This window comes from Lemur catta, chromosome X (assembly GCF_020740605.2).
Source record: "Lemur catta isolate mLemCat1 chromosome X, mLemCat1.pri, whole genome shotgun sequence".
NCBI classification, from domain to species: Eukaryota; Metazoa; Chordata; class Mammalia; order Primates; family Lemuridae; genus Lemur; species Lemur catta.
The window spans coordinates 71,470,269-71,542,357 of NC_059155.1; the positions used below are offsets into that span (position 1 = coordinate 71,470,269).

The window sequence follows — 72,089 nt, forward strand, 5'->3', positions numbered from 1 at the left end:
CATACCAAGCAAGCAGACACCGCTGCCAGGACAAATGTCAAAACAGAGAGACTAAATACATCAAAATACGAATTTGTGTTTTAAATGTCAGAACGGTTGAGATTTAGTAGTATTTTATTCATGGATCTGTTGGACAAATTATGTCCTGTGACTTTTCTTGTTTTTTTTTTCTTTTCTTTTCTTTTCTTTCTTTCTTTTTTTTTTTTTTTTTGAGACAGAGTCTCACTCTGTTGCCCTAGCTAGAGTGCCGTGGCATCAGCCTCGCTCACAGCAACCTCAGACTCCTGGGCTCGAGCAATCCTCCTGCCTCAGCCTCCCGAGTAGCTGGGACTACAGGCATGTGCCACCTTACCCGGCTAATGTTTTCTATATATTTTTAGTTGTCCAGCTAATTTCTTTCTATTTTTAGTAGACACGGGGTCTCTCCCTTGCTCAGGCTGGTCTCGAACTCCTGAGCTCAAACAATCCGCCCACCTCGGGCTCCCAGAGGGCTAGGATTATAGGCAGGCTCCACCGCGCCCAGCCAACTTTTCTAAACTATATATTTCTTGGGAGAACTGAACCTCATTCACTCACACACACACATACATTCATTCATTCATCCCATGGAACACCTGGTGTATGCCAAGTTCTGTGCTAGAACCCACATCTTGATAAGCTACCACAGTGTAAAAAGAAGGTAAGTGATGGCCCACAATGCAGGCAAAAGGACACGTTAGCAATGAGCTTGCATGTAAGGAAATGCAATCGGATGAGGATGGAGGAGAAGTGTGTCAAAAACAGCGGCATGGACAACAACACAAAAACCCAGGATCTGCGACCAGTTCTTGACAAGTCAGGCCTGTCCGCAGGTGCAAGATGCCAGGGACAGCCTCAGGGGACCAGGGTGTGGCCCCCAGAGAGAACTTCAGACGTGGTGTCGAGAGGAACACCAGCCCTGCAAGCTTTAGTGGTGGGCTGGGCTTTGGTGGAGAAGGAATTGGTGGTATCTAAGTGGACGGTAAGCCATCACCAAGGACAAACAGATGTTCTGGGGGTGCACTTTTTCCCCCCATTTTTCGGTAATTTGATCAATGCGTTTTGGGTATGCCGAAAAACGGTATACCTAAAAGCCAACAGTGTCAGCATATTGAAAAGTGAAGCCACAGGAGAAGAGCTTCCTTCCCCATGTAGGAGCCCGTGTTCCCTGACTACCCACTGTACGGACACCGGCCTAGGGACAGAGGGCGGCCGGTGGGGACTTTCTAGAGGCTGCGCTTTTTGGGAGGAGCCGAGGAGGTGAACGCTCCACAGCTATGGGAAACGGCTGGTCTTCGCCTTCCTTCTTTCTTTCCTCCTCCTGTAAGCCCCTGGCAGAGAGCTGGGGGTAGGGCGGGCTCCGTCGGGACAGAGCGGCTCCTTTCCTGGCACGGGGACAGCGCTGTTTCGTCCCTGCACAGAGAGCGCCCCTGTCCCCTGTCTTTGCCCCAGGTCGGCTTTGCTGACTGCTTGGCCTCCCCAAATCCCTTCCCACTTCTCCCCAGTCTGGTTCCACCTGGAAGCCAGGCAACCGCCTTTTCCTGCCCTCGCTCCTCGGCGCGGGGACCCCCTACTTCTCGCCCGTCTGGTGCGCGGGTCGGTCGCTCCCACCGCGCCCCGCCGGCACCGGGGGGCTCCGCCGAGCTCCCCGCCCCCGCCCTGCCCCCGCCCAGGGCTCCGCGAGCCTGGCGGGAGGACGCGGCCGGGAGGCGGCGGAGGGCGTGGCGCGGGGCTCACGTTGCAGCCCGGCCTGCAGCTCGCGGGATGCCGGTGGGGCGGCCGCGCTCGCCTGCGCCCGAGCGGGGAGCCGCTGCCGGGGAAACTCCGTCCGGCCCGCGGGGGCGCAAGCCCGTCTGCTTCTCTCTGCCCCGAACGGGAAGGAAAGGGTCCCCGCTCGGCGAGGCAGGGCGCTGTCCCAGCGCGGGGGACTTCCCGCAGCGGCCCCCACGGCGCCCCCTCCGCTCCGGGGTCCCCGGACTGTCTCTCCGACAAAGGTCGCTCCTTCCCAGAGCCGCCTGCAAGCGGCCCCCCGCGGCCCTTCCAGCGGCTGTGGGCGACGCATGCCCCCCCGGGACCCGGGGCAATGAAGAGGCCAGAGGAAGGCTGAGCGCGTAGCGGCGAGGCCAGGGTCCCTTGGCTCGGGCCAGAGCCCAGTCTCCCCGGGGTGGGGCAGGGTGGGGGTGGGCCAAGGCGTGGACTCGGGGAAGCCTCTCGGCGACGCGAATAAAAGGGCGCCGGCTGGCTGCGCCGCGCTGGGAAGCCGAGCTGCCTCGCCCCCCGCCCCGGGAAGGCCATGGCCCCGGCGGACTCCCAGCCGTGACTCGCGCGCCCCGGCCACGCGGATGCTCCGGGCGCACCGCTCCCGGGGGTTGCAGCTTCCAAAGGGCAGGTGAGGACCGAGGGTGAGGAGGGAGCCTCGGGGGCGGGGGGCGCTGGCTCTCCCTGCAGGGGCTGTGGGGAGTTGCGGGGCGCCCAAGGGAAAGGCTGGGGCGCGGGGGGCCGGGAGAGTCATTGCTCTGTTCCCTGGGCGCTATTTTAAGTAGCTGAGGGGTCAGCTAGGTTCAGGAAGGGCAGCTCATGGAAGGAATCTTGCAGGAGGAGGCTTGGAATAGGTCTGATTAACCCTCGGGTCTCCCCCTTTTCCGTCCGTCTGAGCAGCGCGCTCCCCGTGCGTCGCGGTCTCTGGGTCCTGCCCAGCCCGCCCATCCCTCGCTTCCAGAGCGCAGCCCACGGGGATTCCCAAGTGAAGCCCACTCTGCTCCTGCAATCTGTGGGGGGAAAGGACAGTCGAGGGGCCTCTCTCCAAGTTCCTTGGGCTCGGATTGCACAAGTCTCCCCTCCCTCCTCTTCTCACCCACGTTTTCCCTGGAAAAGGGGGCGACCGAACTCCCGGAGTGAATCGAGCCCTGCGGAAAGCGGGAAGGTCACGCTCGGCGGGAGAAGGGGATTGATGGCCGAGTCCCAAGCGCGTAATTCACCGCGCAGCCGGGTCAGCGCGACCCGGAGGGCTCTGGATGCCGGCCAGGGGCGCAGGGCCGCTCTCCCGGCCGTTCCAGGTTGTCTGCCCCGGGCGGGGAGGCAAGCAGCCGCCTCGCGCCGCCGCCCCTGCTTCCCCCGCCCCGGGTGTGCGGGCCCGCTGGCTCCCGGGCTGTCGCCGGCGCGGGGCTGCGTGAAGACGCGGGCTCCGCGTCCCCCGGGACTAGGGTTCTCCGGGGCGAGTTCCCGAGGGTCTCCGAGGCCGGGCATGGCAGCGTGGGAGGATGGCCAGAGAGCCGAGGCTGAGGAGCCATCCGGGGCCGCCCGGGCCGGGTCCCCCCGCAGGCGCAGGGCGCGGGGCGCCGGCCCGGGTGCCCTTGGCAGCCGCCCCGCGCAGAGGTCGGGCGCGAGGTCCCCGCGGAGGCGGGGAAAGCCCGGGCGGGCCAGGGACCTCCTCTGTCCCGGCGCTCAGAGGTGGAGTCCGGCTCTCTCTCTGCAAAGCTGCCCCGCGCACCGCCAGCTCTTTCCGGCAGCTGCAGGGCGGGACGCACGCGGGCGGGCGTGAAGGGACAACCGGCTCCATCCAGGTCCTTTAAAGGATGGAGCAGCTGCGGGTTTGGGCTGCTGCCCTCCTCCTGGAGCCGGCTGGGGTTCGTTAGCAGCAGAACGGGGGACAAACGGGTAGCCGCGCTTCCCCGTTGTATGTCACTATCTGCTTTGCATTTACATCGCTATTTTTGAGTAAACTTCACTCAAGAGATGATAAAATTATTAGATGACGCAGGCATGCGCAATGCATGAGAGAAACCAACGTTGTTCTAAACGAGATAGGTGATGTCGTCTAATATTTATCTGACCATTTCATTGCTTTTTATTTTTCCCCTTAAGTGACTATTTTGATCTTTTCTGTTTCCCTGAACGTATTTTATTAGGCAGTTCCTTTCTTTTTATTTAATGGTTGAGTTTACAGAGGTTTTCCCAAACTTCCTCCTGGATAAACAACCAGACTCTGCCAACATAATCATGTTGCCTGTTCCAACAGAAAAATAAATAAGTAAATAAATAAGGGTGGTAAACAAACCCACAAATAGTGGGATAAATTTTAGGATGAAAACTTTGAGGACTGTGATTAAAGGAAGAAAATACTCCTGATTATAAAAGACTGTCTTGAGAAGTTTTTTTTTTTTTTTTAATCCAAATATGTACAATAGATAATGACTCACTCTTGGCTAGGGGTGGGGAACCCGCAGCCTTAAGGCCACATGTGGCCTTCTAGGTCCTTAAGTGTGGCCTTTTGACTCAATCCAAATTTTCAGAACAAATCCTCTTATGAAAAGGGATGAGACAGAGAAAGTTGAAGTTTTGCTTGCCTTCTTTGGTGCTTCCAAAAGAACAATCTTGAAATTAGAAGACCCCGGGTTCCTTGTCATTGGAGGCCAACACATAACTTTTAATTCTTTATTATTATAGAAACATAAATGTAAATATCTCCCCTGCTTCTCCTTCCTCTTGTTTTCTCTCGATCTATCCAGATATAGACAGATAGATATTTAGATATATGTATATGTGTGTATATTCACGCTTGCCGAGCACAAGATAGTGAGATTTCCCAATCTTAGTATGCCAGTCAAGAATGAAGGCTACGTTCTATAGTAATGATTAAAATGACTTGGCAAAGGTTGAAAAAAAAAATAAGAGTTTAGTCTTTCCTAATTGACGTGTTGCAAGCATCACTACAATATATGATTTGAAGTCTTGGGAAGCTTCAAGACAATTGAAACGATGCATGATTCAAATAAATATTGCTAAAACCAAGCCAGCCGGTGCTACCCGAGGATAAAGGCATCCCGTTTTGCTGTCCCACGCCAGGTGTCCAAGGACGAGGCGCCCCAACAAGATGCCCACCCGAGCTCCCTGGGGGGCGCTCTCCGTGGTCCTGATCCTGGTCTGCGGCGGCCACCCTCGAGCGGCGCGGGCCTGCCCGCACCCCTGCGCCTGCTACGTTCCCAGCGAGGTGCACTGCACGTTCCGGTCCTTGGCCTCCGTGCCTGACGGCATCTCCGAGCATGTGGAAAGGATCAATCTGGGGTTTGTACTACATTCGTCTCAACGTCTTTGCGCGCGCCTTATTTTGGTTTTGGAGACATGTCCGTGCATCTGCTTAACTTCGTGTGAAGTGTGTTTCCTTCGTGTGTCTCTCTGTCTGGCCCATGCCAGATGGGGAGGGCAGAGGGCAACGTCTTTTAAGGATGCTAAATGCAGCCCTTTCGGATGGTTATCTGACTACTACTCCATCACATGCAACCACTCTAGGGTCTAGGAACAGCTTTAGTTTGTCGAGAAATCGCCTTGCAATGCCTCTGACACATCCTTAAACATAAGAAGTCTATTTCAAGAGACAGATTTCAGAAATTATTATTTACTTATTTAAGAATAATAAGAGAGAGACTTCAGAAAATATTAAAACGAATAAGTAGATCATCTGAGGCATTTTCTAACTCATCGGCCTTGTGACTTTGAGGCAATAAAAGAGTTCTTTTCGGTTTTGCCTACTTAAAACATTAATTTTTGTTTAAAAAAGTATTTTTATGCAGCATCCTAAATATAATTTTATGTCTTCATTTTATTTTATACACACAAATGTTGATTGTACATAAATGTCAGTTGCTGTGAACTGCAGGCACTCATGTGCAATTTTAGCAGTCCACAGTCATTTGGAATTTTTCAACAGTATGTATTAGTGATTTTCAACCATCCAGAAAAGAACACATTCAGTTAGTCTTTGATGCATATCTGCTGTGGGAATGTTTTAATAAAATGGAAGGGCCAAATGCAAGTCCACAAACAAATAAGTGTAAATCCTATAGCACAGAGTTAAAAAAAAAAAAAAATCTTGCATCTGTTGACTATAAAGTCCAGTGGTTGAATAAGAGAATGACAAGTTGACATCATCAGACGGAAACTTCCCTAATCCATGGCAATAGACCATTGAATAGATTTCTCCGTGAAATCTTGGGAAACCTTTTGGTCTGAGTGCCTGAAAATCCAACCCCACTGCTGATAGCTCAGTAAGGAAAACAATTTGATTTTGCCAGAGGAAGGGATATTAATACACAAGCCAGCTTTCCTTTTTACAATCTTGTAAGTTATTAAGACAGACTCCTTGTCTCATGGGAGCAAGAAAATGGAAGAGGCACCAAAGTCCATTGGAATCACCAAAGGACGTGGTTGATGGAGAGCGGAAAATAGAGCTTCATCTACAATTTCTCTTTTCTTGTGCACCTCTCAGGCTGCAGAGTGGCTCTGTCTAGGTGTTGTTTTTTCATGAGCCATTTTAACACATGGTCCCACTTGCTGGGATTAGCCACATAATCCCTCAAACCCAGCCCCTTGGCAGGTCGCACAGCACGGGGTCCTGCCAGACAAGCCTCAGTGGAGCCCCTTACAAAGTATGGGAATGGCGGCATGGTGCAGAATTATTTCTCAGTGCGCTTCCTGGGCAGCAGTGTTGTGTGCTGCGGACGGGCTGTCAGGTTGTAACTAGCAGTGAGGTGGTTCCTGTACTTATCTTCCCAAATGAGAAGGTTACTTGTCTGATAGCTTTAGACTTGCAACACCAATAGGACATTCCTTTGGAGAGGTTTGCATCTTGTCTACAGTTTCTGGGATGTTTCTCTTGCCAGCTATCTTTAAACAAAAGTATTTTGTAAGTGCAAAACTTAACCAACCTCGAAACTAGAACATAATTTCTAATGGTTTCATTTTAAGCAACTTACAGTAAAGACAATGATTGATGCTGCTCTAAAGACTTCACCCCTGGAATAAAGCAAAGATATCAAAATGCTTCTTTTTCCTGTCGGTACCAGTGATATCTTGAGATGGCTTTGTGTAATATCAAAAAAAAAAAAAAAAAAAAAAAGAAAAAGAAAAGAAAAGAAAAAATTTAAAACCCTATGGAATCATTTCATTGCATGAACATTTGTGACTTCCTTCTGGCTTCATTTGGAACAAGAATAGATATGTTACTTTTTTCATCACTTTTAATATTACAGCACTTTTTCTGAAAATCAATATCCAAATAGACAATGAGGCTGGCATCGTGCATTTTCTTGGGAAAAAAAAGCAAAGCAAGGGCAGTGTGTAACAGATAAAACTCAAGGTCTCATTTGTGTTTTAGCAATCTGGAAGGCATGTAAGACTGTCAAGGAATGAGGCTTTTTGGCCGAAAGCTAATGAAACTTTCTGTTCCCACACAGCTGTCTTGGGGGCTCTCCGTCTTCATTGCTGTTTCCTGCTTGGGCAACCTCCAAGATTTTCTGAGAATTTCTCTCCAAATCTTTTTATTGAGGAAACAAACAAACAAACAAAAATAACATCCACCTAGTGTCTGATTTCCAGACTTTCAAAGATTTTTTTTCCTCCTTTGATTAAAAGCGTCCTTTTAATGATATCTTTCTGGAACTTCTCTGGTACCCATATTGTATATTTTATTTTAAATTCTGCCTGGCGATACTCACCAGTACCTTTGATGCAATTTTGCAAATACTGTCTGACATAAGCATTTCACTGAGTTTGCTATGGGGTCAGCGACTGACCATCAACAGGTGATCAAGATTCTCTGTAATGTAAGCCAGGTGGCCAGGAAGTTGTAGAACTGGGCTTTACTCAGGTAATCTCTTGTGTTAGATTCTCCTCCTGAGTGTCATGCAAATTTCCTGCAGGTTTTGGAAGGATGCAAAGAGAGTTCCTGCATTCCCCTGGGCGCAGAGAGGAAACACAATTCCTCCTCCACTCAGCACTCAAGGGATAAGCTCGGCTTCTGTCTGTCCTGGAATAGCCTCCCCACTCCAACATGAGACACCAACAGCATCCACTTCTGTAGCTCTCTAAGGCCTCTTGAAAACAAGCATGAGGAAGATGACAAAGTGACACTGGTCTTTGAGCTGACGTGGTCTCATCCCAGACCTTGGGAGTCTGACTTCATGGTGGGGGTGGGGGACACACTGTTCCATTAAAAATAAAAACGGCAAAGTAAGAGGGTCATTAACCATGCCTGAGGCTTCCTTTTATCCGGTCTGGACTTGGGTCATTTGTGTATTTCTGAGAAGAATTATTGAATGGACATGTTGACTCCTATTATTATTGTTTTATTATGTCATTTTTGAGCATTTATGAATTTTGAACGTGTGAGTATTTACTTTGTTATTGAACATCTTTTCTTCTAGAATATACTGTGTATACTATCTCCCCGCCTACATACGTTTTAGTTGCTATTTTGGACTGTCCATTTTTCTAGTCATGTCTCGTTTTGGTGTGAATTTCCCTCTAATCTCCTTACTAGCTGCTTTGCTGTAGACACAGTTCCCTCCAGAAACTCTGCTGCAATCCTCGGCCCATGGTGACTTCAGGGCTATAGACATTATGTCATCTAACCCACACATGCTCCTTTGGAGATAGAATTATCAGGAGCATTACTAATGAGGAATTTGAGCTTCCAAGAAGTTAAGTAACTTCTCTGGCATAGCCAGGAGGCAACACTGAGCATGTCCGACCTCAAAACATGAGTCTTTTCCGCGGTTCTGTCTCATCTCTAGCAGACAACAAGACAGACCTTAAAATTGGGACCCCAATCCCTGACCCAGTTGGCTGTGGTCAAGATCCTACATTAGACTCTGCAAGATATACTGAGCTCATTTGGGGGTACTTCCTTCTTCTCTTACTCAAACTTTTTACCTACTGAGGCGGTCATATCCCTAACATCACAAAATAGACCTCATTCCCTTGGGTTTCAGTAGTTGTTGCGACATTACCTCTGGGGGAGTTTTGCACCATGATTCTGTTCCTTTGAACTTACCGAGTGAAATATTGTGTCTAGTGTTTGTTGCTTCTCCTGCCTCAGTTAATCACAGGTGAATGCAAGTTGAAGCTTTGCTCTCAGGCTGTGTGGATCCTACCTGTTGTGACTGTATATTCTTGGATGCCGTGCCCTATCTTTTGGGAGTTTCCCCTTCTCTACAATGAGGATGTTGCAGATTTTTTCCACCCTGGTCCTGTTTTAACAAGACCAAAATAGCACTAAGCAAAAATATAAACTTTGGAATCGGGCACACCCTGGTTCAACTCTCTTTCCGCTGCTGATTTGCAACGCAACCTTAAAACATTTGGAAACATTCTGAACCTCTGTTTCTGCTGTGGACAATTTAGCGGGACGTGCCTGCCTCATGGGGTTGAAGTGATAGAGTTTCAAAAGTGATTTGCAGAAGATGGGGGTCAACTCCAGCTAAGCCTCCAACCTCCGGTGGAATCCAATGCATGTGCACACTTAGCTAAGAACCCAATTCTTATACAATTTTCCTCTCACTGCTAGCAAATACAGCAGCACTTGGCTGACAACACACTAACGCACCAAGGAAGCGTGGAGAATGTCATATAACCCAAAAGAGAGAAGCTCTGTATATAATTGTTCTTGGACTACATGAGTCAAAATGACTCACAGGAAATAAGATCACCTTTGATGGCATCCCCCCTGGACACTATTTTGAATCCACACAATATTCTCCTAACAAGGTGGGGTGAATGTTTTGCCCTCTGACATTTTCTTTGCATGACTTGGTCTTACGGATGTCAGCGCAATTATGAAAGTAGGTCGTTGAAGGGTTTGAAGCAATCCAGGCCAATGCTTTTGGTGGTGGAGATGATGGATTTAAATTTCTTGCACTCTAGACTTGGTAGCTGAAAGGTGCTTCCTAAAGCCTGACTCTTAGGAAAGTTAACACCCAGCTGGGTGTTTCTGAAAACTTTTCCATTGGGGTCTGGGTTCAGGCACGTATCAGTTTATGAGAAAACAGCACATAGCTGGCAGCTACTACATGGAGCCATGCACTTGCATTCTGTGCTTCCTTTTATTTAGGTGACAAGGAAAGGGGACCAGTAGCATCAAGCTAGATGCATTATCTCCCAGCAGAAACACTGAAGTGAGGTAGCAGCATGCGGGATTCTCCATCCATCCTGTAATCCATTCTCCGGGGATCACGTTTAAGGCTGGTCGTGCACCATGACTGATACAGCAACAGGAAATTTCCAAACTGGTCAAGAAAACGTCTCAACTGATGTTTACGCAACAACAAAAACGGAAAAAGAAAACCCAACAGATTTACAAACCACATTCGGGATGGTCCATCGGGCTGGGCAACGTGTCCTTGTGCAATGAGAGTGTTGGTGTCTGGTGGGTCAATGGTTAGATTTGACCTTTCCACCCGGAACGCTTTCCTGTCTTGTTACATAGATGTGAAGTTCTCTCTGCGGCTGAGACTTTGGCCATTCCTGCCACCATGTGACAGCCATCAGTGTTGCTGCTTCCAAGCAGTTTCCAACAAGAAGCCTTATGCCTCATTTGGGATTCTACATCCTACTAAGCCTCCCGTGGACATTAGCATATTCCAAGCCGAAATTCTCCGTGAATATTCTGCAACTGAATGAAGACTAATGAATATGCGTCACTTTTTTTTTTTTTTTTTTGAGACAGAGTCTCGCTCTGTTGCGCAGGCTAGAGTGCCCTGGCGTCAGCCTAGCTCACAGGAACCTCAGACTCCTGGGCTCAAGCGATCCTCCTGCCTCAGCCTCCTGAGTAGCTGGGACTACAGGCATGCGCCACCATGCCCAGCTAATTTTTTTCTATATATATTTTTAGCTGTCCAGATAATTTCTTTCTATTTTTAGTAGAGATGGGGTCTCGCTCTTGCTCAGGCTGGTCTCAAACTCCTGACCTCGAGCAATCCTCCCACCTCGGCCTCCCAGAGTGCTAGGATGACAGGTGTGAGCCACCACGCCCGGCCCGTCACTTTCTTTTGATTCCAGAGATAGAGAAGGACCCAAAGAGATGAATGTGCTGTGGAAATGGCCCCCATGTGACCCCAGAATCAGCATATTGCTAACTTAAGGGCAGGCTGGGGAATCCTTTCCATGTGGGACTTAAGCATCCGCTGTTTTTTATTCTGATTATTATTGTTACTTTTTTTTGTAGGTTTAATAGCATACAGACCCTGTCCGAAACCTCATTTGCAGGACTGACCAAATTGGAGCTACTTATGATTCATGGCAACGAGATCCCAAACATCCCGGATGGAGCTTTAAGAGACCTCGCTTCCCTGCAGGTAAACCCGGGCCGTGAGGAGCATTGCTAATTGCATCCTCTACGACCTACGATAGAAAAAAAAAACAGAAAAACTCTATTCTTGGGATACTTCACTTAGTAGCTATGCTGAAATAAAAAAGAAAAGAAAAACCCACAGCAACTCTATAATTCTCCCTAATGATTAATAAAATGGCTTTTTTTTTTTTTGCATGAAAAACAAGCTTAATGTCCTGACGTTCCAGCCTTCCCTACTGGTTTCTGTCGTTCGCCCTGCGCTTTCTAAACTGCAGACGGGATTTGTGTGTTTCCCCCTCCCTGTCTCTGCAGGTTTTCAAGTTCAGCTACAACAAGCTGAGGGTGATCTCAGCACGGACGCTGCAGGGTCTGTCGAACTTACTGCGGCTGCACGTGGACCACAACAAGCTCGAGTTCATCCACCCGCAGGCGTTCAGCGGCCTGACGTCCCTGCGGCTGCTGCATCTGGAAGGAAACCTGCTGCAGCAGCTGCACCCCGGAACCTTCTCCACGTTCTCCTTCCTGGGCTACTTCCGACTCTCCACCGTCCGGCACCTCTACTTGGCGGAGAACAGGATCCGCACGCTCCCCGCCGGCGTGCTCCGCAACATGCCGCTGCTGGAGAACCTCTACCTTCACGGGAACCCCTGGTCCTGCGACTGCGACATGCGCTGGTTCCTGGAATGGGACTCCAGGTCCAAAGGTAAGAGGCGAAGAGAGCAAGCGACTCCCAACGGCGCGTTCTTTTGCCTTCACGGACACGGTCCCTTGCTCTCCAAGGCTCTTAGGTCGCTTTATTTATCTTGCCTGGGCTGAAACCAGCACACCCGGTCAGTAAGGCAGGAACTTACACGTGACAAGTCAACACTTCCACGCCAAGACCTCTCCACTGTATATGCTAATGCATGCATCCCTTAGTGAAATATAAAGTAACGACGTAACGAGCACGTAGCCAGTTACGTAGCGTGGACTTGGGTTGTCGTACAATGGATGTCAGGAGTGTGGCGTCCAACCTTGGGCTGCACGTGGGAAGCTGGGATGGGGAAGGTCTATGAAGCCACGTCCTCTGAGGAGGCATCAAGGGATGCTTGGAAAGGGCAGGGTGGGGCTGGCTCTGAGATTGTTCTTTTATGGGCAGAGGAGAGATGTTCACTATTGATCCAGAGATCAATGACAACCACCAGGATGAATGTGTAGAAGATGCAAGAGTAGATTGTGGTTCAAAATAAGAAAAGTTTTTCCTTCCCTCCCTCCTCCCCCCTTCCTTCCCTCCCTCCTTCCTTCCTTCCTTCCCTCTTTCTGTCCTTCATTCCTTCCTTCCTTCCCTCTTTCCTTCCTCCCTTCCTTCTTTCCTCCCTTCTTCCTTCCTTCCCTCCCTCCTTCCTTCCTTCCCTCCTTCCTTCCTTCCTTCCTTTCTTCCTTCCCTCCTCCCTTCCTTCCTTCCCTCCTTCCCTCTCTCTTCCTTCCTTATTTCTCCCCTTTCCCTAAGCCCCACCTGGCAACCCATCTCCCATCCTCAGATCCCAATGGGTTTACTGAATCCTGGCTCTAGTTGCTTAACTCCATTCTCACAGCCACTGGCCTGGCTCGGGCTTCTTCCTTCTCTCTCTGGTAGGAAGGTGGAGCATTCTGTCCAGATGTCCCCACAGCCTTGCTAGGCCCCCGTTCTGTCCACTCTCCAAATTCAGTGAGAACAATTTTCAGAGCTTGCATCCAGCCATGGCACACGCCTGCATGGATCCCCCACCAGCTTCTGTTGCTGTCAGGGTGACAGGGACACTTTTTCTAAGAAGGTCCCACACAGTGCTCATTCCACTTGTCTCTCCACACACATTCCTGACACGGCTGGTCCCCTTCTTCTTCTAGTCATCCACATCCAGCTACACTGTTCTCTCTTCTGTTCCTTGCACCTTGCAAACTTACTCCCAACTCAGCATCATTGGAATTGCTCAGTCTCCTGCCAGGAGCATTTTCTGCTAGATGTTCAAGGATCCGGCTTCTTCTTAGCCTTCAGAGCTTCACTGCAAGGCTGCCTCCTCTGAGAAATTTTGTTGACCTCCACTTCCTTTTAGACTCTTTAGCCAGTGCCCACCTAGAAGTTTCCAAACACCTGCCTTATGTCAGGATTACATATGAGTGGTTTCCTTCCCTGGATGGATTCAGGGATCCAGTTGTGTCCACCTCTGACTCCACCTTAAATTTGGCATCAGAGTGACTTGATCAGGCAATGGATGTGGGAAAGATGAAGATGCATCCTCTTGTGAATGGTCTTAACCAGAAAAGACACACACCAGTCCAGTCACACTCCACTGAGAGGACCTAGTCCCCACTTCCCAATGGGGGCAAGGGGACTGAAAGTGCATCCAGATAGCTTTGTCACAGAAGCAACACGACATTATGGAATTGGGACTGTGGAGTTTTGGCAGGTAGAGAACCATCTCTGCCAATCTCTGGAGGAGATACGTGTGCATGTCTTTGCCTGTGCATGCCTATGCGTACATGCGTTTTTGTATAGGTGTGTACATACGTGTATGTGTGGTGTGTATGTATGTGTATATGTGGGGGGAAGTGTGCAAAACAATCCTATTTGCAATTTGAGGTGTGCATTCTGAAAGTTGCCTAGAAAAGTGTGATCAGGGTGGCAAAGGAAACAATAGTGAAGCCAGTCAGGAGCTGTATAACTCTGCAAGTCATGGATAAGGCAGTTTGCCTGGCTTCCATCCAAGGGGGAATGGAAGGATATGGGCAGATTCCAACGGGACTGTCAAAAAGAACTTCCACCAGTCTTCAAGTTCCCCCCAAATGGAGAGATCGTGGTGCAACTTATTGGTGCAGAGAAGGCATGAGAAGTCTAGGTTGGGGGCAGAGAGAGAACATAGTTGTTTTTCTGTAGATGTCAGTTCAAAGACCCTTTGTGATATCTAAACAGGCACGTCAAATAGACAATGGGGTGTGGAACTGAGAATGTGCTTGGCTTGGAGAAGCACATAGGGTAGTCATCATTGATGGTGTCTGGGGCCATTGATGGTGAGATAGACCAAAAGGACTGGGAAAAGTCAAGAAAGAATCCATCCGTAATGAGTCAGTCAGAGAAAGATGAGGCAGTGAACGAAACCAAGTACCCAGAAAGGATGGAAGGAATTCAGGAGGATTCCAAGAGTAAAACGTGAACCCCTCAAAGTAAACAGTCTGTAGTGAGAAAAAAAAAATATATATATATATAGCAAAAGGACAAAAAAACAATTATAGGTAGATATGATGGAATTCATATCAAAGTTTCATCCTTTCACCTGGAAATATTTTCATGGCGTGCAATCACTTATGTCCATTCTCCTGGACTTTCATATAAGGTCCACAATGTAATGTCTATGAATGAAGTGCATTTTTTTCAACTTAAAAATACTGAAAAAAACTCTATTAGTGTTTATTATTCAATGTTGAGTAATCATAAAACACCGGTTAGTTACCGCACGCTGTGTGAAATCTGTGATGTAAAGTCAAGACAACATGAGTGTGGGATTCCTTCATCGTGGAATTGCTGGGCAATGGGGACCATGTGAAAGTCACACCCTTCTTTGACCCCTGGACTTACAGAGTGTCTGTTTGCTTGTTTGTTTCAGGGATTCTGAAGTGTAAGAAGGACAAAGTGTACGAAGGCGGTCAGTTGTGTGCTATGTGTGCCAGTCCCAAGAAGCTGTACCGACAAGAGATTCACAAGCTGAAGGACGTCACTTGCTTGAAGCCTTCCATAGAGTCCCCTCTGAGGCAGAACAGCAGCAGAGATGCAGAGGAAGAGCAGGAACCAGAGGAGGACAGTGACAGCCAGCTGGTCCTGGAGGGCTTCCAGCTCCCCTTGTGGAACATCTCCTTGAACATGACCGATGAACATGGGAACATGGTGGACTTGGTCTGTGACATCAAGAAGCCCATGGATGTGTACAAAATTCACTTGAACCAAACGGATCCTCCAGAGATTGACATAAATGCAACGGTCGCCTTAGACTTTGAGTGTCCGATGACACGGGAAAACTACGAAAAACTGTGGAAATTGATAGCGTATTACAGTGAGGTCCCCGTGAAGCTCCAGCGGGAGCTCATGCTGAGCAAAACCCCCAGAGTCAGCTACCAGTACAGGCAGGACGCCGATGACGATGCTCTTTACTATACGGGTGTTAGAGCTCAGGTTCTCGCAGAACCGGAATGGGTCATGCAGCCGTCCATAGAAATCCAGCTGAACCGACGTCAAAGTACGGCCAAGAAGGTGCTGCTGTCCTACTACGCGCACCATTCTCAAACCATGTCCGCCAAGGATATGATGCAGGCTCGGAGCAAAAGCTGGGTCATGATCGAGCCGAGTGGGGCTGTGCAAAGAGCTCAGACGGTCCTTGAAGGGGGGTCGTGCCAGCTGAGCTGCAACGTGAAAGCTTCTGAGAGTCCGTCTATCTTCTGGGTGCTTCCAGATGGCTCCGTCCTGAAAGCACCAATGGACGACCAGGACAGCAAGTTCTCCATCCTCAGCAGTGGTTGGCTGAGGATCAAATCAGTGGAGCAGTCTGACTCTGGTTTGTATCACTGCATTGCTCAAGTAAGGGATGAAATGGACCGGATCGCATATAGGGTGCTCGTGCAACCTCCCTCTACTCGGCCCTCTGAGAGAGACACGGTGACAATTGCCAAGAACCCAGGGGAGCCAGTGATGCTGCCTTGCAGTGCGTTGGCAATACCCGAAGCACAGCTCAGCTGGATTCTTCCTAACAAAAGGATAGTCCATGACTTGGCTAACACGTCACACGCATACATGTTGGCAAATGGAACTCTTTCCATCCCCAAGGTCCAAGTCAGCGATGGCGGTTACTACCGGTGTGTGGCCGTCAACCAGCAAGGGGCAGACCATTTTACCGTGGAGGTCGCCGTGAGTAAGAAAGGGTCCGGCAGGTCATCCAAAAAAGGTAGACGTCCGGACGCAAAATCTCTTTCTCGAGTGAGAGAAGACGTCGTGGAGGATGAAGGGGCCTCAGGCATGGGAGACGAAGATCACACTTCCAGGAGAATTCTACAACCAAAGGACCAAGAAGTGTTCCTCAAAACAAAGGATGATGCCAACACGGGAGAGAAGAAAGGCAAGAAAGGGAGAAGAAAGCTGAAACCCTGGAAGCATCCCGAGAAAGAGCCGGAGAGCAACATAGCAGAGGGTCGCAGAGTGTTCGAGTCCAGACGAAGGATCAACATGGCGAACAAACAGATTAATCCCGAGCGCTGGGCGGATATTCTAGCCAGAGTCCGTGGGAAAAATCTCCCTAAGGGCACAGAGGTACCCCAGGTCATTAAAACCACTACTCCTCCATCCATGAATCTGGAAGCAACACCTCCTTCCCCGGCTGTTTCTCCCCCTTCCTCATCTCCTGCACAGACAGCAACCATTGCCAAAGAATCCTCTGCGGATATGTCTCTATTTGGTGAGGAGGAGCAGGTGTTGAGTACCATTTCCTCACCCACAATGGCGCTAGAGCACGACAGCAATGGAGTGATTCTTGCAGACCTCGAAGTTACAAGCACACCATTGGAAGAAGTTATTGATGATGCATTTTCTGAGAAGGTTGAGGAGATATCTCCCACTGAAGTTGACATGAAGTGGGTTACAGCCCCGACACTGATATCTGACCCGTATGAGTCCTCTTCTGCTCTATACTCTGTGGACACAATCTATGGAGAGCCCACCCATGAAGAGACAGCAACAGGGAGATGGACGACAGCAGATGGTGGGTCCATGCCAGAGCCCACATTGAGTGGGTATGAGCCTCCATTGGATGTTATCTCCTTGGCCGAATCTGAGACGATGCAATACTTTTACCCAGATCTGGAGACTAATTCGCAACCAGATGAGGATAAGAGGAGAGGACCGACCTCTGCACACTTCACTCCAACCCCCGTTGTGTGGATTACTGACCTCAGGACACTGGAGTCATTTGAAGATTCCACTTTAAGGGAACATGATGTCCCAGGTCAATCACATCTACAAGGGCTCACAGACAACATCCAACTGGTGAAAAGTGGTTTAAGCACTCACGGCACCCCGCTGATTATAAAGGGTGTAGAGGAGACGTCTCAGACACCACAGGAAGGAGAGATGCTGGAGAGACACCCCACAAACTCCAGAAGTTCTGAGGGTGAGGGGCAAGACATCAAATCCACCACTCTGCTGGATTCCATAGTGGGAGTGAAGAGCAGAATCTCTCCTTTTAACCTGCCTGGGGAAGCCACACTTGGCCCTGCATTGGACAGAGATATGACCACAGCAGCAATGATGACCCCAAGACAAAGTGCCCCTGCGCCGTCGGCAATCCCCACTCACCCTTCTCAGAGAAGAACCAATGGGAGGAGGAGGTTACGCCCCCACAAATCCCGCCACCGGCATAAGCAAACCCCACCAACAACTTTTGCCCCAACAGAGACTTTTTCTACACAACCAACTCCAGGACCTGAAGTTAAGATTCCAAGCCAAATGGAGAGTTCTCTGGTTCGTACAGCTTGGGCTGATAACACAGTTAATATCCCCAAACAGCTGGAAATGGAGACGAACCCAGAACCTGTATCCAAGGGAACCCCACGGAGGAAACACAGGAAGAGGCCAAACAAACATCACTACACCGCTTCTACAGTGAGCTTGAGAGCATCTACATCCAAGCCCAGCCCTTCCCCAGAAAATAAATATAAAAATGTTATTACTCCCAGTTCAGACACTATACCTTTGTCCAGAACTGTTCCTCTGAGGACTGGGGACTTGTATGAGCTAACTACAGTGGAAGATTACATGACAACCACCACAAAAATACATTCGTCTCACCATGATGTCCAAGAGACACTTTCAGTCACGTATGAACCTGTATCAGATGGAAAGGAAATTAAGGATGATGATGTCACAGATGTCAAAGGCTATGAAACTGATACTTTAGTCCCCGGTGAGTCGATCACTAATGTCATACCAACTTCTGGCTCGTTGGTCTCCACTGTGGGAGAAGTCTCTACTGAGGAAGGCTCCCCTCCCATAGGCTTTCCAGGAACTCTAAGCTGGAATCCCCCAACGACAGCTCAAACTGGGCAGCTGGAGACAGACACCCCTGTTACCAGTTCTGGAGAAAACCTTACAGATCCTCCCCTTCTGAGAGAGCTAGAGGATGTGGATTTGCTCTCTGTGTCTTCACCTTCCGTTACAGTCTCAACACCATCTCAACAAGAAGAAGCTGGTGCTTCGACTGCTCTCACAAACATGAAAGCAGAGTTGTCCTCAAGTCAGGCAGAAAGCACCACCCATGGGCAGGAACATCATGAAACCACTGTGGCTTTTCTTCACACTGACACCAGATCACAGAATCACATCCCTACTGCTGCTCCCAGGGAGAAGCCAACCTCCCTGTTCCCGCCCACGAATCTTGTACCCTTGGCACAAACCACCACTAAGCCAGCACTTCTTAGCTCGAGAACATCTCCAACATCTACAGATTCCAAGGAAAATGTTTTGTTGAATTATGTGAGGAATCCAGAAACCAAAGCACCCCCAGTGAGCAATGAAGGGACACAGACTATACTGAGGCCAAATGAATTATCTACCACTTCTTCCAAGCAGGGCACATCTGAGTTGTCTCCGAAGCAAGAGTTGGGAAAGGAAGTATTTGACAGAAAGAGCAACAAGAGTCTCCCACGCAGCCCACAAAGTCACCACCAGCATGGGGGAGCCCATGTCTCTCACCAGCCATCCAGAGTCCCTGCCAAACCTATCCCACCATGGGGAACAGTTCGGCCACCTGATGTAGCTACACAAAGCTCCTTCAGATATTTCGTAACATTACAGCCTTCCCGTCATTGGACCAACAAACCGCAAATAACTACATCTCCCCCAAGGGCTTTGCCAGGGAGCAAACTCTTTTCCACTCCAAAAGTATCAACGACAACAACTCCTGCTCCATTGCACATGTCCAAACCCAACATTTTTACCAAAGTGACTGACCAAAGACCTGACCAATTCAATGGCTACTCCAAGGTGTTTGGAAATAATAACCTTCCCGAGCCAAGAAACCCAGCTGTCAGGCTTCCAAATTCAAGAGTTCCTCATTATTCCAATGGAAGACTTCCTTTCTTTATCAACAGAACACTGTCTTTCCCACAGCTGGGAGTCACTGTGAAGCCCCAGACATCCACCTCGCCTGCCCCAGTGACAAGAGAAAGAATAGTCAACCTGGGTCCGTACAATAGGATACATTCCCAGAGCACCTTCCACGTAGACTTTGGTCCTCCAGCCCCTCCCCTGCTGCACCCTCCCCGGACCATGGCATCACCCTCAACTAACTTACAGAATATCCCACTGGTTTTTCCCACCCGGAGCTCCATCCCCTTTGCAACATCTTCTGTCCAGTCCTCTGGAAGCTTCCATCAGAGTAGCTCAAAGCTCTTTGCGGGAGGACCACCTGCATCCAAATTCTGGATGCCCGGAGAAAAGCCCCAAATTATCACCAAATCCCCACAGACTGTGTCTGTCACTGCTGAGACAGACGCTGCGTTCCCATGTGAGGCAACAGGGAAGCCCAAGCCTTTCATTACGTGGACAAAGGTTTCCACAGGTAGGGTGTTTACCTATCTACATCTTACCCAGAGTTTATGTGGGAGGAGGTGACCGGAATCTGACTCCAGCAGAACTGGAGACTCAGAAAACAATGCATTGGTAGAGCAAAGCTGCACTTTCTTTGCGTAGGTTTGTCTCTTGAATTTTGAGGGCTTCAACAGATAAACTTGGGGAGGAGACATCTGAGAACTTAGATCCAAGCATGTTCCTCTGTATGCTTCCAGGGACAGGAAGTGAGGAGTTGGAATGGATGTGGGATTTTTAATGAAGCCGTGGAAACATCTAATAGGTCGTTTGGATAGGGAATAACTTAGGCTTTGGGATATTCCGTCATGGGACCCTCTCAGCTTTTCCTCACTTGGGTCCTGTACAAAAGTCTTCAACCACCCGTATTGGCACAGAATAGATAAGAGGGGAAGTCTGCAAATGCCCCTGGCCCTTCTAATGGTTTGCAAAGGTAAACCCAGCTTGGTCACACATCAGCTTCTAGTCTTCTAAGCACTAATCAGGTGCTTCCTCGACTTGAACCTAGAGAGATGGTTATATGCGTCTGCTCGGGCTGCCATGACAAAGTCCCTCAGACTGGGCAGCTTAAACACAGACATTTATTTTCTCACATCCTGGAGGCTGGAAGTCTCTGAGATGCAGGTGTCTCAGGGCTGATCCCTCCTGAGGCCTCTCTCCTTAGTGTGTAGACGCCATCTTCTTCCTGTGTCCTCACAGGGTCATCCCTTTGTGCGTGTCTGTGTCCTCATCTCCTCTGCTTATAAGGACACCAGTCCTACTGGATCAGGGCCCACCCTGGTGACCTCATTTTACCTTGATTATCAATTTAAAAATGCTACCTCCAAATGTACTCATGTTTTGAGGTCTTGGGGGGTGAGGGCTTCAACAGATAAATTTTGGGAGGACACAGTGGTCTATACTTGGAAAGTTAGGGTGCCCAAAGAACATTCTTCTTCACAAATTGACTGTCTACTTTGTCTGAATGGCAAAACAATTATAGAAGAAAATAAAAGCTGAGAGTCACATCCTCCATGAGAAACCATCCCTTTCTTCTCTCTCAACATAATTAGATCCTTCATCCCTGGCTTCTGACCAGAAGGGGTGTGTGTGTGTGTGTGTGTGTGTGTGTGTGTGTGTGTGTGTGTGTGTGGTGTGTTATTTCTACTTGGACAATACAAGAATGATTTTGTGGCTAGCACTTAGCAAACCTGTACTTTATTTGCTCAGGTTTGTCTCCCCAATTTTAAAAGAGTTCTAGAGGCTCCCAGAGGCACTGAGCCTTGGGAAATTACTTACTCCTCTGTTCAGCTCAGCATTTCAAGTCATATATTTTTATGGTGATTTCATGATCATTTTTGCTTATAGTTGCAAACATGGCTTTTTCGTTCCAAAAGGGTGATGCCTTTGAAGGAACCCATTCCTCTACTGGGAGATCCCATTTGTGTTCATTCTTAGGGTCTTCCATGCCTGGGCCATGTCAGAGCATGTTTGGACCATGCCTTCTCTCCAGATGTTCATGCACACTTTTCATCCACATCTCCTGCAATCAGCTCTAAATGCTGGCTGCTCTTCTGTTAGCTAGCTCTGGGTTTTAGGAAGTTCTATCTCAATGTGTGGCAAAATGAGATTTGCTCACATCCACAGAGCATTGTATTCTAAGGCCGTAGAGCAATAGGATGTGATTTTATCCTGCCTTTGCTGCCAGATAAACCAAATTAGTTCATTTGTGGAGACATCAGAGGGAAATACAAGGTCACCATGTAACTTTCCCAGAATGATTGGCAGGAGGTTACAGTGGTCCTTCTCTTCCATCCCAAATTAAATGGACTAGATGAGCCCTCTGTATCTCTGCATCGTAAAATGCCTTGATGGGGAGCTGAAACCCCATGAGTGAAGGACCATTGTTTGGGAGTCACCTGTCATTTGGGAGGGCTCAAATGCAAAGATGAATGGCTTCTTACCTGCACTGCCTGGAAGGCAGGGAGGTTATACCAGCACCAACCTTGCTCCCTGGGACGCGGTGAGTTGGGCAAACTCACTTGGCCTCCAGACCTGGTTTTGGAGGAGACAGCTGTAGTCTTGGCAGCTCCTGTAAACATGCCGTGTAGTGGCCTTGTTTCCACGAGTGCTCTGCACTGGAATAACCCATCCACCATGAAAGCCTTATCATGGGGAGAACAGGGCATTTCTGCAGTGGATTAACAGCAGATATCTTGGCAGAGAGTATGAGGATGAGGACGATGGAGAACTTCCTGGGCTTGAAAGCTTCATCCAAAGGCAGCACTCCCATCTTACAGAAAGCTATTAGCAAAAGAGTCAGAACTAAAGGCATAGCCTGCGGGTGAAGCCCGGACCCAGGAAGGGGCCAGCAACATGGAAGAAGAAGAGGGCTCTCTTGGGCGTCCCAGTTTTAGAATGTAGGTTTTACTGTATTCCAGTGTGGTGAGCCCAAGAGATCAGAAGGCGATGGCATGGAGGACAGAGTTTGCTGTTCACAGTTCCTGAGGGCACAAGCCATGCCATGGGGGTCTTTCTGGGAAGCACCAGAGTTGTTCAGGAGGCAAAGAGGTAGGGACCCATTTGAGCAAGTGCCATTTTTGTGTGCTTTCTGTGAGAAGGAACAGTTGATGCCTAGAATGGGGTAGTTTGAGAGATTTCAGCAGGCTCTAGAAGGTCCGGGGATTTCCCTAGCTGTCTGCTACCTGACCCTGGGGTAATTAAGGCAGGTGGATAATGACCCAGACTGTGACAACCCCATAACGGAGGTGGTTGGGGTGTGGTCTCTGGGTTGCTAGGTTTGCATACAAAAAGCAAGCTCACAGGAAGTCTCTTGCTACCTCTAAGACTTGGCTAGCCCTGGGAGGGGTGGACCCTCCTGCGTCAGCAAAAGCCCCAGATACCAGAGCATCCAAAACATATGGTTGATTTCCCATTCTTTACATACTTCACTTAGGAGAATGCCCTCTAGTTTCCATCCAAATTGTTGCAAAAGGCATTAATTCATCCTTTTGTATGGCTGAGTAGTACTCCCTTGTATACATACACCACATTTTGTGAATCCACTCATGAATCAAAGGGCACGTGTGTTGATTCCACATCTTTGCAGTTGTGAATTGTGCCGCGATAAACATTCAAGTGCAGGTGTCTTTTTGATGAAATGACTGGTTTCCCTTAATGTTTTGAGATTTAAAAAGAAGAAGAAGAAACACATGGTTGGTACAGACCTTGACGAGGGAAGACAGAAGGTCAGACAGGGTGTGAGATATGGAGAGCGTAGAGTGGAGAGAAATAAGAACCTACCTCACTCACGTCTACCCTCTGGCTGGAGGGGTGAGCGGGTCAGACGTCAGGGGGAAGCCTGAGTCTGTGCCCAACTCAGTCGGCCTGGGCAGAGAATGACGACATCCATCCCTCTCTCTTGTGGACTTGGGGGCCTCTCTGGGCAGGGGATGGGCAACAGCTGCAAGCCTAGGATGTCCAAGCAGGCAACTAGGGAGTTCAGGAGACCAGTGTCAACATAAATGAGGGAGGGGCTGTGTCTCCAGGAACTGAAATGAACAGTCAGACAACCTTGGGTGTGCTTGAGGCTCACGACCACTTCCAGAATTCCCTATGAAGCCCGTGTTCACTATTCTTTGCTAGAAGAAGGTCTGTGCCCTGTTTCTGGGACTAGCATAAAAATGAACAAAAAGGGAAACAAAACATTCTTCCTCTCTCTCCTCTTTTTTTCTACTAAAGAAACCCCCCCCTTTTTTTGTAGTAAGAACACTTAAAATCTACTCTCCTAACAATTTTCAAGTACACAATATATTGCTACTAACTATAGTCACCGTGAACGCAATAGATCCCTTGAATTTATTCCTTGTGTCTAGCTGAGCTTTGTAGGCTTTGATCAACGTCTCCTCTTTCCCCCCAAAACCCTGGCCCTGGGTAATCACATTCTGGTCTCTGCTTCTACGAATTCAACCTTCTTACATCCCACATGGAAGCGGGATCACGTGGTGCTTGCCTTTCCGTGCCTGGCTTATTTCGTGTAACATAGTGTCTCCTAGGTTCATCCGTGTTGTCACCAATGACAGCATTTTCTTCTGCTTTAAGACAGAATAGTATTCCATTGTGTAGATAAACCACATTTTCTTTACGCGTTCATCCGTGGATGGGCACTTAGGTTGATGTCACGTCTTGGCTACTGTCAACAGTGCTGCAGTGACTGTGGGCGTGTAGATGTCTCCCCCAACATACTGATCTCAATCTCTTTGGCTCTATACCCAGAAGCGGGATTGCTGATTCATAGGGTAGCTCTGTGTTTAACTTTTTGAGGATCACGCATACTGTTTGCCCTAGTGGCTGTACTGATTTGCTTTCTCCACCTTTGTCTTTTCCATACCGTTCACCCTAACCGGTGTGACATGGTGTTTCACCGTGATTTTGCATTTCCTCGACTGTCAACAAAAACCTTCTCTCTTGCGCATTTGCTTTTGCCGTTTGGGCCCTAAGTAGGAGAATTAGGTTAAGGAACGAACAATGCTTTTTTGGGCGTTAGGGAAAGGACATGGTTTGTGTCACAGCTCATGGTCCCCGTCGTTCTACTGCAGGAGCCCTGATGACTCCCAACACCAGGATGCAACGGTTCGAAGTCCTCAAGAACGGCACGTTGGTTATCCGGAAGGTGCAGGTGCAGGACCGCGGCCAGTACCTGTGCACGGCCAGCAACCTGCACGGGCTGGACCGCGTGGGCGTCCTGCTGTCCGTCACGGTGCAGCAGCCGCAGATCCTCGCTTCGCACTATCAGGACGTCACCGTCTACCTGGGGGACACCATCGCCATGGAGTGCCTGGCCAAGGGGACCCCAGCGCCCCAGATCTCCTGGATCTTCCCCGACAGGAGCGTGTGGCAGACCGTGTCCCCCGTGGAGGGCCGCGTCACGCTGCACGAAAACCGGACCCTGTCCATCAAGGACGCGTCCTTCGCAGACCGGGGCGTGTATAAGTGCGTGGCCAGCAACACGGCGGGCGCGGACAGCCTGGCCATCCGCCTGCACGTGGCGGCGCTGCCCCCCGTCATCCACCAGGACAAGGCGGAGAACATCTCGCTGCCGCCCGGGCTGAGCGTCCACATCCACTGCACCGCCAAGGCCGCGCCCCCGCCCAGCGTGCGCTGGGTGCTCTGGGACGGGACCCACATCCGCCCCTCGCAGTTCCTGCGCGGGAACCTGTTCGTCTTCCCCAACGGCACGCTCTACATCCGCAACCTGGCGCCCAAGGACAGCGGGCGCTACGAGTGCGTGGCCGCCAACCTCGTGGGCTCCGCGCGCAGGACGGTGCAGCTCACCGTGCAGCGCGCGGCCGCCAACGCGCGCATCACCGCCACCTCCCCGCGCAGCAGCGACGTCAGGTACGGGAGCACCCTGAGGCTGGACTGCAGCGCCGCGGGCGACCCCTGGCCGCGCATCCAGTGGAGGCTGCCGTCCAAACGCATGGTGGACGCGCTCTTCAGGTAAATCGCGGGGACCCCGCGCTCCCCTTGCGTGTTGGGGACACTCTTGGTGGCCCCAAAAGGACATGAGTCCTGGTCAGGATGAACATGCACAGACATTGCTCCCTGTGCATACTTTTTCACGCAGTGAAATCTTGCCTTTATTCATTCTTTTATTTATTTAAAGGACAGGGTCTCTCTCTCTCTCTCTCTGTCACCTGGGCTGGAGTGCAGTGTTGCCATCACAGCTCACTGCCGTGTGGAACTCCTGGGCTCAAGGGATCCTCCTGCCTCAGCCTCCCGAGTAGCTAGGACTACAGGTGTGCACCGCCACACCTGGCTAATTTTTTTTTTTTTTTTTTAGAGACGGGGTCTTGCTATGTTGCCCTGGCTGGTTTCAAACTCCTGACCTGGCATAGTCAGTCCTCCCACCTCAGCCTCCCCAGTAGCTGGGACTACAGGTGCACACCACCACCCTGGCTAATTTTTTTTTTTTTTTTAAGAGACAGGATCTTGCTATGTTGCCCAGGCTGGTTTCAAACTCCTGACCTCAAGCGATCCTCCCACTTCCGTTTCCTCCTGCCTCAGTTTCCCACAATGCTAGGATTACAGGTGTGACCACCATGCCCAGCCATTGTCTTTATAAAGGACAATCCAGAAAAATACACTTGACCCCCCCCATCCCCTCTTGCCTGTCCAGAATAAAAAAAAAAAGGAACTGAAAAACTGTTGTTTTAATAATACTGTATTTTAAAACATAATATTGCATAAAATAATTCAGGTTGCTTTTATTTCCTTTATTAATTTTAACAAAATATGTAGGTGTTTTAGGCCTTATTTTAATATGGCATTAATGATACAATGAAAGTATGCAAAAATATCATAAAAATAAAGATATCATTACAGCTCCAGGGTAGCATACTTGGAATTATAAAAATGTATTGGGCCAGGCTCAGTGGCTCAAGATTGTCATGCCAGCACTTTGGGAGGCTGAGGTGGGAGGATCGCTTGAGGCCAGGAGTGGGAGAACAGCCTGGGCAACGTAATGAGACCCCATCTCTACAAAACAATAAGAAAAAATAGCTGGGCATGGTGGCTAAAACCTTTAGTCCTGGCACTTTGGGAGGCCAAGGTGGAAGGATCACTTGAGGCTAGGACTTTGAGACCAGGCTGGGCAATATAGCAAGACCCCATCTCTCTATGTAAAGCACATCTGTAGTACCAGCTACTTGGGAGCTGAGGCAGGAGGATCACTTGAACCCTGGAGTTCAAGGCTACAGAGAGCTATGATTGCACCACTGCACTCCAGCCTGGGCGACAGAGCAACAGCCCATCTGAAATTTTTTAAAAAATGTATTTTAGTGATGAAGAAAGCCACCATCTAATCACATACCATCTGTTCCCAGACATATAGGTTTGTGGCAGTGTTTCTCAGCTGGGGGTAATTTTGCCTCCAGGGACCCCTCGGCAATGTCTAGAGACATTACTGGCTATCACAACTGGGGTAGTTTCTCCTGGTATCTGGTGGATAGAGACCAGAGATGTTGCTCAACACCCTACAGTGCACAGCACAGCCCTGCCTCAGAGAATCCTCGGCCCCAAATGTCAGGAGTGCTGAGTCTTCAAAACCCTGGACTAGATCCAAAAAGGTTCATGTCTCCTTAATAAGTATCTCAAAAATAATAGAGGACAGAGCTAACAGAGGAAAAGGAAAATCAATTCAAGCTGTATTTTCAAGCAGGAAAACAGCTCAGTGCGGGTTCCACCGCAGGATGGGAGCAAAGTCATTGTTCACGCGTTTGTTCACTGAAGCAGTTTCTGGGCTTCCAGGGCCCTTCCCGATGTAGGAAAAGGGCCAAGGTGTTTTTCCCCAGCTTCTATCTTATTTTATTATTATTTTTTTACATTGCTAGAAGTTCAAATATTTATTTGTTCAATTTATCCATAATATTTATTGAAAACCTGCTTCCCATCAGACACGTAGTAGGTGCTCAGTACCTCAGTGAACCCAGCAGATGAAGATTCCTAACCTGCTAGAGTTTGTATGCTACACACCCGGGCACTGCCTGTATGGATTAGTTGAATTGTATAAATGATATAAATGCAGAAGAGCATTATTTGCATCATTATTTTAAGGGTCTCGAAATCATAAAACCTTGTAGCAACTGAGCCACATTTTGTGCAGGATTGGCGTATCGGCTACCCTACACAACATCAAGTGGAAAATGAAGAAAGTTTCTCCAAATATATGTACATTTTAAGGTCCCAATAGTTGAACTCATTATTTAAGCAAAATAGAAAATATTTAATGATGGATTTTTGCCAAACAAAGAGGGTGTAGTGGTCAAAAACGGAGGAGGAGGGGGGTTCTATGTTAGCATTTCCTTTCTCTGCCATTCAGTTTCCAGTGAGCTGTGGATATAAGTCCATTTTATTTAAGCTTAATGCTTTAGCTTCTCATTTTATTTATTTCTTCAAATTCTTTTTATTTTATTATTATTTTAATTTCATTATCTTACAGGGGCATGCCCATTTCGGTTACTTAATTTGCTTTTGAATCAGCCAAAGTGCCCAGCTTCTATTTTAAATGTTAGATATATCTGGGCGGTGTCCGGAAACAGCTTGCACAATCCATCCGGAATACTGCGTACCCAACTCAACCTGGAATACCTTCCCGCTCAGCCAATGTGCTGCCACCTGCCAGCCTGTTTTCCGTTGACTTTGGCATGGCTGAGCCAGCGCTGAATGGATAACAGTACAAAAATGTAGCTCCAGGAGGGTTTTGAGTCATTTTATTAATATCCCCGTAGAAACCCTAAATCCATCATAAATCATCATCTCTGGGGCTTCATTCTTACTAAATAGATTCCAACTAATTATATCCTTAGTGTGGTGTCATTAAACGACCCATCTGAGTTTTACCAATGAGCAGGCCCTTTGCTCTGCTAGACGCCAGGATGATTTAAAAACACAGATTATTGGCACTTCCCTTCCTAAAGCCAAGTCCTTCGGCAGGCATATTTTTCAGATGTTCCCAGTTTATTCTGATTATAACTAGGGCTGGACATTAGTGCTGTAGACACTTCATAATGTTTGCAGATACATGCTACCGTCCAAATGTTTGGATTCAAACTCCAAGGCACATTAAAATATCCTAACCAGCCCGACACCTCTCTTATTTCTTACCATGTCACCTTGACTTGGTTTTCACTCCTGGCCCACAAGACAGTATATTTGGCCACCATTAGTATAATAATTGCTTTTATTTATGGTGATTGGGTTGCATCCAAGTGTAGGCAGACGTTTTCTTTTTAAAGATCTATGATACTGTCCCAGACATCTCATTAGAATAGTGCAATATTCACAGGAAATGCTAAGGAATCATAGCTCAATTACACCCTCTCCCATTATAACATAAGTGAAACTGAAAATTCAATGTGGACGCGTTAAAAATGAGAACCTCTCCGATCTTTTCCCTGGGTTATTCAAAACGTGAGTTCTGAATGGCTCAATATTTATAAAAATCTCACGTGCATAACGAATTAATGAAGCCATATAAATCCTAAATAAACCCTAAATCATCATCTCCGGAGCTTCATTCTTACTAAATTCCAATTATATGCCTGGTATAGTGTAATTAAACAACCCATGTAAGGTTTTTTGTTTTTTTTTTTTTTAATCTATCAAGCCTTCAATGTTGTCTCTTTTAAACTGAAAACCTTTCATGAATATTAACTCAGACGTGCCTGGACTTCATAGCGAGGAACCGCAGGCCACCCTCAGGGTTTTAGTTACATTCATTTTTTTTTTTTTTTGAGATAGAGTCTCGCTCTGTTGCCCAGGCTAGAGTGAGTGCCGTGACATCAGCCTCGCTCACAGCAACCTCAAACTCCTGGGCTCAAGCAATCCTCCTGCCTCAGCCTCCTGAGTAGCTGGGACTACAGGCATGTGCCACCATGCCCGGCTAATTTTTTTCTGTATATATTTTAGTTGTCCAGATCATTTCTTTCTATTTGTAGTAGAGACGGGGTCTTACTCTTGCTCAGGCTGGTCTCGAACGCCTGACCTCGAGCGATCCTCCTGCCTCGGCCTTCCAGAGTGCTAGGATTACAGGCGTGAGCCACCGCGCCCGGCCGTGTCATTCAGTTTTAATTACAAATCCTGGAGAAGAAGGCTTTACACCACTATTGCCCAGTGCTGACCAATCCAGTTTTATTAAATAGCTGTGGACGTCTAGGCAGAACCACAATGACACGATCAACGTCAAAGTTACTTTGTTGCCCCTGGCTTGATACTGGGCTACAACGTCTTTAAAAAAAAAAAAAAGAAAAGAAAATGGCCAAGAGTAGAAGTTGTGTCTAAAATATTTTCTCCCAGAAAGCACTTAACCTTTCTATAAGGTTAACTTGGATTCATGATTTTGTGGTTACAACACTGTTTGCAATGACCAGGGGACAAATACTCGACACACTCACGGACACACGCACACACACATGCAGGAACAGGGCTGAAGTCTTTGCGTACCTCTCACATCTTTGAATCCACGGCCAGCCCAGCCGGCCAGACCCTACCAGGAAGTTCTCATTAGCAGTAAACCGCTTTCCGGCGTGTGCTCAATCTTGTCCAGGCTGTTGGCGCCCGTGGGCGTTTTGCTGCAGCAGCCGGGTGAGCTGACTCCTCCCAGAACCACGTGTGCTAGTTTCGTTCCAGCGACCTACAAACTGGAGCACTCCGCAAACTGACACCCCCTTCCTTGTCCTTTCTCGCCCTCCAGCTTCGATTCCAGAGTCAAGGCGTTCGCCAACGGGACCCTGGTGGTGAACTCGGTGACCGACAGAGACGCGGGAGATTACCTGTGTGTGGCGCGCAACAAGGTGGGCGACGACTACGCGGCGCTGCGGGTGAAGGTGGTGATGAAACCCGCCAAGATCGAGCACAAGGAGGAGAACGACCACCGGGTCTTCTACGGGGGTGATCTGAAAGTGGACTGCGTCGCCACCGGGCTGCCCAACCCCGAGATCTCCTGGGGCCTCCCCGACGGCAGCCTGGTCAACTCCTTCATGCAGTCGGACGACAGCGGCGGGCGCGCCAAGCGCTACGTGGTGTTCAACAACGGCACGCTCTACTTCAACGAGGTGGGCATGCGGGAGGAAGGGGACTACACCTGCTTCGCCGAAAATCAGGTGGGCAAGGACGAGATGAGAGTCCGGGTCAAGGTGGTGGCGGAGCCCGCAGCCATCCGGAACAAGACGTACCTGGTGGTCCACGTGCCCTACGGAGACGTGGTCACCGTGCCCTGCGACGCCAAAGGAGAGCCCATGCCCAAGGTGACGTGGCTGTCCCCAACCAACAGGCTCATCCCCGCGTCCTCGGAGAAGTACCAGGTGTACCCGGACGGCACTCTGCTGATTCAGAAGGCGCAGCGCTCCGACAGCGGCAACTACACCTGCCTGGTGCGGAACGGTGCGGGCGACGACAGGAAGACGGTGTGGATCCACGTCGACGTGCAGCCGCCCAGGATCAACGGCAACTCCAACACCATCACCACGGTGCGGGAGATCGCGGCCGGGGGCAGTCGCAAGCTCATCGACTGCCAGGCGGAGGGCGTCCCCGCCCCGAGGGTCCTGTGGGCTTTTCCGGAAGGCGTGATCCTGCCTGCCCCGTACCACGGAAACCGCATCAGCGTGCACCGCAACGGCACGCTGGACATCCGGCAGCTGAGAAGGAGCGACTCGGTGCAGCTGGTGTGCATGGCCCGCAACGAGGGCGGCGAGGCGCGGCTGGTGGTGCAGCTCACCGTCCTGGAGCCCGTGCACAAACCCGTCTTCCACGACCCCACCAGCGAGAAGATCACCGCCACGGCCGGCCACACCATCAGTCTCAACTGCTCGGCCGCGGGGACCCCGCCGCCCACCCTGCTGTGGGTCCTCCCCAACGGCACGGAGCTGCAGAGCGCCCGACGGCTGCAGCGCTTCTTCCACAAGGGCGACGGCATGCTGCACATCAGCGGCCTGTCCCCCGCCGACGCCGGCGCCTACCGCTGCGTGGCCAGGAACGCCGCGGGCCACTCGGAGAGGCTGGTGTCTCTCAAGGTGGGGCTGAAGCCGCCGGCGGGCGGCGCGCGCCGCAATCTGGTCAGCATCATCGACGGGGAGACCCTGCAGCTGCACTGCGTCCCCCCGGGGGGCGGCCGGCGGGGACGTTTCTCCTGGACGCTTCCCAACGGCGTGGTCCTGGAGGGCCCCCGCGCCCTCGGACGCGTGTCCCTCTCGGACAACGGCACCCTCACGGTGCGCCAGGCCTCGGTGTTCGACAGGGGCACCTACCAGTGCAGGACGGAGACCGACCACGGGCCCTCGGTGACGAGCGTCTCCGTGATTGTCATCGCCTATCCGCCCCGCATCACCAGCGAGCCCACGCCGGTCATCTACACGCGGCCCGGGCACACGGTCAAGGTCAACTGCATGGCCATGGGCATCCCCAAAGCCGAGATCACCTGGGAGCTGCCGGACAAGTCGCTCCTGACGGCCGGCACGCAGGCTCGTCTGTACGGCCACAGATTCGTGCACCCGCAGGGAGCGCTGACCATCCAGCACGCCTCGCAGAGGGACGCGGGCTTCTACAAGTGCACCGCCAAGAACGTGCTGGGGAGTGACTCGAAAACCACTTACATCCACGTCTTCTGAACGGCCCGCGGGGCCATGCAGATTGCAGGGCTTGCCGCGGGGTGGGGAAGGGAAGCCGGGCTGGGCGGCCGCGGCTCCCGGAGGGTTCGTCCCGGGGCAGGGTCAACTCCCAGGTGGGTTTCAGACCGAGGTTAACCGTCACCGAGGCTTGAAAAGGAATTTAAGCAGCCACAGACAGGAGGGCTCGGCCGCTCTGGGAACTCTGTTTTGTGTTTACAACGCGCCATGGGCTTCAGGGTACCCGGTCTGCAACTGCAATTTCTACCCGTTCCTGGGCATCTGCAGGAGTCGGGCGCAGCATTCCCTGAAAACAAGCCGCAGACATTAGCAACGCTGCCTTGCTGCCCCGAGTGGGGGGGACGCATCCTCTAGTCAACCCGCTGCAGTTTTCACACCATAGAACCTTCCAGAACGAGAACTCTTCACCTTTCAGTTATTTCCTCTGTCCCTTCAAAACTCCAGCTTGCCCAAGGAACGGTTCAGAACCAGACTGACTGATGTTTTTTAACCCGCACTTTCATACGTTATAGCTACCATTTTGTAAGAAAAAGCAAACCAAAAAAAAAAAACCTCTTTCTCCCTGGAACTCACTTTTTATATGATGTTTTATATATATATATATATATTTTTTTTTCTTTCTAATCAGACGATGAGATTCGAAAGAGAAATTCTTTCTGTCTCATTAAAAAGAATAAATTATTGGTCTTTACAAGACTTGGATACATTACAGCAGACATGGAAATGCGATTTAAAAATAAATAAATTTCTTTCCAAACCTTCTTCCAGTTCAGTAACCACTATTTCATTACCTTCCCCCCGGGAGGCTAGGCTATTAGATTGCCTTGAATACAAAGTTTATCCTGAAGGCCATTGCAAGGAGGGAGGAGGGGAAGGAGAAACCTACACCACGACCCCACAGAACTGAATTCAGAGCCCTTCCAGAAAAGCCCGGAAACTTCTCTGAAGTATCTGAGCTGTCCATCTGGTCCAAGGCAGCTGTCCCTTCCCCAGCCGTGGCTCAGTCTGTCCCCACAGACAACGGGAGAACTATTATTTCCATGACTGCTTTACTGTATTTTTAAGGCCCATATACTGTACATTTGATAATAAAATAATATTTTCCAAAAAAACAGGGCCACGATGACAATGATATTTTCAGAAGCAAAAAGAGCTTCAAATGAATTCGGGTTTAAAGCGGAGAGGTTTAAAAAACAAAAAAACTTTTATTCACCCTATATCAATTATTCTATTCTCTATAAAAGTTTTTAGCAGGCAAGGAATTGAAGTCAAAAGTGGCAGTTCATTCCGACAGCCTGTTGGAGAGACGGGAAGGCAGAATCTGACCCGACATGCAGCCAGACCATTTTAGGACTGAGAAGCAACATTGCTGAGGAAAATCCTACATCAATTTTTTTTTCTTTTCTACATTTTTTTTTTTTTTTGCAAAGAGACATCTGGGAGTTGTTGTACTGGCATTCCTCAAATATATGCAAACCGTCATTCTCTTGGTACCCCTGAGAGGAAGGAAAAGACAAACATCAGATAAATATTTGGGAAGACAGTGATTGTCAGCATTTCAAGAAATGTAGTGCGGCCAATTGTTAAAGAATGTCAACACAGAGACCAAGGGGCGGAGAGATTGGTGCTTCGCGACTCTGAGTCTCTCATTCATTAATCCAGTGGTTCCCACCCTTTTGGGCACCAGGGACCGAATTCATGGAGGACACTTTTTCCACTGACCTGGGGCCGGGGTATGGTTTTGGGATGATTCAAGCGCATGACATTGATTGTGCACTTTATTTCTGCTATGATTACATTGTAATATATAATGAAATGATTATACAACCCGCCATAGGTTAGGAACCCACGCGTTAATCCACGCATGTGCTTAAGCCTCTCTGCACAACTGTTGCTGTGTGCCAGATGCCAGGATGGCCCCCAGGGAAACAGGTAGCGTGTGATGTCCTAATGACCAATATACGTGCCCTTTAGCTACGTCTCCCGGCCACAGAGTGAGTGACATTTGGGGCTGGATTGTTCTCTGTGGGGTGGCGGGCATCCCATGCACTTGGTAGGGTGTCGAGCAGTGTCCCTGGGCTCCACCTGCCAGATGCCAGTACCGCCCACCCCTGGGTCCTGACAACCCAAAATGTCTCTGGTCATTACCAAATGCCTCTCTGTGGGTACCAGGTCAATGGTAGCCTGAGAGACATTTTTGTGCCCAACGTGGCATTTTGGCTGAGTCAATCACAGAAGGACGGCTGGGCAGGATGCAATGGGCAGGAGAGGGGATGGCTCTCTTGTCAGCAAGAGCATTTTGAAGACAAATGCCCCAAGCCAGGAGAACTGGGGTCTACTGACAGATAAAAGGTAATAGACGTATGTGGACGATGGTGGAAAATGTGGGGTTTTTTTTGTTTTTGTTGATCGTGGTAGGATATTGTAGCTGGTTGAATAACGTCCTGCAAAAGGTCATGTCTACCTAGAACCACAGGATGTGGCCTTGTTTGGAAATAAGGTGTCTGCAGATGTAATTAGTGAAGGACCTTGACGTGAGACCATCTACGATTTAGGGAGGACCCTAAACCCAATGACAGGTGGAAGAGAAGGAGACACAGACGCAGAGGAGAAGCCACGTGGAGACGGAGGCAGAGGCTGGAGTGACGCGGCCACAAGCCCAGGGACGCCTGGAGCCCCCAGGAGGTGGGAGAGGCAGGAAGGAGCCTCCCCTGGAGCCTGCGGAGGGAGCGCAGCCCCGAGACCCCTGCGTCTCACACTCCTGGGCTCCGGGACCGGGAGAGGACACATTTCTATTGTTTTAAGCCTCCAGATTGGAGTCATTGGTTATACCAGCCCCAGGGAAACAAACACAAATATTTTAAAATTTCTGGCAGGAACATGAGATGATGAGAGGTGCTTAGCACTTTATGACTCAGCAAGAGGCGTTTAACCCCGTTTGCCCAGCACAGGGAGATGTGTGATTAGTGAGCACATCGTTCACAGGAATCACATATGTCTGTTACCATTGTTTGCAAGCAATAGACTAACTCCAAGAGAGTTGGTTGTTATTGCCTTCCCTCCATGGCTAACTCCTAACATCTGGTGTATGTGCTTGTAAATGTGTGTGCGCAATCAGAATCTTTCGCTAACAGTCCATTGTCGCTCTCTAATTGCTCCCAGGCGCCCCCTGAAAAACAAAAACCCAAACCACACCGTTCTCTTGGAGGTCTGATTTGTAATTGCAAGGGAAGCCTTTGTGATCGGGTGCAAGGCAAGGTGAGGACGCCCCTACCCTGCTGCTAGATTCTATCTGCAAGATGCCAAATCCTACTGGAGCTTATTCTGTGCCTTCATCTTCTTGTCCGGCTCCGGTGTTCAGTCATAGGTTCATGTCGAAACCACAGAGGGGGAGTGCAGAGTTTCCAGAGGGCCCCACAGAACCTGACTTCTTTCTGGTAATAAAAAAAACCTAAAGATCAATTTGCCTGCACCCTGAGACGCTATTCAGCCTCTTTCCTAACAGTCTTTAATTTTTAACCTTGTTAGGACCCGATAACATTCTTAAGACACAATGAAGCAGTGGTTCTTGTTGGCTTCGTCTTGTACTTACCTGGATGGATTAAAAATATCCTCATGTCCATGGGTGTTTGTTGCCTGTGGCTGCAATAACGGATGACCATGGAACTGGTGGCTTAAAACAACAGTTTTCTGGTGTAGAGTTTCAGCCATGCTACTCCAGCCAAAAGTACTCACATTCGATTCCCAAATTTACAGAATCAAGTTCACAACGTTGAATTACTAAATAAGGGATTCCACTACCTTCCAAGTAGTTTTTTTTTTTTCAATTTTTAAATTTCAAAATACTAAGGGGGTACAAATGTTTTAGGTCACATAGATCACATTTGTAATGCTCGTGTTCTGGCTATAGGTGTGCCTGTCACCCAAATAGTGTTCATCATACCTCTTAGGTAGGTTTTTGCCCCCCCTCTCCCCCACCCTCCACCCTGGTTGATTTCCACTGGGTTTTAATTCCCATTGTGCACATGTGTGCTCATCAGTTAGTTCCAATTTAATAGGGAGTATGCATGGTTTTTGTTTTTTCATTCTTGAAAAACTAAAAAGGTTCTGCACAGCTAAGGAAACAATCAGCAGAGCAAATAGACAACCTAGAGAATGGGAGAAAATATCCACAAACTATACATCTAATGAAGGGCTGATAAACAGAATCTACAAAGAACTCAAGCAAATCAGCAAGAAAAAAACAAACAACCCTATTAAAAAAAAGGGCAAAAGACATGAACAGAAGCTTCTCAGAAGAAGAAAGACAAATGGCCAATAAACATATAAAAAATGTTTAATGTCACTAATCATCAGGAAAATACAAATTAAAAGTGACAATAAAATGGCACCTTACCCCTGTTAGAATGGCTTTTATTAAACTGTCCAAAAACAACAGATGCCGGCATGGATACGGAGAGAAAGAAATGCTTGTACAGTGTTGGTAGGACTGCAAATTAGTACAACCTCTATGGAAAACAGTGTGGAGATAACTTCCAAGTCTTTCATTTCATTCTTTTCTGCACATTTCTGCACATTTTAATGCAAAAAGAATTATTATTGTCACCCAAACAGGTGTGAGTCTCTAACAAAGACTCTGCTCACCACGATTGCTATGTTTCGGCTGTCCTTTATGAACTCAGAGGTGATGTGTGCGGTGGACAGAGTGCTGGACTCTCCTTTATGAACTTAGAGGAGAAGTCGGTAGTGGATGGACTTCTGAAACCAAGGCTTGTGTCTGGATTCTTTCTTCATGATATCCGGTGGGAGAAGCCACAAATACTGAAGATCTGTCTCTTTTCCTTTGTGATGATCAAATGACGTGACTTGAAATAGACATGTAACAAAATTGCCACCAAGATCTGCTCCATTTGTGGAGTCAAAGACATAATGTTAACAAATCTTGCTCCACCTAAAGTCTCACCTTGTCACATAAGAATTTTAGTTTTTTAAACTTTGTCATCCCTCTCATCCTGCTACCCTACAGATCTAGACACCTGTCTCCTATCAGACCTGCTCCTTGTCCTACCACTATCTCTGACTGCTCAAGGTCAGCCTCTGTCCCCACAAGGGCCACTCTAAGCTTGCCTCTTTGACAGCCTGGGCTGCTCCACCATCAGTAGCTTGGGGCAATGGAGTTGGGGCCGATGTCCTCACTATGGCCATGGGCTCTTCTCCTTATATCCTACGTAACTGCATGAGTTTCTTAGTAGGAAAATGCCCCTCACAAATTGCCATGTAAAATTAGTGGGTGCAGAAGTCATTTTGGTTGATGGGTATCTGAGGATCATTTTTGTCTCACATGTAACCCAGCAAGGATATGGGGGTGCCTGTGTTAAAACACTAAGTTAAGGGTGAAAGCCATTCTGATGCAAGGTGATATTAGGCTGTTGGTTTCATTGTTACTGTCATGATTATTATAAACACCACCACCACCACCATCATCATCATCAGAACCACAATCATTATCACCATCCTCACCAACATCATCACCATTATCACAACCACCATCACCACCACCATCATCATCACCAACATCACCATCATCTTCACCATCATCATCATCACCATAATCATCACCATCATTACCATTATCACCACCATTGTCACAACCACCACCATCATCATCACCATCATCACTATTATCATTGCCATTACAACAACCATCGTCATCACCATCATCATAACCACCATTGTCATCATCACCATCACCACCATTATCACGACCACCACTATCATCATCACTCTCACATTGTCATCATCATCATCCTCTTTATCAACTGGGGAGGTCACTTCTCTCATGTGTTTCTCCCTTTGGCCATCCCACTTCAGACTGTGCAGGCTGAGACTGGATATCAACATGAATAAGATTTTGCAAACAGTCCGGGCGCGGTGGCTCACGCCTGTAATCCTAGGATTCTGGGAGGCCCAGGCGGGTGGATCGCTCGAGGTCAGGAGTTCCAGACCAGCCTGAGCAACCCTGTCTCTACTAAAAATAGAAAGAAATTATCTGGCCAACTAAAATATATATAGAAAAAATTAGCCGGGCATGGTGGCGCATGCCTGTAGTCCCAGCTACTTGGGAGGCTGAGACAGTAGGATCACTTAAGCCCAGGAGTTTGAGGTTGCTGTGAGCTAGGCTGACGCCACGGCACTCACTCTAGCCCGGGCAACAAAGCGACACTCTGACTGAAAAAAAAAAAAAAAAAAAAAGATTTTGCAAACACATTTCTTTGAAAATAAAGCTTTGCCTCTTTGAGACATCCCCAGTCATCTGAAAATGAAAAATCAGACCTTGCAAAGGATCGTTGTGTCTTTCTCACTCTTACCATGTCCTCTCCGTTCAGTCAATATTTACTGGGACTTGGCATGGGAGAGGCACCGAGGCAGGCAGTGTGAGGAAGGGTGAATTGTCTGGGATCCCTGTGTCTCCATAAGCTTATGGCCCAAGTTGTAGATTCAGACCCTAACTGAAACATGATGAGCACCGAAGGATGTATGTGCATGACACAAAGATCACAGAAACAATTAGGTAAAAATCATCAGCTATTGATAAACTTAAGAAAACAGTGCTCATGTGTTTGCTTTCTTTTTAAAGTTTATTTTATTATTATTGTTGTTTATTTTCAGGAAGCTGTGGGGCAGGGGGAGGGTCTTCCAGGCTTGGTGAACAGCACATATTTGCAACTTTCAGACTCATTATTTTATCTTTTATGTCTTTGTCCTGTCACACATGTACAGCTTTTGACTTTTCACCATCATCATCACCACCATCATCATCACCATCATCACCCCCATCGTCACAACCACCGTCATCATCACCACCATCATCATCACTGGTATCACAACCACCACTGTGACAATAACTTTTTTATGATGATGGTTTTAAAAATAATATTCCCCGTAATGCTATGTTTTCCCGTGTTATTGAGTCTCACTGCCTCCAGAATCGCCAAGAACCGCCTTTGCTCCTTGTACATGTCAAGCAAATGTTTCAGCGTCCTCCCTCGAGCCCCATGAGGTTGCCCTTCACTTAAACATGACCGCGAAATGATTTAGGTGCTCTTGTAGAGACTGCAGAAACTCCATGGCCACTTCCTATTCTCAGGATGTTCCCGTGGGAGGAAGGTAGAGAATTGTTCTCACATCCACTGGGTTGCAATGAATCTCTTGCTTCAACCTGCTGCTTCTACTGAAATTGTCCACCAACTCTACCTTGGAAAGCTTCTGTCCCAACAACTGGATAACTTTGACCTAATTCCAAATGCAACTCCTCCCCCTCATTTTCCAAAGTCAACACCAAGGATAACAATTGGTAACAGCGAAGTGAGTCCTAATGCTCCTGGCCAGTTTCCAACTATTAGTTATCTGATTCTCACAACCTTCCTGCAAGGTTGGTGCCAAACCACTGTGCCCATTTTACAGAGGAGGAAATTGAGGCACAATAAGGTTAAGCAGTTTGTCTCTGGTCATTCAGTTTCAAGATGGTAGTGGTGAGACCACATCCAAGGAACTTTGCTCAGTATCTTCCACTCTCTTAACCTCTTGCAACCTGGTCTTACAAACACAGAATAGGAGGTAATGAAAGATCATAATGACACAGGATTGGCAGGATAATAACACTCCAAATATCACTGTTCCTCAAGACAAAGGAAATGCCAAGCCCTGATGAATTCCCTCATCAGTGGTTCTTAATCCTGGGTGCACAATGAAGTCATCTGAAGAATTTAATAAATCTGATGTACTAGTCACTCTCTTCCCCTTATATCATGGCTAGCAATTCAGATTTAATTATTCTGGGAAATGACTTGGGTGCTGGTATTTGTGCAAGGCCCCTGGGGATTCCAGCGTTCAGCAGATTGGAAACTGCTGTTCTAGCTAATCTCTCTTCAGGCTTCGCTCTAACTCCTGACCTTCCTTATCAGAACTTCTGATCCAATCTTGCCAAAAGATCCAACTTCTTCTTCCCCCAGCTGGTAGCGTTAAACCTCCAAATTCCAACCATTTTGCTGAATTGAGCCATCGACATCCTTACATTGTTTCAACCTCTCCTACACATCAGTCCCAGGACACACCGCACCCTTCGCAAAGTCTAAAAGGCTCATTGATATTTTAGCTTAACCCCCAAAGGGACAGTTTCTTCCTAAATGGAATTCTTTGACACCTTATCTGTGTTTTGAATAGTATTTTTCTCTTCTAAAGAAAAACTAGTCTCAGAATATAGGTTATTTGAGCCATTTGTTTATAATTATTAGTCTTGGACAAGTTGATATTATAGACAGGGAGAGATAGTATATAATATATAAATATATGTAAAATATATAAATATAAAATAGCACATACATAAAATAATATATATAGATTCAAGATTCAGGGACCCCTTTTTGAGCCTACTATTAAATCAATATTAAAATAACATGCTGGATCCTGTATTATGCAAAATATTTACCCAATTCTCACACTGTACAGACAGCTGCCTGGCTGGACTCGAATGCCCAGCCCTGGCCAGGGTCATGAACACATTGCCATGTTTAAATGAGATAGTATTTGAGCAAGGCCTCCTGTGGAAATGATAAATGAATTCCACCTGTTAATGTTATTATTGCTGTAATTGTTACGAGTTTCTTGATGGAATGAGAGCACAACTCAAACTTACACAATGGATTGTGGTTTTTAGAAGGGTCCACTTATGCTGCCATTTAAGCTGAATAACAGTGGAAACAGCCCAAGTATGCATCAATGCATGAGTGGATTAATAAAATGTGGTATGTGTACACCATGGAGTTCTACTCAGCCACAGAAAACAATGGTGATCTAGCACCTCTTGTATTATCCTGTATAGAGCTGGAGCCCATTCTTCTAAGTGAAGTATCCCAAGAATGGAAAAACAAGCACCACATGGACTCACCATCAAATTGGAACTAATCGATTAACACTGATGTGCACATATGGAAATAACATTCATCGGAAACCAAGCAGGAGGGAGGGGTAGGAGGGGATGGGTAAATTCACACCTAACAGGTACAATGCACACTATCTGGGGGGATGAGCACACTTATATCTTTGACTCAAACTGTACAAAAGCAATTCATGTGTCCAAAACATTTGTACTCCCTTAATATTCTAAAATAAAAAAAATAAAGGAATTGAAATTACTAAAAAAAACAAAGGAAAACTGCATAACAGTGCTTTACAGGAAAGATTATTTCCTTGTTGTAGATTAGAGGACTAGAGCTCATGAGATTACGTGGCCAACTCAAGCTCCTCCCCCTGGTGAGTGACAAAGAAAAGTCTACAGCCCCTGCAAATGTTGCCGACTTAATTCAGTGGGATTAGTAATCACAGCATACATTAAACTTTTCTATGAGACCTCATTCGCAATTTTCAGATTCTTAGGCCCTCCTTATCATTTAAGAGATTTTTTAAAGTATATTTTGATTAAAAAATAAAGCCATAAAGAGGTTTGGGAAGAGTGATGCCTTGTTAGTGGAAACGTAATTCAACTTTCTGTTATAAAAAAGAAATTCAGACATATGTTTTGGGGAGAAAAAAGCAAGGGTATTTGTCATGAATATCCAGCAACATGAGCTTTAAGAGAATAATGAAAAAAATCAAACAAAAAAAATCTGAGAGTTTCCATGTATAACGGAAGGCTCACACATTCTCTTTTCATTATTTTATGTTATATAAGATGTTGTGAAATATATCAACATAATGCAATAATACATTTTCTGGGCTTGGATGAGGGTTTGAAGTTTATAATTTTTTTCCCCAAGGCTGAGCTCTGAAAGAATTTAAAAATAGCTTCTGCATATAAACTTCTTCTATTTTTCTTTCTGGATGATGGTAGGAGGTTGAGGCTTATTTTAAATAAATAGTTAAAGGAAGAGATAAAAAATGACTTTCAGAGGACTGGATTTAAATCCACTGTAGTTTTAGGTTCTCATTGTGGGTTCTGGAAGGTCAGCCTTTTTGGTAAGCCAAGATTTAAACTAATAGAAAAAAAAAATAACCACTGATATTTTTCCTACACAAAATACTGCATTTAGTGCATTCCAAAATGGAGAAAAATGGTCCTTCTTGAAGTCCTCTCTGTAGAAACCAGACAGTGCACAAAAGCCCACCCACCATGCGGCCAGGTGCCTGGAGGGACAGAGGGCTGTGGCCACCATTTGGAGAGGGACATTTTCACACCCATAGCTGGGTCTGTGCTGAGTCTCTGTAAAAAGTTTTATTTCATATTATAACTGTTATAAGTAACAGGATATAGAAGTACAGAAAAAAATATTGTATGCACGGTGTGCACGAAAGTAGTCCCAGCTACGCGGTAGGCTGAAGCAGGAGGATCGCTTGAGCCCAGGAGTTGGAGTCCAGCCTGGACAACATAGTAAGACCCTGTCTCTAAAAAAAAACAAAAAAGAAAAAAAAAGTAATACAGAAGAAAAGGGAATAAATAACAATTATTCTCAATCCCATTACTCACAGATAAAGATTACAAACATGCTCACATGTTGGTAAGAGTGTGTGCACGCTATATAATTTCAGTTTGGTTTATAAACCAAATCACATGGTTTAAAGTTCATTTTTCCCCCTACATCACAATATATGATTTGCATATTCCCATGTCATTAGGGAGGCCCACAGGGTGACTGTCTCATAAAGTATTTAATCCTATCTTTGCGGGCATCTAGACTGTTTCACAATTTTGCCTGTCTTTGCAAAGAATCCCCCAAAAATCTCTGAAATCCTGAGCTGTGGAATGGTTACAGGGAAGCGTGTGAACACGTTTGAGGCTCTTGCAAAATGTTTCCAAAATGCCCTCCAAGATGGTTTTACCAATTCATATTGCCACCCTCTTGCCTTACACAAGTATACACTTTACCTCCGTAGTTCACCCCCAAGAACGGCTGTTGTTTTAACAACTTCTAATTTTATTGCCACAAAGGGTGTGCTCTTTCTGTTCTTTCTTCTTTTCTTTTTTTAAATTAATAGTCAAACTACCTAATTTGGCCACCTCATGGAAGAATTTTATTTCTTAGTTTGTCCATATGCTTTTTTCTTTAATTTTTTTTTTTTAGTTGATACATAATAACTGTACATGTTTCTGGGGAATACAGCAGTGTTTCAATACATACGAAACAATGTATTTGTAGCAATCTGTAGCAAGCAGATCAGGGCAATTAGCATATCCATCATCTCAAACATGTATCATTTCTTTGTGCTGGGAACATTCAATATTCCCCTTGTAGCCATTTGAAACTATTATTGTTAATTAACTGCAGCCATCCTACAGTGATATAGGACACTAAAACTTATTCCTCCTGCCTAGTTGTAATTTTGTAACCTTTATCAACTGAGCTGTTTAGCCTTTGTTTTTTGAGTAGTAAGGATAATTTACTTAGCAATTCCTAAATACAGCAAATACACAATAAATCATTAATACATGTTCTAAATATAGCAAATAATTTTTTTATAGTTATCATTTTCTTTCAATTTTGTTTATAGGATTGCATTTTTTGGAATTACAATAGTGTTAAAAGTGCTTGTAGCTGTATCTCTCATTTCTTTTCATTTTTTTACCCTCTTTATGTGTAGAAAGTCCCTCTTCATTCTGACATGAGCTATTTCCACATGCATTTATAATATTTTTCATTTTTAAATATTAAAACTTAAAGCATTTGGAACTCACATGAGAGTACGGTATGAGGCAAAGATCTAACTTTGTTTTACCCAAATATTAAATTAATTATTCTAACACCACGTATTAAGTAATTTATTATTTCCTCAGCAATAAGAAATTTCACTCGCAATAAATATGAACTCAGATATTTCATGAGCACAATTGGGTCATTCTGTTCTGTGTTTTATTGTAGGGTGTTTTATAACATATGGTAATATGACAATGCATGTTTCTTAGTATTTTCCACATTGTCATGTATCCTTGCTCATTTTTGACTTTAGATAAATTTCATTTACTGAACTTCTATAACAAAAAGTCATTGAGATTTTAATTAGATTTTTAAAGCAATAGATGCATTAATGCTTGGGTATTTATCACATTCAAGGACACATGTGCTTTCATATTCTGAGGATCTTTGTAGAAATCTTGAACACATTTGCAGAACCTTCTCCAGAGGGGTCTTGTTTATCTACATACATCTTAGCTGAGCTATTGAATTAATCATATTGTTTCTGAAAAATTATAATTTTCCCTCTTCTCTGGTACTTATATCTCTTATTTCATTTTGTTGTTTTATTCTACTGACCGCGTTCCAAAGCAATGGTTGACATTTCTGACTGTGAGAGAAAGAAAATATCCCCGGAGCAGTGTTTCCTTGGTTAAGTTCAGAACGCTGCTTCTGACTGTAGCTGATGTTCTAAAAGGAAACAAGAACTTCTCTGGCTAAGAAAATGTGCACCCAGCAGGCTAAGGGAAATGTTCATTGCATTTAAGAAGAATTTTGCAAAGACTAGATTAGTAAGTGTGCATTTGTTTGTTTGTTTGAGAAGGGTGTTTAAATTTATCAAAAGCTTTTCCCACACATTTGTCCAAGAGTAATATCTTGCAACTGGCATTTGGATTATTCCAACTCTTACGAACCAACAGTTAAACATCTAGAAATTTTGTGATCCATCTGTTCAACCATTGGTAGCCTAAAATCCACAAAAGTGGGATTATTTGCACCTCAGTAACTGGTAAACACTACAAGTCAGTGTGTGTGTTTGTGTGTGTGTGTTTCAGAGCTGGTTTGCTTAACACATCACCTATTACATAGATTATCTCATTCATGCACTTAGTTCATAATTATTTGGGGGCAAATTCTATGTGCCAAACAACATGAAAAGAGCATAATAAACATTTCAGTCATGCAGGCAAAGTTTAAATGAGTAGTTGCACAAATACTCTATTGATGAACACAGTTATCATAAGTACTATCAAGGGGAACAGGTGCTATCAGTATAAAAATCAGATATGTACTGAAATGTGACACAAGATGTTCCCAGAGCAAATGACGTGTCGGCTTTGATCTTGTCACTTTCCAGGATCCTTCAGGACTCTTGATCTATCCCATCACTACACAAACAGGTGTTTCCTAACTGGATTTATCTGCATTTAGTTCAGAGAAGCCACATTTTATTTTAACAGCTTACCACAAAAAAAAAAAAAAAATAGAACCCATGTCTGTGGGTTCATCCAAGCCTTATGACTAAATAATAAAAAATTCACTCCTGTGAGGTAGATCAGAGATGGCAAAAACAGGATGTCACATTCACAGTGGAATCTCTGGGGGAGCCTTAGGTCCCACCAGAAACCGTGCCTCCCTCTCGCTAAGAAAAGATTTACAGAGGTTTAAAGATAACAGAGGATGCAGATTTTACACTGAGCTCATAGACATGACTTAAATTGCTTGCCTGTTGGCTGCAGAAAACAGCAAGGGAAATATTAGGGAGAAAGGTTAAAAAAAAAAAAGAAAAAAATTGCAGGTTTACTTTGCAGAGGTAAGGACAAGGGCAAGAGAAGACACACCCAAAATGGACAGTTTGCCTAATAACAGACAGTGCACGGTCAGTGAAATGAAGGGAATTCTCATTGGCCTTAAAGCTTCATTGGTCTTGATCCAGCCCATGTGCCAACAAAACGGCCACTCGCTACCATGTAATTTGCCAGGATAAATACAGCTCGCTGGACCCGTTCGGGCTTGGTGGTTGGCTTCCATGCTGCAGGTGGAGCCCGTGAAAGCTTGCACCTTCCCAAAATCTCTCTGAAGCTCTTTCCACGTGCCTGTAGAGTGAATCACACTGGAGCCAACATCACAATAAGCACACCCATGTATGGGTAGGCAGTTGCAAGTCCCTCGGAGTTTTTATTTTATTTTTTCCAGCAACTGTAACCATGGAAACACCAAGTCCAGGTCAGCCTGAACAAGTATCACCCTAAGTTTTGGAAAAGTCCCATGACAAAGCCCGGAGAAAGGAGACTTTGAGAATAACAGAAGGGGATCCTAGGATGAGAGTGTTTGGACAAGGTTATTAGGACAAAGATTGTCAAAATTTTACATATATATATAAAAGTATTATTGCAGCATGCAATGTTGACTTTAAAGACATAAGTTGAATGTAACTGACCACTCTACTATTTTATAGCAGATCAAAGAATAGATATCTATTCTTTGGGGAATGCAGAAATAATTTCTTTGTGTGCAATTGTACCTTGAATAATTTGTAAAGGTGATTACTGCAAAAAAGATAAGGCCACACAATATATTGTTTTTGCTCAGATGTTGTTGGAAAATGGCTAGAATAATTAGCAAGCAGAACAAGGTGCCTGAATTACGAGGATGGAAAGATAACTGCTGTGTGCGGAAGGACTGACGTTGGCTGAATGACAGGATGGTTCTTCCTCTTGGTTCTCAGGAATGACCATGCCTGGTGGAAGAGGTGTTATTTGCCAGTGTTCCAGGTGGGGATTAGGGCTCACACAAGCCAGGTGATGTGTACATACAGCTGGCGACAGCCGGTCCCCTGAGTCAGACCTGGGTAGAGCTCACCTCTGTCCCTTCCCTCCTTGGTGACATTGGATCATTGCATCTCTGTTGCACAGCCCTGGAACTCAGATCTAGAATCAGAGCTGAGGTCTTGGCAGCTGCAGATACTCAGCTCTCTCTGCTGCTCCCTGATCCCCCTGCAGAGAGAGGGCCTTGCACGGAAACAGGAAAAGTAGGCTGGACACTTTGGCGTGATACCAACATCTAACATCAACTTGCGTCTGCTTTTCCAATAAGTCACACATCTAAAAAAGCTTCCATCCATGTTGTGTCTCTGTTAGGTCAAATAGAATGCCTCCATTCTGGAATTTTCCTTAATATTCATATTCTCACGTATATTTTCTGAGATGCCCTTTAACATTACTAACAAGATTAAGGGCTCTTGACTGAGTATTTTGGGCTGGGTGCTGGGTGGGGCATTTTGCACTAAAGTCCATAGTCTTCCAGAAAGCGCTGGGGGTGTGCATGCATGCATTACATGCCCCGGAGCCCACAGTGAGGGATAGGAAGGAATTGGTTTTAGATTGCACAGCTGGGAGGAAGAATTAGTTTTAGATCGCACAGCTAGGAAGAGGAATTAGTCTTAGATCGCACAGCTAGGAAGTAGCGCAGCTGAGCTGTGAACCCAAATCTGTAGACGACAAATCTCTACAGTGTTCTTGCTCTATTGCTTAATGAATAATAACTTTTTCACCTTGGGAACACCTGGTGTGGCTCATAATGGAAACCTGCAACAACATATGTGAACTTCCAGGTGATTTGCTATGAAAGTACAATTTTCGCTCGCTTGGAAAGACAGGAACCGTGGTCCATGGCCGAAAGCACCATCGCCCCTGGTTGGGAAAGACAAGAGCCACGTGAACCAACAGATCTTGTCTTAGTGCGTTTTGTGCGGCTGTAAGAGAATACCACAGACTGCGCAGTTTGTCGTGAGCAGAGGTTTATTGGGTTCATTTTTCTGGAGGCTGGGCAGTCCAAGATTGAGGGACTATATCGGGAGAGGGCTTTCTCGCTGCATCCCCACGGGGTGGAAGGTATCACGTGGTGAGAGAGATCAAGAGATCAAACTCACAGCCTCTCAACACCTGTGAAAAGTAAGGGAAATAAGAAAAGAAAAGAAAAACAAGCACCACATGGACTCACCATCAAATTGGTATTAACTGACCAACACTTAAGTGCACAAATACTAATAACATTCATTGGGTGTTGGGCAGATGGGAGTGGGGAGGAGGGGATGGGTAAATTCACACCTAATGTGTGCGGTGTGCACTGTCTGGGGGATGGACATGCTTGAAGCCCAGACTTGGGTGGGGCAGGGGCAATATACGTATGCTAAACATTTGTACCCCTGTAATATGCTGAAATAAAAAAGAAAAATTAAAAAAAAAAAACAACTTACAGCCTCAAAACCATCTATAATCAGTATTAATCCATTCACTAGGATGGGAACCTCATGACCTAAACCCACCCCATTAGGACATCGTTGCTTTGGGGATGAAGTTCCCAACCCGTGCTTTTTTTGAGGGGGAGACACACTCAAACCATAGCAGATACTCATGAAAAACTTTCTAAACCTGCATTGATTTAATGGTATCTACATGTGTACCTCTATCCATTGATCTATCTGTTTAGAGAGAGGGAGAAGTGTTTCTTGTATGTTTCCATATAGATATAGATATCAGTACAATAAAGATACATACCAGCACAGCTAAGCAGTAAAGCAAAGCTGAATTTTGTCAAAGCTTAAATATTACATTCCCTTTCTTAAAAAGAAATGGAATGTCAATTCTTCCTTGGTTGCCACAAAGGGGAAAATTTAGTTCTTTCCCAAGAAGTATGAAGTGTGAAGACTTTCCCTCGCCCAGCCATTTGGAATTCTGTGTTCGGGTCCTTCTGAAATAAGGTCTGGGAGCCTGGTTTGCCTGTCAGTGGATACCCAGTATCAGTTCTTTCTTTCTTTCTTTTTTTTTTTTTTTCATTTTTTTAAAATTTCAGTATGTTATGGGGGTACAGAGATTTTGGTTACCTAAATTGCTTTTGTACAGTTTGAGTCAGAGTTATAAGTGTGCCCATCCCCCAGATAGTGTGCATTGTACCTGTTAGTTGTGAATTTACCCATCCCCTCCTCCCCTCCCACCTGCTTGATTTCCAATGAATGTTATTTCCATATGTGCACATAAGTGTTGACCCATTAGTTCCAATTTAACAGTGAGTACATGTGTTTGTTTTTCCATTTTTTTTAGAAAGAATGAAAAATGTTAAGAAAAACATTTCGAGCCACTAGTTAGGACTGCAATCTCTCCCACCAAATCTTATTCAAATCATGACCTGATTAATTAGCCGGCAAGAATGTGACTCATTCTGGCCCCACCTGCCTTTTTCCCTTACGGGTTCCAAGACTTGCTGTGTTTCCACGGAATGAATCAGTAGAATTCCGAAGGGAGCAGCCCACTTACGATGACACTGTGAAGATGTGAGGTAGAATGGTGGGGCTGAAAATCAAAATCCACACAGGGACTTTACCAAATTGAGACTTTACAACTCAAGGTGCATAGGTGAAATATTTCCAGGCTTTCAGAAAATCTAAGAAAATGTAAAAAACTGTATCAGAATATAATTGGGGGGAAATTCCAATGACACAAAGAAGAGGTGATGGTTAAGAATGTCTGTGATCAAATCCTGTCTTGGAAACCCCTTTTCTCTTACCCAATAAACTAGTTTCTAAACCTTCACGTGGCTTCATTCTGTGATGGACCAATAAATACATACAGCTGTATAGCAGAGTGAAGTGGCTTCCACCAATGAAAAAACACTCCACCAACCCGTTTACAACCAAGACGGCAAACCATGGCGGCATTTGTATCTATAAACTCTGAGAATCAGAACTTTCTGCCATGGTGAATGTTTTACAGCACTCCCTTTACCAAAACATAATGGAATCCACGGACAACGAACACAGCGGCGCAAATATCCACGGACAATGAACACAGCGGAGTAAATAATGTCTGCATTTCTTTACAAATACTATGCATTGCATTACCAATAATGTATTGGAGGCTGCACCTGTAATATAAAAGATAAATTAACAGGAAAGCAACTTCTGTCTGAAAATACCATGCATTTCCTTAGGTAAATGCTAAGGTAGGCCTGCAACAGCTGTTCCCGTGAAAGTGTCACAGGCTTGCTCTGGGGAGGGTCAGCGAGGTTGATACCAGAATTCCCAGCACAGGTGTGATATGTTGGTGACTCAAATACCACCAACAAGACTTCCATAGATGAGGTTTTCCAAAGGGGTGAATAGCTCTTGATCAAGCTGTGATCAAGACAATTGACAGCCATCCTCCATTCCAGCGGTTTCGCTTTCTCGTGAATTTCAGCGTTTATTAAAACCGTGCAAAAGAATTATCCATGTGCAAAATGAAGTCAAATCCTGGACTCAGATAATAAAGTAGATATTCCGTCTGCAGAGTTGCATGGCATGCGTTTAAAAACACTGTTTAAAACACGGCTCTCACGACTGAAGGCAGGCACTGCCCCTGAATCAGTGCACCAATAAAAAACTCTCCACACACATTTCCAAAACGCCACATGTGGCAAGAACCACTGTGTGAATATGTGTTGAAAGCTTAGAAAAATAGACGTCCGCAGTAGAAATTCTAATGATTTGTAATCACAACCAAGCTTATCCAGATGCGTGGGGCTCCTGCAAATGGACTTCCAGGGGTGAGTAGGATGAAGGTGTCTGTGAGTAGATCACAGAGCCCACTGAATTAACACGCTTCTACTTAATAGATTTGAATTATCACTAACTCAGTGGAGACAATTATAAAATATTTTTAAGAGCAACTATTCACTACACAATGTTTGGGTTGTTGCAATCTTCTCGTTTTCTTCCTGTCAAATCTGCTGCATATATTCATCGATCTCCTGGTCCTCCAATGAGGGAACTCTCCTTACTATGCTGGCTTTTAAGGTTTTTAAAAAATATATTTTCTTTTTCTTTTTATTTCAGAATATTACAGGGGTACAAACATGTTGGTTACATAAACTGCTTTTGTACCATTTCAGTCACGGTTGATAACAGACTTAAACCTAAGGCATGAAACTATAAGAATTCTGGAAGAAAATGTTGGAAAAACTCCTATAGACATGGGCCTAGGCAAGGAGTTTATGAGGAAGACCCCAAAAGCAATGACAGCAACAACAAAAATAAATAAATGGGACCTAATCAGATTAAAAAGCTTCTGCACAGGACACAATCATTAGACATCAAAGGACACAATCACTAGAGTAAATAGACAACCTATAGACTGGGAGAAAATATTTGCATGTCACACATCTGATAAGGGGCTGATAACTAGAATCTGTAAAGAACTCAAGCAAATCAGCAAAAAAAAAAAAATCAAACAACCCCATTACAAAGTGGGCAAAAGACATGAACAGAAAGTTTTCAAAACAAGAAAGAACAATGGCCAACAAACATATGAAAAAATGCTCAACATCTCTAATCATCAGGGAAATGCAAATCAAAACCACAATGAGATATCACCTAACTCCAGTGAGAGTGGCTTTTATCAAAAAGTCCCAAAACAACAGATGCTGGCGTGGATGCAGAGAGATAGCAACATTCCTACACTGCTGGTGGGACTGCAAACTAGCTTTTAGTTTTAAGTCGTAGGATCACCTCTGGAGTCGGCAATTGCCTTTTCTTCTGGGATCCACCATGTGGCTCTCCTTGTAGGAAAGGGTCTTCAGACCCCTTAAGAGCCCACTTAGCTGCAAGGGAGCAAATACCTGGGCAGAGGAAGAATACGGAAAAGACAGCACAGAAGAACTTGAGAGCTTACTGTGCCACATTTGTGTGTAGGAAAAGACAAATGCCAATACCAACATCCACAGCATGTCATGGAGGAATTCAATATGAATTTTGGGAGGGGACACAAACATTCAGTCCCTAGCATCCCCATATGACCTATGGAAAGGTAAGATGGCAGCCAATGTAACTCCAACCCCTGCCCATCTAACTGACATCTTCACTTGCCCGGCGTGGATTTTACACGTGCCCCGAATTAGCTACAAAGCTGTGGGGAGAAAGCTCGAAGACAGCTTGAGAGTGCTTTGGGAATCTGGCTTGCACACACACAACGGGCTTGATGGGTCTCTAATTAATGACAACCAGAGAGACCCAGGGGGTCTTCTGCACACCAGATGGGGAGAGACTTCATCCTTCCAACATGTGCTTGGATGAAGCAAACCACGCCATCCACGGGATCAAATGGGTGGGTTGTCAACGCCCGGATGCTTGGAGTCCCATCTGAGAACAAACTTTCTCATTCCCCCTTCTGGCAAGCGCCCATGCCCCCCGGACCACGCAATGATCCTAAAACACTCTTTGAGACAGTTCAGTAGCAGCTCATTTTACCCAGAGATTTGACACTTGGCATCACGGAGTGAGTGGTGAAAATCGTTCCAATCTCTCAAATACTTGGAAAGGAGGCCAGAATTGGGCCATGTTCCCAGGAAAAGGGGGAGGTGAACTAAACGCTGCCATCCATAGAAATGAGAGTGCTTTCTTGGGCAAAACTTGGCTTCATTGGGTATAGAATGTCTGCCCTCTTGGAATAACATTTCATGGTTTCAAATCACTGGAGGGTCTCCAATCTTATCCTAGTTTCTTTTTTTATTTATTTTTTATTTCAGCTTATTATGAGGGTACAAAAGTTCAGGTTATATATATTGCCCATGCCCTCCCATCCCCCCGAGTCAGAGCTTCAACCGTGTCCATTCCTCAGACAGTGCACATCACACTCATCACGTAGGTATACACCCATCCCCTCCCCCCACCCCCCATCCCCTCCGAGTCAGAACCTCAAGCGTGTCCAGAGTACTACGGGGGTACAAATGCTTTGGTTACATAAATTGCCTTTGCACTACCCAAGTCAGAGCTATGAGTGTGCCCATCCCCCAGACAGTGCACACTGCATTCTTTAGGTGTGAATTTACCCATCCCCTCCTCCCCCCTCCTACCTGCCTATGAATGTTATTTCCATATGTGCACATAAATGTTGATAGATTAGTTCCAATTTAATGGTGAGTATATGCAGTGTTTGTTTTTCCATTATTGTGATACTTCACTTAGAAGAATGGGCTCCAGCTCCACCCAGGATAATACAAGAGGTGCTGGATCACCATTGTTTTTTGTGGCTGAGTAGAACTCCATGGTGTACATAGATCACATTGTGTTAATCCACTCATGTATTGATGGGCACTTGGGCTGTTTCCACATCTTTGCAATTGTGACTTGTGCTGCTATAAACATCCAAATGCAGGTGTCTTTTTTATGGAATGTCTTTTTTTCCTTAGAGTACATAGCCAGTAGTGGGATTGCTGGATCAAATGGTAGTTCTACGTGTATCTCTTTGAGGTATCTCCATACTACTTTCCACAGAGGTTGCACTAGTTTGCAGTCCCACCAGCAGTGTATGAGTGTTCCTATCTCTCCGCATCCACACCAACATTTGTTGTTTTGTGACTTTTTGATAAAAGTCAATCTTACCCTAGTCTTAAACATCCATTGCTGTTTGGTTCTGGGTTGAGAATGCTGCTCACGGGATGAGAATGCAGCAGCACCTGTCTGCAGTGAAAATCTCGTCTCTGTGAAGATTTTCACTGACAGCTCAAAAGGACATGAAGAAAGCCACGTGTATTCTACTTGATGTCTTCAACTATTAGGGACTTCCTCTTTTCTAGAAAGCTGACATTTTCTGCGTGTGTGTGTATGTGTGTGTGTGTGTGCACTCACTAAAGATTTACAGCCCTATAATGTCTTATAGCAACTCCACATCCTGCCCACCCATAAGATCATCTGCGGTGGAAAATGTGTCCGTATCTGACATATTAACTGGTGGTCCTAGAGTGCCACATGTGCATTTCTTACAAATGCTCAATCTTCTGCCCTGTTCCCTGCGGTTGCCTTTTCTCTGCAAGTAGCAGGGCGAATGCCTGTAATTCACAGACGGTGCGAGTTCCCACAAGCACGGCTTCCCCAGGAAATTTATTGTCTGCCTCTGGTAATTAACCTCTTCCTCCTCTCAAAACATAAACACCAGGCTACTTGGAAAAGACAGGTAGAGATTGCAGGCTTCGACACGCAGGGCTGTCGACTCACTTCAGAGGCTGATGCTATTTAAGGACATTTTTAATAGAGCCATGCATGATTCAAGGATGTGTTAGAGACTCAGTTGGAAGGTATGGAATGAAAATCCTTGCAGGGATGAAATGAGTGACCTTGAATTAGGAAGAGACGTGGGCAGATAGAAGGAGTGGATATTGAGTTTGCACAAGGCTGTCTTTTGTTCTTCCATCCTAACTAACCCAGCACTTCCATGCCTGTCTCCACGACCTCACTCAGAACCCACTCGGAAACTTTGCACGCACCAGCTTGGCATGGCTCTGATAACATCATGCTAACTGGCAGGACTTGGTGCTGCCCAAGCAAAGCCAATGGGGCCATAAATTAAAGACATCACCATGAACGTTGGAAAGAGCTGTGAGGAGGAGAAGCAGATTTACCAATGTGAGAGACATCTGCAGGCACAACAGTGACATGTCAGCTTTGCACACTCCCCAGCCAGACTGAGGACACGAACAGTAAGTAGGCTTCTTACTAGATCTGTCATTCAACTCAGAGTTTTAATGTGTGACTCTTGCAAGCTCCAAGTGCCAGGGATAATTTCCCTTTGGACACGAACAATCCCATTACAAATGCAATCACTCTGGGCTTCTGCTGTAAGTCGGTTGCTACCAGTGTGACATGAAGTTCTCATTGAAAGAGAGTTGCTCATGTTCCGTGTTGGCTCTGCATGTCCTGGGAGCAGTTTGGAAAGGAGTAACTCACTGGAACTTTCTTTTATTGTTCAGATGCTATTGCAGCGATATCAGCGAATGCAAACTCCATCTACACATTCATTTGGTGGGAAATGGATGCCTTAATTGATTATTGAATCTATTCCATTTGGTTTCATGCAACGGACTCAGTTTGGTACAGAAGTTTCACGGTGAGTGAAAAAAGGAATCTACGATGTTTTAGCACAAAAAACTGAGTTCTGGGCTGAATGGAGGTGTCACCTCTGAAGGAGAATTTCCACCCTGAAAAGGAAAGTGCACAGATGCGAAGACCCCTGTTACCTAACACCTCGTGCTACTGGACAAGTGGGGAGGGGGAGCTATGAGGAAGAACCTTCCGCGCCTCTCTTGGGGTCTGGGTATTTTGGGTGAGGACTAGGAGGCTTAATTCCCATAGAAATGCTCTACCTGCAGTTTTCAGGACTCTGGGACACTAAATGGACACAGACATCATGTAAACTGATCCAATTCATACACCTGCCAAAGTCGAGATTTGTTTCAATCTGCAGACTCCACTCTCTCTGTCATACTGGAAAACACACTGTGTTGGGAGGAATATTAAAATTTAGTCATGACAGCTGCCCTCCAATGCTTATGGCAGCACAAATGGCAATTGCAAAGATATGGAATCAATCTGAGTGCTGGTCCGTTTGTAGGTGGATAAAGAAAATGAGGTGTGTATGAATATAGACCGTGGAGTACTACTCAGCCATTGAAAAGAATGAAATAATGTCTTTTGCAGCAACTTGGATGGATCTGGAGACCATTATCCTAAGTGAAGTATCTCAGGAATGGAAAACAAACACCACATGTTCTCTCTAGCGACTGGGAGTTAATTGACGGGCACATATGAGGACCAAGCAGTAAGAGTCATAGGAAAGCAAGAAGGGCAGAGGGGAATGGGTAAAACCCTACCTGTGAGGTACAATGAACCCTATCATGGTGGTGGATGCACTAAAAGCCCTGAAGTAAACATTCTAAAAGATATCCACGTACCAAAAGCATTTGTACCCCCTTAATATTTTGACATTTAAAAAAAGCAAAGTGAACCCACAAATAGGACAATAATAGCATTTTTATTGTTTTTGCTAATAAACATTTCCATTCCCTTAAAAAATTTTAGTCTTGACAGAATTATTAAGTAATTGAAAGAGTTTCTCAATCCTTCTTGCCTTGTTCTTTTTTGGTTTTGTTTTTAATTTTTAAGTTTTTATTATTTCAGAATATTATGGGTGTACCAATGTTTTGGTTATGTAAATTGCTTTTGTGCCATTTGAGTCAAAGTTGTAAGTGTGTCCATCCCCAGACAATGTGCATTGTACCTGTTAGGTGTGAATTTATCCATCCCTTCCTCCCCCTCGCACCTGCTTGATTTCCAAGGTTTCCTATTTCCATATGTGCACATTTCTCCTCTCCATCAGCATCTTGGACCTCTCAGACTACGCATGAAGCATCCACAGGCATTATAATCCAAGCTGAGACTCTCTCCGAAACCCCAAGGGCAATTATCCAGAGGTAATTGATGCATGCTTGATTTCTTCAGGAATCTACTTAATTAATTTCTGCCACTAACTGATATGAATTTGGAAGAGAAACTATCCAGTGTAGACAGATGTCCCGACGTTCATTTCGCTAGCATTTATTGAGCATCTACTACGTGCAAGGCACGCTATAAAGCCTACCTCCCTGCTTTGCAAAGCTCACATTCTTTTGGGAAGAGGCAGACAGACAGTCAATAAAGAATCTATGCAGAAAATCAGAGATGTTGTGGGGTTATAAAATAAATAAATGGCAGAATTGGGAAGAGTGACCGAGCCGCCACTTGGGTTGTGTCCCCTGGGAAGGTGTCTCTAAGGAGCAGCTAGTTGAGCTGGTCTCCAAAGGCTGAAAATGAGCCGGACATGACAAGAGCTGGTTGAACTTTGACCCCAGAGAGAGAAACCCACAGACACATAGACCAAGAGTTTGGAACGTGGTCGACCTGCTGATCTCCCAAATAGCAGGCAGGAGGTGTGGCTGGATCCACACAGAACCACGCCATATGCATAAGGAATTTGGATGCTTTTCAAGTGCAGAGAGAGGCCAGCGGAAAATAGAAAACAGGTTGGGATGACAGCTCTTCAGGAGACGAGTCCGGACTGAAAATAGAACTGAGAAGGATTCAAACACGCACTTGCCCACTCACGTTCAGGGCAGCATTATCCACAAAAGCTAGAACGTGGAAACAACCCAACTGCCCATCAACCGGGGAGAATACGTAAATAAAATGGGTTATAACCACACAACGTAATAGTATTTGGCATAAAGAGACAAAGATTTGAGAACTTTACCATATACAAGTTATGCTTCAACAAAACGGTGTAAAATTTAAAAAAAAAAAGAGAGACATAGAGTAATGAATCCTGCTATAGCACTGATGAAACTTGAGAACATCATACTCTAATGACAGAAGCTGGACACAGACGTTCACATACTGTGCGATTCCATTCACAGGGTCCAGAACGAGCAAGTCAGTAGAGAAAGAAAGATCAGTGGTTAGCGCCCTGCATTGTGAATTTAAATACACGGCAGAGAGAAAACGTTACTTGAATATGTCAGATTTCCACTCAAAGTGCCCTGACAAAACAGAATAAGGGAATCCAGGTGCCTGGTGGCTTTGGCCCAAGCTATGTGACATCACAAAGTTATTTCAGATTTCAAGCAATGGTTTTCTATCCTGTGATGTGATAAATAAGAACTTATCAACAGTTCTTAACCTTCGGAGGGTGATAAACCTCTTGGAGAACCTAATGAAAGTCACACAACTCATCCCCAGAAAATACACAAACACAACTCATCCCCAGAAAATGCACAAAACACCCACATAGATAGATAGATGGTTTGACAGATACTGCCTCATTGGCCTTGGATTCCACATTTGAAAATTCGCCTACTCTCTAAAATTTATTTCCGACCCCAGATTAATATTCTAGGTGCTTTTGTGGTCATTTTCAGACATATTCAAGACACTAAAAAAAAAACCGTGACTCACCTGACCTGTCTGTTCCCAGCTGAGCTCACATAGTATGACATTCTGCTTTCTGGTCTCAGCTCATACTGAAAATAAGTGTCCTTTGCATGGTGAATTGAATGCTATGGTTTTCACATTTTGTAGGGTATTTTTTATTGTTGTTGTTGATGATTTTGTTGTTTAAAATGTGTCCCAAGAGTAGCTGTCTAGTATCCCTAAGTGCAAGAAGGCTGTGACGTGCCTCACAGAGAAAACACATGTGTTAGAGAAGCTTCATACAGGCATGAGTGCTAGTGCTGTTGGCCGTGAGTTTAACTGTCCAGTATCCACTAATTCAGTGGTCGTGGTGACTTTGCAGAACATCACTGCCTCAAATAATGAGTGTGGATACATATGTCCTTCTCCCTCTTGCATGTTGTTGTGCCCGAAACGTTCTTGCATCATTTCTCCATCTCAATAGTCCCAATTCATCCTCTGAGGTCTGGCACAAGCATCTGTGAATTCATAGCACATGGACCCTGGTGGGTTTACTATTATTTAGAGGAAACTCTCTCTGTCTTCCCTTCTAAACAGTGAACTGCTCCGGGGTTCATGTTTTTCATTTAACTTTTTATTCCCAAAACTTGGTGGAGTTCTCATAGCTCAGTACTTTGTATTTGATAGCAACATTGAATCTGGGCATATTTACTGCCTTCCTTGGTTGGGTCAGGTATGAAGAACATGTCACACGTGTGTTCATTTGTGGTTCTGAGTAATGTTGTACAAGCCATGGCAGAAATATGTACCTCGTGTTATGAGACCACATCGTTCTTTTTTATACTGTAATCAAAGGAGACAAGGTCTTTGGAAAAAATGCAAAGTGCTCTGGAAGTGTAAAGTGAAACCAGGAAAAAGCATTGTGTCATAAAATGTATCACATCCAATGTCATGCACAACATCTGGAATCTAAGAAAGAAGGTACTGAAAAAAAAAATGTGAGTGCATCAAGTTTATGTTTTTTTCTTTTGAGACAGAATATCCCTCTGTCAGCCCAGCTAGAGTGCAGTGGCATCATCGTAGCTCACTGCAACCTCAAACTCCTGGGCTCAAGCAATCCTCCTACCTCAGCCTCCCGAGTAGCCAGGACTACAGGTGCGCACTACCATGCTCAGCTATTTTTTTCTATTTTTAGTAGAGACAGCATCTGGTACTTGCTCAGGCTGGTCTCAAACTCCTGAGCTCTAGCGATCCTCCTGCCTCAGCCTCCTAGAGTGCTGGGATTACAGGTATGAGCCACCGCTCCCAGCCTCATCAAGTGTGTTTTACGTTAGCCTTTGGTGGGATATGATATGACTGCAAGTACTAAATATTTCTCACCTGGCACAGGGTTGACCAAGTCAACCAGGTCATTGATATCTGTAGAAATGCAAAGACAGCACCTAGCAAGATCTAGCAAATTTGTTACTTTCACACTCCGAAGTAGACATGGTTTTTCACATGGCTGCTATACCCAAGAAGGTCTTCATTAGGGACCTAGAACAGGGCTGCCAATCCGTAGTTTGCAGTCCCACCAACAGCAAACTAGTACGACCTCTATGGAGAGTAGCATGGAGATACCTCAAAGAACTAAAAGTAGAAATACCATTGGGTCCAGCCAGCCCACTACTAGGTATCTACCCAATGGAACAAAAGACATTCTATAAAACAGACATCTGCACTCGAATGTTTATAGCAGCACAATTCACAATTGCAAAGATGTGGAAAGAACGTCCCCTTCTTCCTGCACAGTGGCCCAAATCTGCCCCAGCTCTGGGCCGAGACAGCCCCTTCTGCCTCCCCCCTAAAAACTTTTTGAGACGAGGCCAGATTCCAGGGTGTCTGACCTCTTTCTGAATCTTACAGCCGCTTCTCATCCATATTGGTCATTTCTTCCTGTTTACAAAACGTTGTGTGTGTTTTGGTCTCCTCTGCTAGCCCAGCCTGAAGGAGATGTGTGTGTCTATGTGTGTGCATTGGTGTGTTTCTATTCTCTCTACGATGCCTTGACAATGGTTTACAATTTTCCACAGTGTTTTACAAGGTTCCTGTACTGGAGACCCCATAATCAAATAGCACAGTGATTAGAGAGTATATTTCCTTTGGAATGCTGCAAACACGTTTTAATTATATGGTGTGTTTCTGCAGCCATATTTTATACAATTACATATTATATTTAAAAAAAAACTCTTGAGGGTTAAGGGGTGAAAAAATATCATTAGATAGTGAGAATGAACAATATTTGATAGCACAACAAAATGACTATAATGAGCAAGAAATTAGGATATACGTTAAACTAATTAAAAGAGTGGAATTGGAATGTTCCTAACACAAAGAAGTGATAAATGCCTGAGGTGATGGACACCCCAACTGCCCTGACTTGATTAATTCACCTTTTATGTCTGTATCAAAACAGCACATGTACCCTATAAACACATACAACTATTGTGTACCCACAACAATTAAAGATTTAGAAATAAATAAATAAATAAAAATGAAAGAAGTCGCTTGACCTATTATAGGCATAGATACATTGAAAACATAGGCATCTTTTACAGACTATCAAGAATATTGGTTCTGGCTGGGCGCAGTGGCTCATGCCTGTAATCCTAGCAGTGTGGGAGGCCGAAGTGGGAGGATCACTTGAGGTCAGGAGTTCGAGACCAGCCTGAGCAAGAATAAGACCCTGTCTCTATTAAAAACAGAAAAATTATCCAGGTGTGGTGGCATGTGCCTGTAGTCCAAGTTACTCTGGAGACTGAGGCAGGAGGATCGCTTGAGCCCAGGAGTTTGAGGTTGCTCAGAGCTAGGCTAACACCACTGTACTCTAGCCCGGAGGACAGATGGAAACTCTGCCTCAAAAGAAAAAAAAATGTTATTTGCACGTTTTGAGTACCAAGCCACTGACCTAAACAGAAATGGGTGTGTACGAGTAGACAGTTTCAGTTCTGCAAAATGAGAAAGTTCTGGAGATGCACAGTGGTGATGTTGTCACAATGTGAGTGGATTGAACACTACTGAATTGTACTGTTAAAAATGGTGCTAAACTTTGTGTTAGGCATATTTTAACACAATTGTTTAAAGAATACAGCATAGAGAAACGGCATATTGTAAATCAATAAATAAGTAAATGCCCTCCCCTCCACTCGAGATAATGGTACCCATATGTCAGTGCATACCTTTTGCTCTAAAGTCGCTTGCAAGATAGCTCACCAAAACATTTCGGCCCCCTCCTCCTAGCTCAAGGAGAAGCATTAAAAAGCAACCACATTCCTGCATCAGAGCAGAGAGGCGGATCGCAGCCGATTAGCATCACGGACCAGGCCCAGCAGAAAAAGCACCTGTGTCTCGTTTACTTGTCCACATAGATGTTCTACTGAAGAGTCTTTAATGGAAATCTATGTTTTTTAAAAAAAAATCATGCCCATTTCTTTTCACCTAGAAGTTTAAATGACAGAAAACACCCCTTTTCTTCACCCCTTAAGAAAGGAGGTCTGTCCAGAAAGTACTCAGCCATTGTTCACATAACGAGAAGAGTTTGTGTGACATCAGTGTAACCTGGCGGGCAAAGAGCGTGGACTGGGATATGCACATGTGAACAATGACAACATCACTGCACTAGTCACTGGGGCACTAGACGCCACGAGTGAGCACGTGTACTGTGTGGCCGTCACATTCAAAATGACTGAGTCAGTAGAGCAACGATTCTGCATCAAATTTTGCATTACGCTTGAACATTCCTCTGACGAAACTATTCAGATGATTCAGAAGGTTTTCAAAGATGATGCAATGAGTGCAGCGCGAATAAAAGTGTGGCACAAACGCTTCAATGGTGGTCAAGAATCTGTTGAAAGTGACCCACGTTCTGGAAGGCCTGCCACAAGCAGAATACCTGAGCATGTTGAACGGGCACAGGTTAGAGTAGGAGATGCTGGGAGAACTGTGTGAGGTCCCAAGATGCCTACTTTGAAGGGGACTGAGCTGTCATTGTCCTATGTACAGTGTTTCTTGTATGTTGTATCTTCTTTAATAAATGTCTCTATTTTTCGTATCACATGGCTGGATACTTTCTGGGCAGACCACATATGTGTCCCCAGGTAACCAAGTCTCGGATATGTCACTAACCATTCCAAGGGCCAACGTAGATGGAGCCCACTTAATGGGAAAGGCAGTGCTGGAGTTTGGTGCTTATGTGTTCTTATTTAATGTATAGCATCACCATGGATGAGCGACTACTGTTATCTCTGTCTTACAGCTCTGGAGACTGGTATAACCAGCCCAGGTAGGACATGTGCATTTGGGATTTGAATGCAACTAGCACATCACAGGGAGTGTCTGAAAACTCTTGCCAGCATCCTGGTACAGGTAGATAACCAGCCCTTGCTTGGTGTCCTCAGATTCTTCTTCCTCGGTTTATTTTTGCAAGTGTGCAACCTGGAATTAAGTATTTTGAACCCATGTTGCCTATTTCTGTATTTAATGTTGAATTTGAATCAATTCAACATATATTCATGGGCTCAAAGTAAATCACAATGCAGGTCAAAGCTATACACGTGTACATGCCTGCCTGTGGGGACTACACTCTGGTGGGGAAGATGCAGCCACCTGCACACAAATGTACACAGGTAACTTACATAAAGGGAGATTGGGAAGCTTTTATTTAATTCAGGCTGCTCTAACAAAACACCATAGCCTGGGTGGCTTATAAACAACAGACATGCGTTGCTCACAGCTCTGAAGGCTGGAAGTCCAAGATCCCGGCGTGGCAGAGGCTGTGTCTGGTGGGGACTCACTTCCTGGTTCATAGATGGCGCCTTCTCACTGTGTCCTCACATGGTGGAAGGGGTGAGGGAGCTCTCTGGGGTCCCTTTTATAAGGACACTGATCCCATCCATGAGACTCCACCCTCAGGACCTCATCCCCTCCCAAATGCCCCACCTCCCAACACCATCACCTTGGGGGTGAGGATTTCAACACAGGAATTTTGGAAGAACACAAACATTTAGACCATAACAGAAGTGCAATATAACAAGTGAGTAAATCACATGAACAGAAAAAGGAGAGCAGGTTTTAATTCAGTCTGAGGAATTTGTTAACATTTCAGGACTTTGAGCTGGGACCTCCAAAGCGAAGGAATTCAGCAGATAGAGATGGGGCCAGAGAAGAAAATGAAAGTGAAGTCTGGGGATAAGGGAAGGAGACAGAGGAAGCTAATGGAGAGAAAAAAGAGGAAATGCAGAATTCAGTCTGGACAAGATAATCTGGAATAGTAGACGGAGGCCATTGACCTCTTTATAACTGTTGATAACCTTTCGTGTTCGTCTGACCTGGCGTTGAGTGCCAAAACAATCACTTTGAGTTTGGGCACTTTTTCCAATTCCTCTAAGACTGATATTGTAAAATTTTTCATTTCTTTCCACAGTTGTTTTCACAATACTGTTTTTGTAAGAGTAGCAAGTATTCAGAGTGGTTTGCATAGTGGATTTTAAAAAGTCATGTAAAGCTGAGTAGTACTCCATGGTATACATATACCACATTTTGTTAATCCACTCATGGATTGATGGGCACTTGGGTTGTTTCCATATCTTTGCAATTGTGAATTGTGCTGCTATAAACTTTCGAGTGCAGGTGTCTTTTCTATAGAATGTCTTTTGTTCTTTTGAGTAGATGCCCAGTAATGGGATTGCTGGATCAAATGGTAGTTCTACTTGTATCTGTTTAAGGTATCTCCATATTGCTTTCCACAGAGGTTGCACTAGTTTGCAGTCCCACCAGCAGTGTATGAGTGATGCTTAGCCTGGTAGCTATCATATAACATGTCCTTTAGAAAATAATCAAACACAACAAAAATCTGAATCTATGGAGCTGACCAATGGCCTATAGAGTTAGTGATGTATGATTATAAAAGTTTACAAACATGAGCTCTGTCAGTCTGTGGTTGCTTTCCAAGTACCGTTGGATTCTGTATTTATGAATTCATCTACTCCATAAAACTTTGTAGCCCCCAAAATCAAGACTCACAGTATTCTGCAGTCATTTTGAGACACACACAAAGCTGGAAGAAATTTAAGTCAACCAATGCACATGTTCCCAGCTGTTTGAGCTCTCATACTGTGTAAACAAGTGTCATTTTGTAGTCCATAGAGTGCCATGTATTTTGCACATTTGTGCTTTTTTTTGGTTATTTTGCTCTTTGAAATGGCCCCAAGAACTGAGCTGAAGAGCTATTTAGTGTCCCTAAGCACTACCAGGCTGGGATGTGCCTTACAGAGAAAATCCATGTGTCAGAAAGGCTTCATTTAGACATGAGTCATGGCACCGTTGGCTGTGAGTTCAATGGGAGTGAGTCAATGATATCTATTCAATGAGGCATTTTTAAACAGAAACACACACAAAACAAGGTAATGTGTTGCTTGATGAAAACATTGTGAGCAGATACCATAGAAACCTAATCTTGTGTTTCCCCTGGGAACAATCGTTAAGGCTTTACTAATTCAGTGCTTATGGTGACTTTATAGAACATAATTACCATGGTTACTGAGACTTGAACATAATTTTAATTTTTATTTCTGCAAGTGGTGGCCTTGATCAACCCAGGAACCTGTTGTGTTGGTTCGTTGCTGCACTGTTGATGTTTATCCCAATACTGGACTTACCCTAGGCATTTGATTAACATTAGGTCAATAAATCCAGTGGGTAACCAACACACACTATTGAAGAAGAGACTGTCTCCATTACTTAATGTTGTGTGTAAAGTGTCACATTTATTAAGGAAGGTGACATAGAGAAATGAAATAAATAAAATGTCCATTCTAAATCAAGGCTGAACATAATGTAACATAGTAATGGTGGAACAAGAATTATAATTAATCTCTCAACATCATGTTCCATGGTAGCCCAGGAAGGCAGTCGTGTGTGTTATTACGGTTGACTTTGACCAAATGTCTGTTCCAGTCAGTAGACTGAATGACAACCGCAAAATCTAAAATGTGCATACACCTCCTCTATCAGTTTCTTGTGGCTGTTGTAACAAATTCCTACAATCTGGCTGGAATAAGAGCAGGGATTTGTTCTCTCACACTTCTGGAAGCGAGAAGTCCAATGTCAAGGTGTTGGCAGAGAGGAACGTCTTCTGGAGGCTGAGAGGGAGAATCTATTTTATGCCTCTTCCAGCTTCTGGTGCCTGGTGGCATTCTTTCGCTCCTGGCCACATCACCCCACTATCTGTCCCCATGATCATGTTGCCTCCTCCTCTCTGTCTGTTTTATTCCTTGTGTGTATTTTATAAGGACACTCATCATTGGATAATCCAAGATGTTGCTCACAGTTCTGGAGGCTGAGAAGACCAAGGTGTTGGCAGATCTGGTGTCTACTGAGAGCCTCCATCCTGGTTTGCAGATGGTGCCTGCTCCCCATATCCCCACATGATGGAGAGAGAGAGAGAGAGCTCTGGTGCCTCTTCTTCTCCTTATAAAGGCACTAATCCCATCATGGGGACCCACCTTCATGACCTCATCTACATTTGATCACCTCCCAAAAGCGTCATCTTCATCTCCCAACCCCATTCCATTGTGGGGGTTTGGGCTTCCATGTGTGGATTTGGAGGGGCACAGACAGGCACTTGGTAATTTAGACCAAGGATTAGAACGTGGACATGTGTTTTGAGGGCCACCATTTGAGTCACTACACTCCTATGCAGAGGACCATGGATCAGAAGAAAAAGCAGATGACATTCTGATTCCACAGGAGAGAAGAGAAAACAGCCACATATGCCTGGTAATGTGAAGCAAAGTAGATCTGAGCTTTTCCATTAGACAGCTTTGGAGGATTAGATGCCAGTGACATATCAAATTCCAGTTCTAGCCGGTTCCTAGAATTGAGTCAAAATGGCATGAATTCTACAAAAGCTCATACAATAACTGTCACAGCAAGAAGGAATGGGCTAATGTAAACATCTGAGTTAAGTTCAAACACCATGAAAAACACATGGGGGTGGTGGGGTGTGCTGGCTCACATCTGTAATCTGGGAAACCAAGGCAGGAGGATCGCTTGAGGTCAGGAGTTTGAGACCAGCTTGAGCAAGAGCGAGACCCTGTCTCTACTAAAAATAGAAAAATTTAGCCAGGTGTTGTGGTAGTCCCAGCTACTCAAGAGGCTGAGGCAGGAGGATCACTTGAGCCCAGGAGTTTGAGCTTGCAGTAAGCTGTGATGATGCCACTGCACTGTAGCTGGGGTGACAGAGCGAGACTCTGTCTCAAAACAAACAAACAAAAGAACCACACGGGATACTCTTTATATCATCCAGGCCTCAGAATTGTGGCCAACAGACAGGGAACATAAATAACAACAAATTGATCAGACAATAAATGGACCAAGTCAACTGATACAACATGAAAACAAGCTGGAATACTCTAGAAGGAAAAGAAGATGCCATCTGAACCTGTCGTTTGCTGAGTGAAGCACGCCTGGAAGGAATGAGTGTTTAGCTGTTTCAAGTGCTCCATTTCTGGGCTGAGAGCACGTTTGCATGTTTGGCTGACATGAATGCAAAGTGAATGTTCAATTTGCAATGCTAGCGGTGGCCTTGTGATGCCCTGAAGAATCTGAGTCCCGTGATGCCAAAAGCATTTGTTCCTTGATTGGTTCATTCATTTCACAGATGTTCTCGGGGCATCTGGGACATGCCAGCGTCATGCTAAGCACTGCTCAGAGATCTGCATAAACATGATATGACTCACACCCAAGGCAAGTGAGTCGTGAAGTAATTCTGCTCCCTCAAAGGTATACGGGTTCATTTTTCCTCTTTCCTCCAGGAAATGGGTGAATGTAGGATTATTATAATACTAAGGAGGAACAGCAGCGATATCTCCAAGGCCCATGCACACACAAACACACCAGCTCACGGAAGGTAGGGTACCTAATGCATGGTGTCTGGGTGAGCCAAAATTTCTTCCTCTTCCTTACCTTAGGAAAAGTCAGGGCTCCTTATATTACCTGGGAGGATGTTGGCTTCTTCCCAGATCTAAAATTCAGATCCGTGGTCATTAGTTGAACTAGGTTAGTAGTCCAGGCCCATAGCTGGTCAGTCCTTAGCAAAGACGTTTAGCTACCCATTTGCTACTCTAACCTACCAACAGCCATAGATGCCTGATATTGGCAAACAGGTAATGCAGGTGGTTTTAATAAATCCATTGGTCCATTGTTGTGGTTACTGTTGCTATTGCTGTGTTTGATTTTAGTACAAGGATATTTGTAGGTGGAAAAAGAGAAAACAGTGTTACTGGTGACATAATCGAATTTGATCACTTTTAAAATAGTTGTTGGTGAATTAGCAGTGAACTAATAGGCTTTTCGCTGTGAGAAAATGAAACATGAGTAATAACACTCATACCATTTAAACATATCTTGGAAAGACACAAAAGGAGGGAGCCCCATCAGAGCTAAAGTCTTTGGAATAGATTCAGATTTAACCAGGCGAGAATCTACTCCCACCCAAAACTCAATAATCCATTGCTATTGATTAGGCAAACGTCTGGTCCCTGCTGGCAGATGCTTTTTGGAATATAAGATGTAGTCTTTTTCTAAGACGGAGTCATTTAAGTCAAGGGTGCTCTAGACACCTGCATTATAGATGAATCATACTGTGTTCTTGAGTCTTATTAGGGATTAATTAGCTCACCCATCCATCCATCCACCCATTCATTCTTTCACCCATTCATTTATTCAATAGGTACCCAAAGATCTCATGTCCAGCCTCGTCTTGGGAACAGGATGCAGAACAAGATCTCATAGAATTTATAGACCAGTGAGAAAGAGACTCATTTAAGAAAACCATAGAAAATTCATATTTAACCTTTTCCTGAGTTCAATGAAGGGAAAAAATCGCGTTCTATGGAAGGGAAGAGCATGGGGAGATGATCGAATTGGCAGGAGGGAAATACCAAGCCCAGAGTGAAAGTGATGCTGGAATTCACTGTTCCCCTGGCTTGGGCAGTGGCCAACCAGCACACCCCACCTGGTCACAGCCTCACACCACTGGGAGGATGTCATTCAGCCTCTGTAATAAGTATGCATCATCCACCCTCCTGGAAAAGATGCCCATCCCAGTTGGCGTCATGATCTGGACATGATCTATCCCAGATGCTGCCATTTCTAAGGTGAAAGAAAAGAGGGTCTTTCTGCAGACATCAGCAGGTGGACAAGATGAGTTGGACAAAAACCCAGTGACTAGCAGAGGAAAGCGTCATGCATCTCCATTGCAGGGAATTAACTTCTCACAGTTCTGCTTGGTCTTTTGCATCTTCTTTCAACAAATGGTACAACAATCGATTTATAGATCAATATGTATGGATGCTCCTATCCACATATAGAGAGTCTCAGAAAAGAGTGGACGATATTGAATACAAATGGAGTCGTGCAATATGTGGTTCTTTAGGTCTGGCTTTCTTCCACTGAGCATGATGTTTTCAGTTTTCACCCATGTTGTAGGGTGTATCAGAGCCTCATTCTTTTTCAGGGCTACATACTATTCCATTCTGCAAATGGACTATATTTCCTTCACCCACTCTTTCTTGAAAGGACATCTGGGTGGTTTGTACCTTTTAACTACGGATTTGGGGTGACAAAAAAAGTCTGGAACTAGAGAGAGGTGACGGGTGCACGACATCATGGATGGACTGAATGCCACGGGGCTGTGCACTCTAACATGGTCCCAGCGGTCGATTTGATGTGTGTGTGTGTAAAACAAAAGGTGGGGAAACTGTGAGCATTTGAATTTTAGCAGGAGAGAGCGAGAGAGCTAAGAATGAAAAGATAAAGCATTCTCTTACATGATGTCAGTCTCCCTACTAACACACTGGTCACTCAGGGAAAATAGGGAAAAAAAGAAAAAAAACAAAGGAAACAAATTTCTTAACACCCGCTGTGTCTGTCCTGATTCTTTTAATAGCTTCTCAACAGCTGGCTTGTTCACTGTCTCTCTCTCTTTGTCTCTCTCTTCTTCTCAAACACATACACACACAGAGAGACACATTCTTTCTTTCATTTTCTCTCTCCCTCATTCTCTCTCTTGCTCTCTGTTTCTCAAACATACACTCTGTCTTTTTTCTTTTTCTTCCTTTCCTTTCCTTTCCCTTCCTTCCTTCCTTCTTTCTTTCCTTCCTTCCTTCCTTCCTTCCTTCCTTCCTTCCTTCCTTCCTTCCTTCCTTCCTTCCTTCCTTCCTTCCTTCCTTCCCTCCTTCTTTTCTCTCTTTCTTTTTCTTCCTTTCTCTCTTTCTCTCTCTCTCTCTCCCTTCCTTCCTTCATTCCTTCTTTCCGTTCCTTTTCTCTCTCTTTCTCTCTCTCTCTCTTTCTCCATCAGACTCATCATCCACAACAAGATGATCTCAAACTCCCATCTCACCACCCTCAGCAAACCCCTTCACACACAGAAACCCGGCCCAGCTGTGAGCCGACCCTCCATGTCCTGCAGACCTGCTCTGGCCTGACATTCACTGTGTCAATCCCACCTTCCCTGCCAGTTTGAGTCCACCACACTGGCCACCAAGCCCTGACCCTTCATGCTCAATGTGGGCCCTCACCTTCCCTCGCCTTGCCTTCTCTGCTCCCCTCAATTTGAAGGCTCTCTGCTCTTCCCCTATTACTTAAACTTTTAATCCAACTAACCTTAGAGTTTTAATGGGTGCAAGTTCCTCCTGAAATGTCTCCTAATCTTCCTAAATCAGCACTCACCTTTTCTCCCACTCCACCCCCGTAGCGTATATGCCTGTCACCTCTCTTGCTGACCTCCCTCTTTCATCCCTTGCTGGCCGTATAAACACCTCTTTTTCCAACTAGACTTGGAGATATTGAAAAATAGGGGTCCTGTGTTCTCTCTGTGACCTCAGCTCTTACTATCCATATGTTTTTTGGTTTGAATGCATGTATTTTTAGGTACACAACTCTTGCACAGTCTTTTGCTTGGAACAACAAGCAAAGAAGACAGAAAAAATCAATTAGAAACGTTAGCAACTGGAATGAAGAGATCATTTCATCTCAACCAAAAATAAGCATGACTTCACCCCCATGGGCAGCACCATGAAGCAACTCCACAGCTAAATTTAGCGCACATCCGAGAGGAAAAGTGTTGTCATCCCCGCAGTCAGGCTCTGAGCAGACGCTGCGGGCCGCGCTTCCAGCGGGTGTCCCGGGGGGCTGGCCGCGCCGCTCCTCCTCACGGGCGTGTCTGCCTGTGCTCGTCCGGGCTCACGAAGGCACCAGCGTTGGGAACAGGCTTCGAAAAAGCGGTTTTAACACAAGTGAACACATCCAGGCTTTAGCCCTGGGTAAAACCTCAGCCAGGAAAGTATGTGGGTTTGTGGTGAGCGGAACACTGGATTGTAACAGTTATTTCAGCCCCGGGTGTTTGATGATCAGTCATGGACTAGACAAAATTATCCTCCAAATCAAAGATGGGACCAGAATCCTGATGGGTGGCCCCATAATACCCCATAATGTCGATACTGAGTTTACACATGCACACATACACACCATGCATATGGACTACATCTATACACACATCTACACACATGTGTGCCATATGCACACACAGGCACTCTACATACAGACATGTGTGTACTATATACATGCACACATACACATATATATGCACTATACACACATACACACATATACTATACACACATGTACACTACATACACATATATGTGCTAACACATACACATATATACACATGTCTATATACACACAGGCACTATATACACATAGTGTATTATACTCACATATATGTACTAGATAAACACATATAGGTGATATATACACACATATATATACACACATATGTACTATATATACACAGGCACTATATATACACACATGTATGTACTATGTATACACACACATATATCTACACATATTACTATATAGACACACAGGCACTATATATACAGATATATACATGTACTATATACACACATACGTATTATATATACACACATATGTATGATATACACACAAATATGTGCTACATATACACATATGTACTATATACACATACAATACACATATATGTGCTATATACCCATATGTGCTATATATGCATAGGTATGTACCATCTATATACACATAGGTATTTAATACTATATACTATATACACATATATACTATTGCATACAACATATATACACACATATGTACTATATATTTAAACACATATGTACATATGTGTGTACATATACGCACACAAAATATCAACTCAACACTGAACTGTACTGTTTTATATACAAACAAAACAGTATCTATATTAAACAGTGTATATACGTGTGTGCATGTATATATATGCATGTGTATACATTAATGCTTCAATGAATTTGAATTTACATTCCAATTTGTTTTTCCAAATAAAGTTCTGAAATTCTTCTCAGCAAAGATCTGTGGCTGTAGAGAATCAAAACAGCGCCCAATCATGTTAGAGGTTTAAGGGCTGCGTTCATGTCATCCCAGGTCTTAACGGGATGAAATGATGCCTGTGCAAAACCTACCCTCGGGGAACGAAAACTGACATGACCTTGTAACTTATAACTAGATCTCAACTCTTTGGGGTTCGTGGATTTTCGCTGGTTATCTCTGAGGTTATTTTCGTGCTACACCTGCCAGATGTCACATCAGTCAGGTAAAGAAAACGTGGGCTGGATTTAGGGGCCAGCCTTGCACTGGGGGAGGAGCCAACTTAAATGAATTCCACCTCTCCTTCTAGGTATGAACAAGATGAATGGGCTTCATTATCCCTGCAATATGTTCTTGCAAGACTTCTGCTTTCTTTCTAAATCTTCAGTGTGTGGAAGTGACCGCCTGTGATTAATCTTACCATAGTACAGCAGAATTTAATATCGCGTTTATTTCTATTGGCTCTTATTCAAAGGGTGTATTTACTGAAACGTCAAAGCAATTTCCTATAAGGTTGTTTTAGCCGAAAGGCAAACCCGCGACCTATGTGTAAGAGATGTTATCCTGAGACGTCCCCGTAGAGTGAGGCTGAGGCTTTTCCGCACGTAGGAGACAAGATGTTCATTCCTGTGACACCATAACTGGAGAGGGGGCGCTCTAATGACCGTCACAGGTGTGGTCCCTCCAAGTCCTGGGTAAATTCCACTCAAAGCCCCACTCTGGGCATGACGGAAAGTGGGTGCTTTCCTTGGGATTCCGGTAAATAGAAAGTGTGGAGTGGGCAAGCGTGGCTCGACTTCATGAGTTCCTTCTCCCCATCATATGTCCGACACCCACGCGCCGGCCCTCCCCTGTCCCTTGCTGCCTCAGTCATGGAAGCCTGACTCTCTAATTTCCTCCAGAAACGAATTCAGAGCTAAGGGAGGGAAAGAACAAACAACATAATTCACACAAGACGTCTTTGTGTGCATCAGGCTCTGCCAAGAGTTTGGAGAATGAGGGAGACATAAATAGCAAAGCTACACAAATGGTTAAAAATTGAATGCGAACTGTTTTCCCCCTTCAGTTTCTTTTAGCCTGTCTACGACTGACTTACGATGTGTCGCAGGCCCCACGATGCAGGGACTCCCTTGGCATCATGTCCTCAGCTATTTCCTCTAACCCCCAACCCCTGCCAAGCAGACCA

General features: G+C 45.5%; 1 protein-coding gene across 1 annotated transcript; it reads left to right on the forward strand.

Annotated features, from left to right (window-relative positions):
- Positions 1 to 4,866: 4,866 nt before the first annotated feature.
- MXRA5 (matrix remodeling associated 5) lies at positions 4,867 to 34,611 on the forward strand. The gene is made up of 6 exons (XM_045537674.1): positions 4,867 to 5,082; positions 11,018 to 11,147; positions 11,456 to 11,846; positions 14,764 to 19,758; positions 24,362 to 25,262; positions 30,016 to 34,611. Exons 1-6 carry the CDS (start codon positions 4,892 to 4,894, stop codon positions 31,925 to 31,927), a joined length of 8,520 nt encoding a protein of 2,839 aa, XP_045393630.1. The 5' UTR covers positions 4,867 to 4,891; the 3' UTR covers positions 31,928 to 34,611.
- Positions 34,612 to 72,089: the final 37,478 nt, after the last annotated feature.

What these genes read in the sequence shown, in the direction of transcription:
- MXRA5 (XM_045537674.1), top strand. Translation starts at nt 4,892, where the DNA reads ATGCCCACCCGAGCTCCCTGGGGGGCGCTCTCCGTGGTCCTGATCCTG. An exon ending in GTGGAAAGGATCAATCTGGG is followed by an intron (nt 5,083 to 11,017) that starts GTTTGTACTACA and finishes TTTTTTTTGTAG; the next exon opens with GTTTAATAGCATACAGACCC. An exon ending in ATGGTGGACGCGCTCTTCAG is followed by an intron (nt 25,263 to 30,015) that starts GTAAATCGCGGG and finishes CTCGCCCTCCAG; the next exon opens with CTTCGATTCCAGAGTCAAGG.